General features: G+C 37.1%; 1 protein-coding gene and 1 pseudogene across 3 annotated transcripts; one reads left to right on the top strand and one right to left on the bottom strand.

Moving 5' to 3' along the window:
* The first annotated feature begins 12,494 nt into the window (after positions 1–12,494).
* ZNF800 (zinc finger protein 800) lies at positions 12,495–65,099 on the top strand. 3 transcript variants are annotated; one of them, XM_023223504.2, is made up of 6 exons: positions 12,495–13,224; positions 13,669–13,787; positions 19,213–19,308; positions 28,027–28,170; positions 30,292–31,984; positions 60,449–65,099. In XM_023223504.2, the coding sequence occupies exons 2-6, from the start codon at positions 13,727–13,729 to the stop codon at positions 60,633–60,635; spliced, it is 2,181 nt and encodes a 726-aa protein (XP_023079272.1). In that variant the 5' UTR covers positions 12,495–13,224; positions 13,669–13,726; the 3' UTR covers positions 60,636–65,099. The 3 variants fall into 3 exon arrangements, with proteins under 3 accessions (XP_023079272.1, XP_023079275.1, XP_023079273.1); XM_023223507.1 differs by lacking the exon at positions 60,449–65,099 and adding an exon at positions 33,520–35,286; XM_023223505.3 differs by having other exon boundaries at positions 12,563–12,743.
* A 6,265-nt stretch (positions 65,100–71,364) lies between these two features.
* Positions 71,365–71,505, bottom strand: LOC111550261 (annotated as a pseudogene).
* Between the last annotated feature and the right edge of the window lie 584 nt (positions 71,506–72,089).

The raw sequence follows: 72,089 nt of genomic DNA, 5'->3' as shown, positions 1-72,089 counted from the left end.
ATACAACACTTTCATATAGAGCTGAGTACTTTGCTGGCAAGGCAAAAATCTCCCCACTTCATGCGAACATTCCATGCAGGACATGGTTTCAATTCTCCCTCTCCAGGTCCTCTCCCAGTGTGAATGTGTATCCATTTGTTTATATCTCTTTTAAAGTTGGTGTTCAGACAGATCTCAGTATTTTAGATGTGGTTTATATGCAGTAACCATGATCCTGCCAAAATACTGGGTTTGTAGATAGCCATGTGTCTCAGACATTTTCTTCTGGGTGCATAGTGACAATTTCTATGAATCTGCAACAACCTCCTGTGTAAGTAAAACTAAAGAAAGATTGGAGAAAGTGATTCTTTCCTAGGTCACATAAAAAACTACTGGAGAGAATATGTAACTTCTTTTATCTCCATGCTTAGGGAACATATGAAGGCTAAAATAAAGCTGGTTAATGCTTTTGCTTTGTTTTGGTTCATATTTCCCTAAGTAAGATAATGGATATAAAGTGCCTGATGTCTCATACAGAATAGTGATTCAACAAATGTTAATTAGCTTTTTCTTTCTCTTAATCTCATATGTCTATATATGTACACATCATATATGTACATATAGGTACACATATATTAATATGTAAATATCACATATATGTACATATGTATTTTTTGAGATCCTCCAAAAAAGAGTCTACAGAAGATATTTTATAGTCCACTTGAACAACTGGGCACAGGTGATTCTCCCACCTCAGCTTACTAAGTAGCTAGGACTACAGGAAAATGCCAGCATGCCTACCTAATTTTTAAATTTTTTGTGTAGAAATGAGGTTTTCCCTATGTTGCCCAGGCTGGTTTCAAACTTCTGGCCTCAAGCAGTCCTCCAGCCTTGGCCCCCAAAAGTGTTGGGATTATAGGTGTGAGCCAATACACTCAGCCTGTCTTCTTCATATTTTTTCTTGGCATTTTTCTGTCCCTTTTAAGCACAAGGATAATGTAGGGATGAACAAGTGGACTATAACATATCTTCTGTAGACTCTTTTAATTATTTGAAGACAAGAGTTCTTGGTTTTTTTTAAAGTGAAATCCTAAGGAACAGTTAAATGAAATACAAGTCTAGATATGTTTCAAACATTTCCAAATAAAATATAGCACTTTCACAATATTTATTTTTATTTGTATAAATTTAAGGGGTACAAGTGTACTTTTGTTATATGGATATATTGTGTAGTCTTGAAGTCTGGCTTTTAGTGAGTAATGTTTAAGACATTAATTCTACTTACCTAGCTGACTTAAGCATTATTTTGTATCTTTATTCATCTGGCTGGGTTGTGTGTTTAAAATGAATTTCTTAAGACTAGAAAGATAAGAGTTTAAAAAACTGAGGGGTTTCAATGATATCTTTTTGCACCTTCTTGAATTATAGTTGTCAGTTTAATAAATGATTAAGATAACTAACATTGATGGGGAAATTTTTAAATATCCTATAATAGTTGTTCCTTAAAAAAAAATCTTCTGAGAAACGTAAAGCTATTTCGTTCCCATAAATGAAACTGCCACTAATGACAGCTAGGGCACATGGTCTCTTCTAGCAATGAGATCATTATAAACACATTGAACTTTGACCCACTTTTTTCCAAAGGCATTTATTTTATAAATGAGAGTGACACTAGATTTAGGTATTCAGCCACAAAGAACCAAGAAAAAAATGTCATTCTATGCCATTGAAAACAGTGCTATTAACTCCAGCATCTAGGTGTTACAGGATAATTTAGTACTGCCTGGCATCACAGGTCTTGCCAAGAATGTGGACACTATGGATTCTGTGGGGCTTTTCCCTAACTAGATAAAAACAAGTCTGCCTGAGTGGAGGGAGTAATTTCTTGTTGTTCTTTTTCAAAATGCTCAGCAATATACCTTTTCTTTACTCTGTATATGAAGATCACAACACTGAAAATTGCTTTCTAGTCTGTTGACTGTCTATAGCTGACGACTTGAATGTAGAAGTAACACTCACTAAGCTCCCTGACTTTTTGTAAAGTACCTTCGTATGCTCTGACTCTAGAGATTTCTCAGATTCAAGATATACAACTTTCATCTGAATAGAATATAGAGTTTGAGAAAAATGAATGTCAGCTGAAAAAGATAAAAAAAGATCAGTTTTGTAAATCGGGGTACTATTTTAGAAATTTCTTAAAATATTAGAGAGAGCATCTATGCAAATACCAGACATCTAACTAACATTTTAATTTTGTTGTAGGTTATGGTCTGGTACACAGTAGTCTGTGTGTTCAACTAGAATTAAGACTTGAGATATGGGTATGAATTTTTAACTTTTCACTCAATTCCTATATGCCAAAAGTGAATTTTTTTTTCTGACATTTTGTCATTAGAGATGAGACATAATCTCACTTTTCCAGATTCGGATTTGCTGGTTGAGAACAGGATGTGACTGAAGTTAGAGTAGCAGATTCATGCATATAAAAGAGCTAACTTCATTCTATTCCACAGCCTTGAACTACAGGCTTTTTCTCAGTCTTGCAAGTAAGTCTCCTTGGCCATAAGGAGGAGCAGTTGAGAGAATCAATGAAAAACCCAAAACGCCTTTTGATGATATAATATCAAATACAAAGCTCTCCAATAATTACCTATTCAAATAGAATCACATATCATTTACATCTTATGATTTAGGATAAATTACCCTGCTTACATGTAACAATAGATAATCTATCAGTCAGGTCTCTTTAAGAAATAAGTCTTGGTAACATGATACGATTTACTTGGAAACAAACCCATATTATTATCATCAATTATTATTATCTCCTCCCTAATTCAAGTGAGTTTACAAACTGATGCTGCAAACACTCCTTCCTTGTGTCCAAAAGCTGCTGTTGTCTATTTAGGTGCCTTACAAATTCCATGGTTTCGATAATCTCTTGTGCCTGGCTTATGTGATTATCATGAAAAAATACACCCCTTGCATGCCTCCACTGTTAGATTGGGAGCACTTCAGTAATTAGAGCATAGGAACTTCCTGTCTTATTTATGGATTTATTCCTAGGACCTAGCACATAGGCACTAAGTAAATTTTTGTTGAATAAAGGGAAAAGACCTTGTCTTACTCATCAGTTTTGAATGATGTTTGGAATATAGCAGATACTCAGAAATATTGTTTGAATGGATTTACTGATAATTATCACAAGGTAATGGTATGCTTTTTCTAACTTCATCTTACATGAGTATACCAAAAGGTAGTTTCCAATTACATAATTGATCATTAGTTTCTAATTATATTACAGATTCAATTCAATTCAGTTTACTCTTTTACTTTTGCTTTGACCCTGATAATTTCTAAAACCTAAGTAAGATTATCAAGATTATTATTTAAAAGGAGTTTCTGTGATAAAGCCATTGTTTCCTCCTCACAAATTACTTGTTAATAACAAAAGGAAAAATAGTAACTATGCAGTGGAGACACTAAATAACCCCTTAAGCCAGTGATGAAGATTAATATCAAATAGACATCGCATGCCTCTGGATGTGATACCCTGTGAAAGATACCAGTTCTTTTAAATATGCTGTCAATATTTTTTTATTATCCCAATAGAAGTGGAAAGTCATTCACTCAGGCCCATGCGGTAACTTTTAATGATTGCCTGTTATGTGCCAGCTACTGTGCTAGATGGTGGCAAAACAAAGGGGAATATGTTTATTGAGGAAATTGAGACTGATGGGGCAGTCAGATACTTAATCAGAATGATGTAGTACATGAGCAGGAGGATGGAGAAATTAGTTATCTGTGGGAGCTAGTTTCACAGGAGTCACATCTGAGGTGGATCCTGAAGGCTGGAATAAGACTTCTCCAGGTGGAAGGGAAGGATATCTCCAGGCAGGAGGAGCAGCATGTGTAAAGGAACAAAGCCTTGAAAAATTCAATAATCATGTCTAATTTTATGCCAGATGTAGTTCAGAGGCATTAAAACTGAGTTCAGCTACTTAAAAATACTTTCACTATGAAATATTACACACATAATAAAAGTGCATAAAACAACTATCAGCTTATTGAATTATTATGAATATGCATGTAACAATCATTGAGGTCAAAATCTACAAAATGTCTGGTAACCCCAAAGTCAGTACCCCTCCATTCAATACCACTTCTCTTCCTCCAAAGGTAACCATTCTTCTATTATTTTAACAGTTGCTTTAGAGTTAATAGAAGGTAGACTTTTCATAGTCTACCTTCTAGTGATATACCACTTTGCATGTGGTATAAGACACTATTCTGATTTATCCATGTCTTTACATTTATTTAGTTTGAGATGGAGCTTGCTCTGCCACCCAGTCTGGAGTACAGTGGCGCAATTTCAGCTCACTGCAACCTCCGCCTCCTGGGTTCGAGCCATTCTCCTGCCTCAACCTCTGGAGTAGCTGAGATTACAGGCACCCACCACCATCTCCCTGGCTAATTTTTGTATTTTTAGTAGAGATGGAGTTTCACCATGTTGGCCAGGTTGGTTGCGAACTCCTGAACTCAAGTGATCCACCTGCCTCAGCCTCCCAAAGCGTTGGGATTACAGGTGTGAGCCAGCGTGCTCGGCCCAATTCATGTCTTTACTATTTAGAAATGCATTTCTATGCAAATCAAAACCACAATGAGATACCATCTCACGCCATTTAGAATTGTGATCATTAAAAAGTCAGGAAACAACAGATGCTGGAGGATGTAGAGAAATAGGAATGCTTTTACACTGTTGGTGGGAGTGTAAATTAGTACAACCATTGTGTAAGACAGTGTGGTGATTCCTCAAGGATCTAAAACTAGAAATATCATTTGACCCAGCAATCCCATATACCCAAAGGATTATAAATCATTCTACTATAAAGACAAATGCACACCTATGTTTATTGTGGCACTATTCACAATAGCAAAGACTTGGAACCAACCCAAATGCCTATCAGTGTTAGATCAGATAAAGAAAATGTGGCACATATACACCATGGAATACCATGCAGCCATAAAAAGAATGAGTTCATGTCCTTTGCAGGGACATGGATGAAGCTGGAAACCATCATTCTCAGCAAACTAACACAGAAACAGAAAACCAAACACTGCATGTTCTCACTCATAAGTGGGAGTTGAACAATCAGAACCGATGGGCACAGGGAGGTGAACATCACATACTGGGGCCTGTCGGGAGGTGGAGGGCAAGGGGAGGGATAGCATTAGGAGAAATACCCAATGTTGATGATGGGTTGATGGGTGCAGCAAACCACCATGGCACACGTATACCTACATAACAAACCTGCATGTTCTGCACATGTATCCCAGAAGTTAAAGTATAATTTTTAAAAATGCATTTCTAAACACTATTTACTTAAAAATTTTAACAAGTGTAAAATATACAGAGAATTATGCACAATCACATATGACAGCTCAATGATTTACCATAAAAGGAACATAGCACCATCACACAGTTATTGGAGTAGAACATCAACAATTGCCCAGAAGCATTTCTTGTGATCTTTTCCAATCAATTACTGCCACTGTCTTCTTCCTCACAGGAATAAAACCATTCATTAGTTTTGTGGAATCATATAGTCTATGTGTAGAATTATACATTATCTGTATATTTTGTGTTTAAGTTCTTTTATTCCACATTGTTTTTTTTTTTGATTTCATCTATTGTTTTGTGTAGCCATACTCTTGCATTTTCATTGATCATATTCCAGTGTATAAACTTAATGTAATTTATCCATTCAGTTGATGAACGTTTGAATTGCTACAAAGTTTTTGGATGTCACGAATAAAGCTTCTGTCAAGGTTATTGTACCCGATTTTGGTGTTTATGTGCATACATTGCTGGTGTGACATATACCTTAGGAGTAAAATTACTGGGTCAAAAGATAGTGGCATCTTCAAATTTAGTAGATAATGTCAAAACAGTTTTGTACACTCTCATCAGCAATTTATGAGTGTTCCCATTGCTCCACACCCTCTCAATGGGAATTCCAAATCAGCATTTGGAATTGTCTTTACTTTTAGCCATTCTGCTGGGTGTACAGTGGTATCTCATTGTGATTTTAATTTCCATTTTTTTGTTAGTAAGTTTTGACATATTTTCATATTTTTTAACTTACAGAAAATTTTAAACATATGCAAAATAAACAGAATAGTATAATAAATCTTCCTGTACTTATCACACAGCTTCAACTGTTATCAACATTCTGCTGTTCATTTTTTTTTTTTGAGATGGAGTCTCGCTCTGTCGACCAGGCTGGAGTGCAGTGGCGCCACCTCGGCTCACTGCAAGCTCTGCCTCCCGGGTTCAATGCCATTCTCCTGCCTCAGTCTCCCAGTAGCTGGAACCACAGGCGCCCACCACCACGCCCAGCTATTTTTTTTGTTGTTGTTTTTTGTATTTTTAGTAGAGACAGGGTTTCACTGTGTTAGCCAGATGGTCTCGATCTCCTGACCCTGTGATCCTCCCGCCTCGGCTTCCCAAAGTGCTGGGATTACAGGCGTGAACCACCGTGCCTGGTCAACATTCTGCCATTCTTGTATCATCTATATAGCCACTCATATCCACTTCCACTCTATTACTTTTTACATTTTTAAAGCTAAATTTGCATACATTGAAAAATGTTAGTGGTCCAGTTTTAACAAACGGATACACTTATGTAATCAACAGCTGTATTATCTTCCCCTAAAATTCCCGTGTCCCATACTCCCTCCCCACCCAGTTTAATTAATTTTTGCTTTGTTGAATTTCTGCACAGGGTAAGAAATCTAGTGTGTTTGAAACACAAAGTGTGTGAGGTTATGGCAGGACCAGGTATAATAGTATTTTTTTGTGTACTGTATTTTAGGTCCTGCTGAGTGCTTTCTTCATTAACTGATTTCTCAAGAGAGGGTCTCACTAGAGTCATAAAACTTGTGAGTGATGGAGATAGGATGCTCAGATTTTTTCTGACTCCAAAATACAATCTTTGTACTAATGCTTTTTGTTGATTTGACTTATTAGTCTATGCAGTTGGCAGTCAAAAGGGATTTTGAAATGCAGAGTAACGTCGGGTTTGTTTGGACTATAATTCTGTTGATAGTGTGGAATATTGGAGTGAGGCTGAGATCAGTAGTAGTAAGAGCACAGAGGTGTTTATGGCAATGGTTCAGAGGTGAGGTTTGGGACTAGAAGACTGATGGTGCATATGGAGAGAGGAAACTGTATTTCTTAGGTCTTTTTGAAGTATAACCAATAGCTTATGGTTCCAGGTTAGGTGTTGGGGATAAGTGAGAAGAGAAACCTTGTAAACAGGTAATTCATTACTTTGCATCTTTCCAGATGCTCCTCTCTATACCTCCAAGGCTTCTACCTTTGGTGCCCAAATCGATAGCAACACTGTTGTTAAAATCTGGAAGGAGAAGAACAGGTTTGGTGAGAAGATAAATTCAGTTTTGGTCTGGCTAATTTTGACGTGCCTGGGGAAATTTAGATGGTCTTATGGGCAGTTACAAATAGAATTGAGAGGCTCTAGAAACAGGTCTGACCTGGAGATAAAACTTTAGGAATCATCAGAATATATATGTAACTGGAAGCACAGACCCTGGACTCAGATAGATTTAGGTTTAAAGATCTAGGTCTAGCTCAGACACCCATTGTCTGTTTCCTTATTGGTAAAATGGGATAATATCTAACCCAGGATCTTTGTAAGGATTTGATGGAAAAATAAACAGCACTTAGCATGTTGTCTGAGTTCAGAAAGTGACAAAATTATCATTGGCTATTATTAGATTGCAATACAGCTAATATTTTTATTATTATTGTAATAGCTAACTTACTATAACAAAAACCCTTTTTTCCCCATGTAATTCGCTTAAATGCTACATGAAATGCATTTAAATGAAAGATCTGTAAGATATGGTTTGATAGCCACAAGGCAGCATGGTACATGCATCATTGTGTCATTTGGTTGGCAAGACCTATGAGTGCCTTTAGCACAGGGAATGGAAGATACAAAGCCATGTCAGCAGTTTTCCAGTAGGCAGCTTACCTCCAGGGTAGCAACCCAGTTATATCCACTCCCCACCCTCCTTAAAACAAGCATTTTAGGGAAAGGATTATCTTCGTTTTTCATGTTATGTTGTTTGCAAAATACTTAGGTGTTATGTTCTACATAATTGATAACAGATCAACAATCTAATATTTGTCCTTCTAAATCAATTTTTTCCATGACCTTTCTACAATCTCAGACCCTATCTTGGCTCATAATTTGATTTCTGCATCATTTTGGATTTAGTTATGTGTGGTAAAATGCCACATCATAATCAAAGCTATCAAAATCTGGACCAGAGTACACAGGTCCTTTAGGAACTATAATTGCTTCCACTTGATGTTAGGTTCTTATGCTGTGTTTTAGTGGGATCTGCTTAAAATAGATGGAAAACTAAGAATGAATCTTAAAACAACATTTGATGAGAAAAACAAGTTCAGCAAGAAACTTAAGGAATCACCAAAATGTATTTATAGAAGGCCACCAGACTGACTCAGTCAGTTGTAAGAATAAGTCTGACTAGTGTTTCCTTGTTTTACTGTTCTTAAAAAAGCATTAAAAAAAATCAGCAGCTTTAATTAGCTAGTATTATTTTCAAAATAATTATATATTGTGAGAGATTAAATGTGAAAATCATCACAATAATTCCTCCTATTCCTGAATGCATATTCTTTTGCAATGTGATTTTGCTGCTTCTCCCAGCAAGAGGCAAGTCTGAGTGTCTACTTCCTGAATTTAAGCTGGCTCTTTGACTTGACTAACAAAATGTAGTGAAAGTGTTGTCATATAAATTCTGAACTGAGGGCCTCAAGAAATCTTGTAATTTCTACTCTCTACTGGCTTGGCATGCTGCCACTGTATGAGGAAACCCAGGCTAGTCTCCTTGAGGTTGAAAGGCTACAAGAAGAGAGGTCCAGCCAACAGCCAACACCAAATACCATGTGACTGTACCCAGTCAAGCCGCTAGATGACGGTAGCATCTGCGTGGGTCACCCTAGACAAGGCCAGCCCAAATTATTAATCTTCAGAATTGAGAGCACATAAAATGACTTTAAGCTACCAATTCTGGGTGGCTGTACAGCAATAATATGCCGTATATGTGTATGTTTGTATGAGAGAGAGAGAGTGTTCTCTCACCTTGAGGACGAGAGAATTTTAAACTATAAAATGGATTTACATTAACGATTACAATGTACTTCCAGATTTTTAGGATAAAAAAGTAATGTGTCACCTAGGTTGCTGCAGTGAACAATGAAAGGGAAGGCAGATCATTGTTTTGGGATGGTTTGTGTGCATTGTTTTTAGAGGTAGGGTGATAATTCCAGATGATGTCTAAGGTTCCCTTAAGCTCTAGAGCCCTGTGAAATTTCAATTAAATTCTTGTAATTTAGCAACTCATTTCCACTTCATGAACTTGCACATAGCATTTTAATATGCAATACCTTTCACAACTGGCAGGATCTACTGGCTTGTCTTTCACATACAATGTGAACCAAAACAGCTATGGCATAGTGAAGGTAGCATAGTATAGACAGTACAGTGTGATGGCTAAGTTCACGAGTTCCAGAGCCAAACTGCTTGTGGTCAAATGATGGCTCAGCTACCTATCAGCTGTAACCTTGGTGTATTAGTCCATTCTCACATTGCTATAAGGAAATACCTGAGACTGGGTAGTTTATAAAGAAAAGAGGTTTAATTGACTCACAGTTCTGCATGGCTGGGGAGGCCTCACTTACAATCATGGCAGAAAGCACCTCTTCACAGGGCAGCAGGAGAGAGAATGAGTGCCAGCAGGGGAAATGCCACATGCTTATAAAACCATCAGATCTCATGAGAACTCACTAGCAGGAGAACAACGTGAGGGAAACCACCTCCATGATTCAGTTGCCTCTCACTGAGTCCCTCCCACAACACGTGGGGATTACAGGGACTGCAATTCAAGATGAGATTTGGGTGGGAACACAGCCAAATCATACCACTTGTTAAGTCATCTAAACTCTCTTTACCCCAGTTTTCCCACCTGTAGAATGGAAGGATAGCAAAACCTCATTAAATTGTTGATAGGATTAAATGAGCTAATAATGAGTTTAAAACATATTAACTATTCAATACATGTCAAATAGTAGTACTGTTAATTAGAGTAGGGAGTAATCTAGTCTAGGTCCTGACCCCAAGTTCCTACTGACTGGCACATTACTTAATCTCTCTGGGTCTCAATTATTGATTCTTTCTTTCTTTTTTTTTTTTTTTGAGACGGAGTCTCACTCTGTTGCCAGGCTGGAATGCGGTGGCGCGATCTCGGCTCACTGCAACCTCCGCCTCCCGGGTTCAAGCGGATAATTTCATTTTTATAGATATGTTTAATATTTGTTTTACCCACACGCACATTTAATCTTGACTCTAATTCTAATCTTTCAAAGATTGTCTAAACTTACTCGGTTAGCAAGCAATTTTGAGGACTCTCTCCTACTGATCACTTTGCATTAGAATATAAATAACAACACTACATTTGCTCATGAAACATACTGTTGTGTTTTTTTTTTTTTTCCTCACACCTGGTCAGCAAACAACTGATATATCTGAAGCAAAGCTTTTTCAGGGTTAGGGCAATTTAGACTTGCATATTCATTTTTAAGCCTATGATAAATATGTTTATTACATAAAAGGAAAAGATCCTCTGAAAATGCAGAAAATATTTTACCTCACATTTTACCACTCAAAAGATCTCCAATATGATATTTTTATGTTTCTTTCAGTCTTTTTTCACTGCATTTTTTGGAGTGACATTGCGCTTTATTATTGTATACCATTTTTCATATGATTACAGCCTTCTTACTGCGTTTCAAAATCAATTTTTCTGCTTAAAGTTTTATATGCTTAATTTACAAGTTTTGCAAAGTATACAGAAGAATAAAGAAAATAAAAATCGTTCATAATTGCACTGTTACAGCCCACTGTTAAAGTATCACACTTCAAAATACTTCCTTTTTGTTGCTTAAGCATATCCTTTACAACTAAATTTTATACAAAATGTGATTTTTATTGGTTGCATAACACTATCACAGAAGTATCATAACTTATTTTACATTAATTTATAAACTGTGGCATTTCATATTTTAGTTTCACGTTAAGTGATGCCTCTCGACTATTGGACCGATATATATGATCCAATATATGGGACTGGTTAGTGTGTGTTTAAGAATCATCTTTCTATCCCTTTCTTGTCATCCCCTATAATCAAGCTGCTGCAATCCCCGGAGACCTAATGCAAACGCTTCACCTCCTGGACCCAAGCCATCCACCACCGTCCCCCACCCTCTGCCTCAGCCTCTCATGTAGCTGGGACCACAGGCACGCGCCATCCTGCCCGGCTTTTTTTTTTTTTTTTTTTTTGGTTGAGAGGGGGTTTTGCCATGTTGCCAGGCTGGTCTTTAACTCCTGGGCTTAAGCGATCCTCCCGCTTTGACCTCCCGAAGTGCTGGGATTACAAGCACCAGCCACTGCGCCTGGTTTTTAAAGTAACAAATGTATTAATTTACAAACTTTCCTTTGGATTTTGAAAACTAAACTTTTTCTCTTCTAAACAAAGTCTATCTACTAAACTTCAGTTTTTCTAGGCACAATGGCAGCTTAAGTTGGACCAACTGGAAAGGTTTTCAGTGGATCTTGGGGAATATCGGAGATAAGGCGAATGGGCTTTATTCTCTTAAAATTTCCTGACCGACAGAGGACACATATTTGCTTGATGTCACCAAGAGCAAGAATTACATTCCAGGAGCTGGGAGGAAAACGACGGGGGCGGTTCCCTCGCCCCCAAGAAGCGGTCCTCGGTTGGCAGAATTTGACAGATGACTGGGATCTTCGGGGATTTTCCAAGCAGGATACGGGCGCAGAAGAGGAGGGAAAGGGCGTGAGCTCACGTGACCCAACTCCACTTTCAGGTTCGAGGCGGAGCTGCCGGGATAAATACCCATCTGCTACCAGTAGATGCTTTCCCTCCCTTGTGCCTGATAAAACAACCCCCAAGTTCCGGGAGGCACGCTTCGAAAATTGTTGGCAAGAAAAAAATAAGTTCAATTTTTGCCATTTAGCAATGCACTGACAGCCTTTTACGGATCATCACTCCTTACGGCTCATACTTCTGCTCACCGCTTCCTAACCCCTCTCCTAACCCTCCCCGAGTTTCAGTTCCACTGAACAGAGAACGCCGAGAGCAACAGTTCAGTGGCGGAGCAACCCGTCTCCGTGGGCGCGCACGCCGCACCGCAAACCTCACACCTCACCCTGGGCTTCGGCTCTCGGTCGGCCCGAGACTCCGGCCGCGGCCCTGGTGTTCCCTGCCCCGGTTTCCTCCCCTTGGACAGAGCCCTCGCGCCCGCGGACCCGGTCCCCTCCCCACTGGCCGCAGCGGGTACAGCGCGTCCCCTCCCCACAAGCGGGGGCGCCAACCGGGCGCATGCGCGCGGCGCTCCCGGGCGTGCCGGCCACACTCCCCCCACCCACTCGGTGAGCTTGTCACTTCCTGCCCTCGCCCCATCTCCGTCCGGGGTCAGTCAGTCGCTCCCTGTCGCTGCCGGAGAGTCTCTGCTTCCCCCTTCCTACGCGCTCCGCGGCGGTAGCTCGGGCTCTCCGGAGGAGGGGACGACAGAGAAAAAGAGACTGACTTAATAAAGTTTCCTGAAACAACAACTACCACCGAAAAGGCCCAAGGTGGGGGGAGATCCCCATTCTTCCCCGCCCCTCTCCTAAAGCCTGAGGGACCGTTGCAGGTGGAACGGCGCTGGAAGGACCAGGGCTGCGGCGGCAGCCGTTGCCCCAGCGAGGGGAGCCTCAGGTCCTACCCGCTCCAGTTCCGGCTCCTTCGGTGGCGGCGGCAGCTGCTGCCGGGCAGTTCCTCCTGTCAACTGCCTCCGCCCGCGCGCCACCCGCCTAGCCACACAGCGCGGAGGACGCCGTAAGCCGCCGCCGCAGTCGCCTCGGCCCGCGGAGGGACGTGGTGAGCTGTGGCGCTTCCGCGTCAGCGCCGGCGGGGACTCTTTGGGAACGCGTCGGGCCCGAGTCCCGGTTCCCTCGCGTGGTCAGCGGAGGCTGCGCCAGGTGGGGCCCGCAGCCGCCCCCCACGCCAGGCTGTCCCCGCGGCTGCCCGGCCTGCCTGCCTTCCTTCCGCCCGCCGGCCCGCCCTAGGAGTTGAGTAAGTTGGGCGCACTTGGTTGTGGGAACGGGGTCTCCGCCAGGGAGACCCCAACGCACGTGCGTAGCGGGAGGGCGCGGCGTGAGCCCGCAGTCGGCGGGAGCGGCACCTCCGTAGTCCCAGAGCCTGGCGGTGCCCGCCGCGCTCCGCGCTCCCTCTCCGCGCGCCCGCCCGGGACGGTGAGGCCGCAGCCGCCCGCGCAGCTGGCCAGGCCTTCGCCCTGCGCTGCGCACCCGAGGCTGCGTTTCCGGGTAGGGCGATGAACCTGTGTGGGGAGTTTGGGCTGCAGAAGGGTTTGTGCGTCTTTCTGTTTTCTTTTCGAGAGGGAGGTACGGGTCCGTGGAGGGAAAACGGATGGCTGATGATGGGAACGTATCTGGAAAATGCAACCAGTACTCCCCAGGAAGTTCAGGGCGAGTGACGGGTTTGTGCTTCTTTCAACAGCCACGCCGCAATGAAGAGCTTCTTACAGTGAAAGGAAAGTAGGTCGAGTCCACTGAAAATGCCTTTAAGGGACAAATACTGTCAGACTGACCACCATCATCACGGATGCTGTGAACCAGGTAGACCCCTCTTCGTCCCCAGTTGTTTTGCCCTCCATCAGAGCCACTCTGCCTTCTCTTTCTTTCTAGTTTTTTTTTTTCCCTCCTGCCCCAGTAGTTATTCTTAAGCAGGCTATAATATTCCCCAGCATAAGCCAGTTATGAAGCTAAAAGCTTGTACAAACAAGAGGTCTCCCCTGCTTGATCCCTTAAAAAAAGTACTGCAAGTGTCACCTTAAATCATTTCCACAAGATCAGTCGCTCAGTCTTTTTTCTTTCTCTTTCAAGGCATCCTCCAGTTAATATACTCCTATGGACTGTAAGTGTTTAAAACTGAGGAGAAAGGAAAACGTAGAATACTAGATTTGTTGTCTTGAAATTGTTTCACTGTCCTTAGGCATTTTTATCAACAAGTAGTTCTGAAAGTCTAAAAGTGAGTTTAGTTTGGGTTTTAAAAGTTTGTTGAACTCATTGGGAGAATCAGGTTTTGCTAAGTGCAACCTTTAAAAAAATTTCTTGGGCAGAACATATTATATTGCAAAATAAAAGAGAAATCTCTTTTTTTTATTTAGGTAGAATACATAATTATTTCCAGGGTATTTTATGGAATGAAACTTGCTTTAGTTGAATTAATCATGTGAAAAAGTTGTTTTTCGGAGTCTCATAAGGAGTACTAGCAAACTTTAATTTGATAAACTTGATATACTGTTGACAAGTTTTTTCTACCTAGAACTTTGATATGCTTTATGGCAATCATTAAAAGGTATAACTTAAAAGGGAATCATTGAATGCATACCATCACTAAATCAAATAAAGACTGTGCTCTTCTAGTTTAAAGGCAGATGTTTATCATTATTTTTGACCTAAAAGTTATCAGATTTTTAATACATTTGAAGCATTTAATAATTGCTTTTTGTTGGAATATTTTAACTTCACTTATATGCTTGGATTTTATCACAGTAGAGTTCCTTTTAGGTAATTTTCTGATTAATGAAAAAAAAATATCAGAAGAAGGGAAGAGCTTCCTTTTTAAGAAAACTTTGCTACAGATGAGGATAAAATTCGTACTGCAACCCTATCTCTACTGTATTTTGCTGAGATCAGTAGTAACTTACCTCTACTAATAAAACAGGCAATCCTTGGATGGGATCCAGTTTCTATTGAACTGCTTTAACCTGTTTAACTTTCAGGACCCTTTCACACTGCATGTTTTGTGTATTTGAACTGCAGATATATCACTTACGTTTTACTGATGTTGAATGGAGTTTGCTAGTTTTGAACTATACAGATGTGAATGCCATTTAACCTCATGTTCCACTGACCTTTTCGTCTAGATTTTTTTTTCTTTTTTCTTAGAACACTTCTAATCATTGAAATTGAATTAGTTAATGAAACCATCTTATTTAGGAAGAAATTTATTCGATCATTCATTTCTTTAACAAATTGTTATTGAACACCTATTGAGAGCTAGGCACTGTCGAAGGCAATGGGGATATCAGTGGTGAACCAGACAGATAAGGTCCTTTTTTTATAAAATGTTTGAGTGGGAAGAGATAGACATAAAGAAGTAAACAAAGAAGCTAATTTGTGATTATACCTTTTTTAGTATGTTCTGGTAGTGGAAGTTTTCTGAAGACTTTAATGTCTTTTAAAGATATTTTCTAGACTTGAACTTTTTAATATGTATTGAAATGTTTTTGCTTATTTTTTTTTTTTCCTCCCCAACTAGCAGGAACTCGGATAAAATTGTATTAGTTTAAAATTTTCATCATCTTTTACTAGAAACTTTTTCCATGCAGGTTAATTTTCAGACTTATCACGTCAACAGTAGTTACTGTTTCCTTGCCTTCTTAACTTGAATCAAACTTTCTGAGAATTTTGTTGAATGAAAAGCTAGAAGTTTGTTAACTTATAGGATAGTTCACTGTCATTATTTCAGGGGAAGGTATATGCTGAGTGGGTAGGACATTTCCAGGACTGAAAGAAATACGTTGTAGTGTGATAGCTTTTAAAAGAGCATGTCCACAGATGGAGGGAAGATGACATAAAGTTTAATAAAAATCTGTCCACATTTGGATTATGAATACTGGGTGAGTCTCCAGAGGCGATCGGTATATTCCTGATGAGGCCATTCTGCCTTGAAGAGAGAGGTCAATTTATAGTGAAGGGTGGCACTATAACTCTGACGGTGTATGTGTTTTCTTAGTTATATTTTAAGATTTTATTAATAGAAATTTCCAAACCTTCAAAACTAGATGATATGAGGAACTTGATGTAACCATCACACAACTCCATCAGTTGTTGTTACATGGACAATCTCTTTTCTTATATGTTCTTTCCTCCCCTCCTCCCCCAATCACTCTCTTTACCTTCCACCTACTCTCTCTCCCCCTAGTATTTGTAAGCAAGTCCCACACATCGTAAGTAGAAGAATCTTTTAAGGGCCTTGTTTTAAGGGAGGAGAGACTCTTACAAAAGTCAGTGTTACATTCTGGGAAGTGTGTTTTTGAAAGAGTATAAGGAAAGATGTTCTGAGGATTTGGGTTTTTTGGTTGGAGAAAGTTTTTTTTTTTTCCCTAAATGGTCATGTAACCTGGGTGGGTCTGATCTTGGGAGGATGATAGGATATGTAAGAAGCAATTTTATAAAGTATTAATATAATAAAGTTTTCTAGAGTTGAGTATGTTTTCAAGTGAAGGAAGAATTGTTTCTTTAGAGTGGGAGCTACACAGATGTGTATACCAAGTGGTTGTGTCCAGGCACAGCTAAGCTAATCCCGGGCTTATTTTGAATGTTATCTCAGGATGTGTATGTGTTCTGGTGGTAGTAGTGTTCTGAGGGTGATGGGTAAGAATATTTTGCTTTAGCTTTAAAATGAGGTGCTGTCATGTGGAAGTGGAAGTTGCTGTATTTTATATAGAAGGTTTTCTGGAACACATTTGTAAATGAAGGAGCTCTAAGGAGAACCTCGAATATGTTTTTCCCAGTATCCATCCCTTATTTATTTTGGTTTTTTCGTTCTCCAATTCTAGAATTCTTGTAACTGACAGAGGGAGACTTTGAAGCATTTAGTTTTTTACAGTTGTGTGGGTTTTCACCCTCTTTTTTGTAGTTATCATTTCTTTTTTGTAAGTAGTTACCAGTTGCTATAATGTACAAATAGGATTGTAGTTATCATTTCTTTTTTGTAAGTAGTTACCAGTTGCTATAATGTACAAATAGGAGAAATCAATTTATTCAAGTAGATGATACTGGTCTGTTTACAAACTTCTGTTTTCCTAAGAAGTTTAATTCTCTTTGATTTTGAAAAAAGATTTTTTAGTTTTTGGTGTCAGGAAAGCAACTGATGGATACATGTTGATGATAGTGATGGTAGAATGTTTATTGAGCACTTACTATGTCCCAGGTTCTGTTTTAAGCAGTTGACCTGCAGTAGCTTATTTAACCCCTATACAACCCTGTAATTTAAGTACTTTGAAAATCTCTATTTTAGATCTGAGAAAAGAGAAATCAGAGAGTTTAATTTGCCCTAATTGTATCTAGTAAATGGCAGAAAAAGAATTTAAACACAGACAGTCCAGGTCTGGATTCTTATGTTCTTAATCACTGCAGTTAGTGCCAATGTCAGACATTCTCAAAATGAGTGTGTGTGTGTTCTTAATTAATCTAAAATACACCTAAATTAATTAATTAATTAATTAATTAATTAATTAATTAATTTAGAGACAGTTTTGCTGTGTTGCCCAGGCTGGAGTGCAGTGGCGTGATCACAGCTCACTGCAACCTCTCTGCCTCCCGGGCTCAAGCGATCTTCCCAGCTCAGCCTCCCAAGTAGCTGGGAGTACAGGCGTGAGCCACCACGCCTGGCTAAGTTTTGTATTTTTTGTAGAGATGGGGTCTTGCCATTTTGCCGGGCTGGTCTTGAACTGCTGGGCTCAAGTAATCCTCCTGCCTCAGCCTCCCAAAGTGCTGGGATTACAGGCCTCAGCCACTGCACCAGGCCACGTGTCTCTTAAAATTGGGGAAAATTTGCTTGATGAAATGAGTTGGTCCAAAACATCATTCTTCTTGTTTGTGTACACTGAGCACTAAATTTGAAGCATAAAGGAGAATCCAAGCCTGTGTCTATATACATAATACAGTAGGCTAGTTTAGCCCCCTTATCAGAAAGCTAAGTACTGTCCAAGCCTAAACCCTGAAGCAAGAGTAGCACATATTGTTGGAATCACCCTTCATTTCTCCTCACCCTAAGCGGATGGTCCTGCGTTACAATGGTCATAGTTGAGTAGAACATTATAGCATATTTAAAAAAGAGATAATTAAAATGGTCAGTTTTTCTCCATCACAACCGTCTCTATTTGATAACTGATTAAGAAACCCAGTTTTCCTTTTCTTTTGCCTTTATTCATATTACTGTAATTTATTATGTATCTATACTACTAATCTGAGAATCTTGGGAATTAGGGATATATAAACCTCTTTATGTAAAAATGAAATTTTTAATTTTTAAAATGGAAAGATTATTTTTACTATTGTAAAAATGTGTCCTTTCTAAAATGCATACTTCTAAAAACCAGACTCTGAAGCAGCATTGAAGTGTGAGGCAGAAAGCAAATATTATCCCTGAAAATCCACCCTAACAGCATTTGTACATATATACAAATATATATTAAATTTATATATTTCTGCATGTACCTATGTACTAATGTAAATAGGATCATATTCTATAACCTGTGTTTGTTGCTTAACAATTATTGCTATGCTTTGTTGTGAATATACATAGAACTAGCTTATCCTTTCTAACAGTCATGAAAAAGTCTGTTTTATGGACATTTCATAGTTTGTTTAATCTGGTCACTATTAAGAGACTTTTAAGTTGTTTGAAATTTCTCTCAATTATATACAGTGCTGCAGAGCACTACAGTGAACATTATTCTGCATCCATCATTGTGCACTTGTTCAGTTATTTCTTTAGGCAGTGATTTTTGACATTTTGCTCATAAATATCCAGAGTTATACCAGATTATCCAAAGGATTTTGGAATGGTTTATAAAGTGTGGCTAGGCCACCATTGCCTTAGAATTTTGATTAAATGTAGTGGTTCCTCTTTAAGGGGAATAAAAAGGCAAACATGAAGAATGTGTACTAATTAATACCAAAATAGTAAGGTCTTTGTATTGAAACCTAATATCTAGCCTTAAGTGGCCTTAATTTAGCCTTTAATGGAGAATAGTTTTAGTTTTTTTCTCCATTGTTTCATTTTGCCTTCCAAAGATGATGGTTAATTATATGTATATCTACATATTTTATATATGTGTGTGTGTGCGGGCAAAAGTGTGATTATCCTTAATGTAATTGTAGAAAGCCATTGTTTTACTTTAATAGTAAATGATTTAAATAACCCTTTTTTTGTGGGGATTGGGGTGGGTGTTTGTCTTCCATGTAGTTTATATCCTGGAACCTGGAGATCCTCCTTTGTTACAGCAACCACTACAGACATCCAAATCTGGTATTCAACAAATAATTGAGTGCTTTCGATCAGGTATGAATGTTTTAGGATATATTTTTCAATCTTCACATAGTAGTTAAAAACTACCTAGAAGTCCTTAGAAGTAATTTTTAAAAAAACATTAAAATGTATATGTTGGCTTTCTTTATAGAATATTTAAAATTTTCATATTTTAAAAAAGTGGATGTATAAATATGGACTTGATCTAGAGATTATTCTTCAGTACTATATATGGTATATTAATTTTAAAATATATTTGTTTAGTATGATTTAAAGAGATACATTATGTGGTGTATTTTCTGGTAAAGCACTTCTTAAAGATCCATTGATATCTTGTGGCATGTTTTGTGTAAACTCTCAAAAGGCAGTAAATTATTCTGGGTGTTCATGAGCTTTGGTATAGTAGATTAGTCAGAATGTCTGAGATGTCACTTGTTCTAGATTAATCACCTTATTTATGTTTATGTGATTCGCCTTCTTCTCCCTAACCCTTGAGTTTGTGGAGTTTTGGTATCTTTAATAGAGCACAAGATAGAAGAAAGACAGTATTCCCGCCCTGATATCTTCAGATATATTTGCTTAGATTTTATTTTCGTTAGCTGATAATAAGAATTAGCTTTATAATAAATATAATTGTGTAATTGCAATCCAGTGTTTTAAAATAGGTGTTACTTACAACATGTAAAATGATTGGGAACTGTTAGCACCCCTATGTTATCAGTAAGATGTTAGGTTGCTGTGATTCCTATAATCCACTTGGCCACCCCTTCTATATTTATTTGGCTTCTCTGACATTGCAGACTATTCACTCAAATGTGAACAAGGAAATAAATATGACTGATGAACACTTAGAGGATTAGAATACCTCATCATTATTTTAAATCTTAACTACCTTAATGAAAAATTTCTGAGGTTCAAAGGAAAAAATGATTCATATGTAACTACTTGTTTTGTATTCATGAGAAATTTTTTGAGATGCTTGTTTCTAAATTGTTATAAAGGGGGAATCATATATTTGCTTTACTTTAGGATTCTAAGAAATAGAATCTAAATTAAAACATTTATTTTTTCTCTGACTCTCCAAAAGATCCATTTCTTAGACTTTTCATCTGTAGTACTCATGGCTTTGCTTTTATCTATATTTAATTTATGAAGTATTGAGTGTATACCAAGTGCCTATCCTTATATTGGATGGTGGTATAAACTAGTTTAGGGATTTTTTTGTTGTTTGATTTTTACTTTTGATAATTGCGCTTGACTAACAGATAATTTATAGGTCAAATTTTCTTGTGATAAGTTCAATTAAAATAGAATTTTACTTATTAGGGACAGTATATTTCTGGCTTAACAGAAAAAATTGTTTGTTTTAGCTACTTTTAGAATAGAGTTTTAAAGGGTTTTTTTGGTTCTTTCTCATACCATGGAAATGAGAGCAATAGCTTTTCATATTTAGTAATATTACTTGTTATAGGTTTATTTTTTAAAATTCTTAATTTGGAATTAATGAAGTTATACTGTGTTAGTTTATTATAGTGTTTTTTTAATTAAGAAGTTAGAATTAGTTAAGTCATAAGTGCTTTGACTTGTTAAAAAACTGTCTTTTCGACAAGAACGTGTACCCAAAAATCTGTGTGGGTACAGAATTAAAAAAGATTTTTGGAATCTTTTTTAGAAGGCAGATATTTAAAAATTAAATTAATTATTTTCTTATTGTGTTGTGATCATATCTGTTCTCTGTTTTCTGTCATATTTTTACTCCCTTAGCTAAAGAAGTGAGGCAGTGAAACAGGTAATTTGAAATGGTACAATTACAAAGCCATTTTATGTTGATATTTTGAATTGCATTCCTTTTAAAATGATATCAGCAGATTTGCCTTTTGCGTTATGTTTTATTCAGACAAATTCTGAAAATACTATTATTTTAATTTTCTGAGTACACAACAGTTTAAGTTAGAGGTGATTTAGAAATATGCTGAGAGTGGTACAAAGAAACTAATTTTGGATTAAAAAAATTATTTTACTTCATTACTGTATCCTGTAACTAAGAAATTTTAATATCTTCAAGATAGTAATCTCTTGCATTTCTGATTAATCTAATATCTACTATGGTAACCCTTCTTTAGCAGTAAGGCATTTAAGTTGATACTAAAACCTTGGGAGAATGGTACGGAAGTCTGGACTGTATAATTTGGGGACAAAGATCCCTTCTAGCTCTGAGGCTCTGTTCTTCCTATTCCACTCTACTCCCAAGTACACCCTCAATGACTCATCTATTTCTAGACTCTTCCCATTACAATTAGGTCACATACATTGCATTTAAAGAACTATCCTGGTGGTGCTATATATCTTTGACAGATATTTGAAGATAGAACCCTGAAGTCCATGCTTTTGCTCTTGTTAACCTATAGAGTATAAATCAGTTAAGTCATAACGGTATAAATCAGGTTGAACAGTAGTAACATGTTAGGTTATCTACCTTTATCTTCAAGCTCAGATAGTTATCTTCAGCTGCTGTATCATCTCCTTTTATGTCTCACCTTCTGCCTACACTGGGCTGTCTGTGACCAGGTATTAATTCCTATGCAAGCTGGAAGTTCATAAAAGGTTCTGTCTTATGAAGGAGTTGACTCATTTTTAATGTCCACCACTCTGTGTGTGCTATACTGACTGCTTGACCGGTTTTAACCCATCCTGTTTGCCTGACACTTGAGCTTTTGCTTTGAACTATTTTCTTGGATTGAAATGACAAATTCTTATGGACTTCTGGTATCCCTTTATTAGTCTGCTTAACTTGCAAATTTAAATTAAATGAGTTTTTCTTTTTATAATAAGTAATACATGTCTGTGATTTTAAATAGTAAAGTACAGAAGGGTATAGAGGAAAAAATAAGTTTCTATACTATTCAGTTCTTCAGTTCCCCTTTGCTCAGGCAGCACTGCTACATCATTTATGTGTCTTCTTCCAGAGACCTTTTATACATATACAAACCTATATCCCTCATTTTCTTCTTAACACGAACGGTAACTAACTCTGCATACTCTTGTGTACCTTTGCTTTATTAACTGTAGAGTCAACTATTGTTGATATTAGTCCATAGATAGATGCCTCATTTTTTAAGAAGCCTGTGTGTTTTGCAGCTATAGGTTTTCCTGTTGGAAATTCCTGATGATTGGCTGACTTGAGACCTGCTGTTTGCTCTGAACCACTGGTTTCTTGTGCTACCTTGACTGTGCCTTACCCTTTGTGTAGTCTTGCTTTGGCTGTGTTGTCCTGCTAGGATCATGTTTGTAATTTGATGTCTTCAAATTTCCCTCCTCTCTATAACACTTTCAGTTTATCTTCCTTCCTCTTTGACCTCTCTCCCCAAACCAAAACAAAATTTTAAATAGCAGATAAAAAGTGTACTACCTTTACATGTCTATTAAATGTCTTTTATGTGTTTATTAAATTGGTTTAGTTGAGTTCAGTATTCTTTCAGAATCTCTTAGTTGTCTGCTAGAGGCAAAGGAACTATGGAATGCCCCTATGGTTAGACAGAGAAAAATGAGGGGAGAAAAGAAGGATAATAATTTTGTCTGGTATTCAAGACTGGTCTTTAATATGAAGCTGACATCTTCTTTTTAAATTCTTGAAATATATAGTATTGTAAGAAAAGAAATATATAATTTGTAGAAAAAAGATTCTACATGTAGAATATGTTAGAGTAGTATGTGCGGGGAACTCTTTTTTTGACTCAGGGAGGAATAAATTGTAACTTTAATAGTATGGTAATGAAAAATGAGAATTAGCTTCATGTGATGTTTGCTGTCATTATCTTTCTGAATTTGGGTTTGGTCATTTAACTTAGGCTTTTTCTTTTTTTCTCCTTGAAACAACTTTAATTGCAATTAGTTTAATCTCTGACTGAATGGTGATACTTCAGTCCTGATTCTGAAGGCAAAGCGTAGGGTGGACATGATTTTTCTGAGGTACATGGGAGAGTGCAATACTTATGATGGCTTTTTCTTTTTTTGTTGTTACATAGCAGTTATAGGAAATTTAAAATGGGACTTTTTTTTTTTTTTTAATAAGAAAAAAGTAGATTTGGTTTTCCTTACATTCATTTTCAAAGCATGTCATCTGGTGTTACGTTCCCAAGACAACAGCTGTTTGTATTGATCTGTGAGTTTCTCAGTGGGGGAAAGACTGTATCTTTCATATTTCCAGTGAGTAACAGTGTACCTGGTATTTAATATGTGCTCAATAAGTGTTTGTTAGATTAAACTAAAAGATTCCCAAAGTAGGTGCTGCCCTAAGATAATTTTATTCTACTTACAAGTTTATTGTGGTATGTGGCAGTGCTCTATAATGAACACACATATATATATTTTTAACCAACCCTTACAGGTGATAGTTTTAGGACAAAACTTTCAATTTCTTAAGTTTTCTTTGTATCTTTGATTCCTTATGTTAAGGATGATCAGTAAGAAATTTCCTTCAAGAGTTGTGATGAGGAACGTACATTTATTTGCTTGCAGTGTTTGGATGATATTGTAATTAAGTGGTCATCCTAAAGAAGATTGAGTTTATGTTTGAGCCAATAGTAAGCAAGCAGTATACCATTTAAGAAGTATTCTTGTCATCACTTAAAATGGGCATTGACCAAAATGTCAGTGCATTAAGAAAATGAAACCTTATCTTTGTCTAGCATAGAAGAGTTAGAATTAATGTTGTCATATTGTAATGTGACTGCCATCCAACCTAATGTAAAATTGAATACTGATTCCTTTTGAAAACATATTTTAAACATTTTCATCCGTACATGCAGTGCACTTGCTATTAAAGAATAACACAAGATAAACCCTTGATGAAGTTTAAGTAGTTTTTGTTGAGCATCTATTATGTGTGAAAATCTGGAATATACAGTCATTAATCTTTAGCTATCAAAAGCCTTTCCTTTGGAGGGCTGGATGTTTGAAAGGTACTGATCTATGTAAGCAGTAAGTGGTGATTTCTAAGATAATTTAAAACCCTAAGGCAAGAAAGAGAGCAATATAGGAAAAGAAGAAGGAAGTCAGCGTGGCTATCTGTTTCTCAACATCAAGAGCTGTGGAGGTACTTTATGTTGCTGTCTAGATGACCATGTCTGTTGTCTCAGGTGACAGGAAGTTTTAGCTATTGACAGAGGCACTTACAGTTGGCTGTGTCCAGTTGTAAGTGAGCAGAGCAATCAGAAAATTGTAGCTGACTTTGAATAAAGTCATTCTGTCTCCATGGGGGAAAAATAACAAAATCTTAAATGGTGACTAAAACTAAAGGAAAAACTTTTATTATCTCTGTTTGTGGACTGAGACACACCTTATTTTTCTCATTTGTTAAATATATAAGTGGAATTAGAAAAGTTTTAAAGTCTCATTTTTGACTCCTCAGTTAACATAGATTATAAAAATCTTATTTTTAGAGAAGGTTTTTTTTATACATAGAGCTCTGTAGTATTTCATTTAGCAAATGTCAGTCATACGTTATCCTGAGGGCTGGAGTAACGGTGAGCATCAGAGATATCTTCTCTGTTCTAATCTTCCAGTTTAATGGGGATATGGAAAAGTAATTAATTACAAAATTGTGGATAAGCTAGTATAGATGTCTAGGGTGCTATGAGAGTGTAGGTGAAGGATTTTTAACAAACAAACAACAACAACAACAAACAGAAGAAGTTGATTATTGAAGGCTTCCTGGAGGAAGTGACATCTATGCTGGGATCTGAAGGATTATTAGAAGTGAATCAGATCAGGAAAGTGGGAGAACGTTATAGTCAGAGAGGATAAAACATAGGTGAAGGCCTGAAAAGTGAGGGAAAGGAAACATTTGGTGTATCTGTGGACCTGAAAGAAATCTGGACTGCTTGGATCAACAATAACACACACTTCCTCTCTCTCTCTCTCTCTCTCTCTCTGTGTGTGTGGAGAGAGGGTGGCGGGGGTAAGGGGAAGCATTTGTGATTGATAATTAAGATTGATTAGTTAAGGTTAGAGGCAAATACTTTTTTTTGGATGTTTATTGAGAATAAATATACAGTCCCTACTGAATATAACTAACTGAATAATTAGGACTAGTTAAGAAATTTATAGCCTCTTTATTTTTCTGTGATTGAGAAGCTGGTAGGCAAAGTGATATGTCTGATTTAGGGATGCAGTCTTATATTTTACACTTGACTATTTTTTATGTATAACCTCATGTTGTTTACAGACTGATTATGCTTTAAATTTGCAGCCATGTACATGTATCCTGTTTAAATCTTAAGTTGAATTCTTAAGTTAAACCTAATTGACATATTTTGGTGTTCCTCTTCAATCTTTTTTGACTATCCTTAAAGGCAAAAATGAATCTGTATTATGGGTCTGGCAGGTTTTGTAGTTTAGAATCAGTGTACAAAAGTTTCCTGTTTTCTTCCCACTGCTGCTATACTCACCTACACTTCCTGAGAACTATATATAGGTCAATTAGAGAGGCTGAACCAAAGCATTTTCTAAAATCAGTCTACCTCTCATAGTTTGTCACTCACTTATGAAGTTCTATGAACTAAAGATATTAGCAGTCCATTGCCAGGATATTTTGTAATGTGAAATGGACTTCAGAAATATATATATGAGAATTTACTTTTATGTAAAGAAAAACACTCAGGCTATTCTCTGAATCTTTTTAAATTTATATTTTCAGATTTTGTGGTAATAATGACTAGTGGAGTAAACATAGATTTGGATTTGGGAAATGGTAGAAATTATTTTATTCTATACATTTTTTCCAGTAGATACTCAAGTATATAATTTCCCTGGGATTTAGGTTCATATTTTCTTTAATAATTCTTCAACTTAGGTTTGGTTAGGTTTGTTCTATTTTACAACATGAGTAAACCAAAGTACAAAGATTATAAAGCTTTTTAAGGTCACAGAAGTAGATAATATCAGATTTGGAATCTCTCAAGACTTAGTAAAGTTGTGATAACCTGGTAACTTTTTTGCAGTAGAATTTTGAATGCTTGAATCAACAATAATTCTCTCCCCTCCCCCGCCGTGTGTATGTTGGGGTGGGGAAATGATTTATCATCGTTTTCAAAATGATAAAATACACTTCAAAGATTAAATGTAAACAGATTGCAAAAGATTGAATCCGATCTATTTAACTTTTTTTTTTTTTTTGAGGCAGAGTCTCGCTCTGTCGCCCGGGCTGGAGTGCAGTGGCCGGATCTGAGCTCACTGCAAGCTCCGCCTCCCGGGTTTACGCCATTCTCCTGCCTCAGCCTCCGGAGTAGCTGGGACTACAGGTGCCCGCCACCTCGCCCGGCTAGTTTTTTTTTTTTTGTATTTTTAGTAGAGACGAGGTTTCACCGTGTTAGCCAGGATAGTCTCGATCTCCTGACCTCGTGATCCACCCGTCTCAGCCTCCCGAAGTGCTGGGATTACAGGCTTGAGCCACCGCGCCCGGCCCGATCTATTTAACTTTTATAGACCCTACTATATTAATTATTCTTCTAAGATAGTTGATACTCTTTAGTAGTCCCAGTGCTTATTAAATGGTTAAATGCTTCTTAAATGACACAACACTTTGCACCTCGACAGTCTTAAGGATATTTTTCAGGGTACTTGGGTCTTTTTCTGTTAAAGTCAATATATTGTCATTTAAAAAAATTTTTAATTTGAGGAAAGTAAAGGTACATTAATTAGTAAAGTACTGCAGATCAGTTTTGCCACCTTACCTGTGGCAAAGAGCTGTAGGAAAATAGTGACTAAAGACCTTCCATTTGTGTTTTATTTCTGATGGATGTTTTTATTTAAAAGATCGGGTGCTTTTTGCCATTTATTTTTTCTCTGCCTAAAGATATTCTTTCGTAGTACTTAGATTCCCTAGATTAATAGCGTTTCTTCAACAAATAGTTTTTGAGCATTGTAAGAACTGAATACGTTACGCTTGTAAAGAAGGCTTATTCTTGGCTGCTTTGGAGTGTATAATCTAGTAGAGAAGATAGGCATTAAACTAGTAATTACATCAATAATTAATTGTAATTGGGGTGTTTTAAGGGAGAAAGGCTTTGAATGAATTTATAGTGCCGTCAAGAGGCGTAAGCAAAGTTCAAAATTATGTCTCACTATGGACAAAGATTCTCTACTTTGTAGAGAATCACGCTAAATAGCCATAATCCCATGCTGGCCCAGAACCTGAAGTAATTTGAACTGAATTTAAAAAGAAAAGTCACAGGCAATCCTGTCATACAGTTTTGACTTTCTTTAAGGAATCAGGGGAAAATGTATTGAAAAACTCCTTGCTTACTTCCTTATACAGAAAAGAGCTTGAAAGAACCAGCCAAAAAGTTTGCCAGGGAATAATGGGGGAACATTTAATTTTTCTGCCCTACTCCAAATCTGTTAAATCAGAACCTCTAGGGGAGGGCTATGTACATCTTTATTCCCAGCTCATTGTAATGATTAACCTCATGTCGGAACCACTGCCTTGGGATATATCAAGAATTAATTGGCTACTGAAGTGGGAACGAAGCATCAATTTTAGTTGTCCTGATTTCCAAGTGATAGTAGAGTTTTGCTTAGAATTTAGTCTATAACGTAGTTCTAAATATACTGTGGTAGAAATTGGCAATGCCTATATTTTGTTTTCAAAGAGTAACTACACTTTTGGTCTGTCAACAGTGGTTGTCCAGTTTAAAAGGGCATGTTAAAGTTACCTTTTGTGTTAAGTTTTTCTTTTCTTTTTTCTCTCAGGAACTAAACAACTTAAGCATATTTTATTAAAAGATGTGGACACTATTTTTGAATGTAAGTTATGCCGCAGTCTCTTCAGAGGATTACCAAATTTAATTACCCATAAAAAATTCTACTGCCCACCAAGTCTCCAGATGGATGACAGTAAGTTTTTTTCATATATTCAGTTATACATTTTACAGCTAAGTATTCTTATACTGCAACTATACATTTGCATTAAAAGGGTGTCTAGTTACTGATAATTTGATAATGATGTCTAGTTACAGATAATTTTTAGGTGGAGATGGAGAATAAAATTAAATACTTAATGTTACATTCAGTTTCTTAGGTACTTTCATATCAATGGTTTCCACTTGGGTTTTCCTAAAGATGACATTTAAGAGGTGAGATTTAAGAGGATATTTGTTTGTATTAATATTGGATATTGTTTTAGAATGTTTATATGGGCCATAAATAGATATTTCTTTTTACTCCTTTTTTCTTTAACAATTTGCAACTAGGTGTGATTGATCGCTTATTTAGATTTCTCTTAAGTAAATGATAAGGTTGGGAATAAAGAACAAAGAATGAGGTAAATTTGTTCGTTTCTTGGGAATGGTGGAGAGCATCAAAAAGTCTTTATTAATCTTCCTAGTGTTTTCTAGGTCTTGATTTGAAGATCAGTTCTGTTCTCAGAAAAATTTATATAAGTCATTTTCTCAGAAATTACATTATGTTACAGGCTAACTTGAGATCCAGTATAACTTTATGTGATAAAGGCAGATAGCAGACTAATATAAAGTCTTTCTGGAATAGAATGTTTGTTTTGAATGCAGTATATTGTCTTTGTGTGATTAAGCTGGCAATATATCTAATGGTATTTTTTTCTTTAAAGAATTAATGTAAATTAAAAAATTCAATATTGGGTTACCTTATTATTTCCTGTTTAGGGATTTAACTCTTTGTTGATTTGCAAAATATAGAACTTACTTTGTCAGTCTGATACCATAGATGCATTGTGGATTCTGTGCATTTTTCAACTTAACCTTTTTGGGATCGGTATGAAATGCAATCTCCAAATAAGTATGGCTTTAATTATAATGAAGCTGGCTTAAAGTATATTATAGAGCATTGATTAAATAAAAATTTTATATTTACCTGGAAATTTTTCCTACTACTATTTGATCTTACTATTCTCTCATTGAGATATAAATTAAAAAGTAGTCTGTAGAGATTCATTCCAAATCTAAACTTTAAATTAAAATACTAGTAGAAAATTAGTTTGACTTTAGGTAGTTATTTATTTTTTAGTTGTAGAGTTAACTTATAGAGTGAAATGGATAAATTGGATTTGCTAGATTATTGTGCACTTGTCTTGGCAATACTCATTCTAGAAATACTTTTGTGAAAGTATTTTTCTTATAGACACTACTTTATTCATCTCAAAAAACAGATGAATAGACTAGAAGAGCTATAATGAATCACTTCCTGATTGGTATAGATACCAGATTTGGTACTAAATTTGTAGCTAGATTTTAGAGTAGTAATACGTGGAACCCTAACCAGTGTTAGACAACTCTGTTACGATAGGACAGTCGACTGCTTGTAGAGGGTGTAATTATTGTACAAGGAAATAAAATTACCTATGGTTTTTAAATAAATCTGTATAGTTTTAATCATTTGTTTTAGTAAAATTGAGTCATGTTAAGAAGACGTGTAATAGGACTGAGTTTAGCAAATACTTCTATACATCATCCCATTTATGTTTACGTATTTGCTTACAAATCTTTCATTTTCATAAGATGCTCAAATAGATTAGATTAGACTATTATGGATTAAGCTAATAGGAATGCTGTTATGTTTTCTAAAAAATACCATTTTTGTTTATGTAGTAACATTTTTCATGCTGTTTTATCAATCTTGAGTTATGAGAATTTGAGTTGCCTTTGCTAGTCTAAAACGTTCAGACTAAATATGAAATATCATTATTTAGGACACTTAAGTGCTTATATATTTTATATTAAGTGCATTTGAAGCAAAAGTAGTCCTTCAGATTATATATGTTCCTTAACGTTTTTGTGTATCATGATGAGAATTTAAATTAAAGGAAATTTTAGTTTAATACTAGTTTTTGTCTTTGTAGAATATTGAAAAGTAGATAATGCTCTTATAAAAATAAACTGGTAATATAATAGATTCTGAGATAAAGGTTCGTATATCTTAAAATATTAGAGGGCTAGAGCAGGCTAATTACTTCAGATTAAAATGTTGTTTTTTCCTTAACAGACCTTCCTGATGTAAATGATAAACAAAGCCAAGCCATAAATGATCTCCTAGAAGCCATATATCCAAGTGTGGACAAACGAGAATATATTATTAAGCTAGAACCCATAGAAACTAATCAAAACGCAGTGTTTCAATATATTTCGAGGACTGATAATCCTATTGAAGTCACAGAGTCAAGCAGTACTCCTGAACAAACTGAAGTTCAAATACAGGAAACTAGCACTGAACAGTCAAAAACAGTACCGGTTACAGATACAGAGGTGGAAACTGTAGAACCCCCTCCTGTTGAGATTGTTACAGATGAAGTTGCACCTACATGTGATGAACAACCTCAGGAGTCGCAGGCTGACTTGGAAACTTCTGACAATTCTGATTTTGGTCACCAGTTGATATGTTGTCTTTGTAGAAAAGAATTCAATTCTAGACGAGGTGTTCGCCGTCACATTCGAAAAGTACACAAGAAAAAGATGGAAGAACTAAAAAAGTACATTGAAACACGAAAGAATCCAAACCAGTCCTCTAAAGGACGCAGTAAGAATGTTCTAGTTCCATTAAGTAGGAGTTGTCCAGTATGTTGTAAATCATTTGCTACAAAAGCGAATGTAAGGAGGCATTTTGATGAAGTTCATAGAGGACTAAGGAGGGATTCAATTACTCCTGATATAGCAACAAAGCCTGGGCAACCTTTGTTCCTGGATTCTGTTTCTCCTAAAAAATCTTTTAAGACTCGAAAACAAAAGTCGTCTTCAAAGGCTGAATACAATTTAACTGCATGCAAATGCCTCCTTTGCAAGAGGAAATATAGTTCACAAATAATGCTTAAAAGACATATGCAAATTGTCCACAAGATAACTCTTTCTGGAACAAACTCTAAAAGAGAGAAAGGCCCTAATAATACTGCCAACAGTTCAGAAATAAAAGTTAAAGTTGAACCAGCAGATTCTGTAGAATCTTCACCCCCTTCCATTACCCATTCTCCACAGACTGAATTAAAGGGAACAAATCATTCAAATGAAAAAAAGAACACACCGGCAGCACAGAAAAATAAAGTTAAACAAGACTCTGAAAGCCCTAAATCAACTAGTCCGTCAGCTGCAGGTGGCCAGCAAAAAACCAGGAAACCAAAACTTTCAGCTGGCTTTGACTTTAAGCAACTTTACTGTAAACTTTGTAAACGTCAGTTTACTTCCAAACAGAACTTGACTAAACACATCGAGTTGCACACAGATGGAAATAACATTTATGTTAAATTCTACAAGTGTCCTCTTTGCACTTATGAAACTCGTCGGAAACGCGATGTGATACGACATATAACTGTGGTTCATAAAAAGTCATCTCGTTATCTTGGGAAAATAACAGCCAGTTTAGAGATCAGAGCTATAAAAAAGCCTATTGATTTTGTTCTAAATAAAGTGGCAAAAAGAGGCCCTTCGAGGGATGAAGCAAAACATAGTGATTCAAAACATGATGGCACTTCTAACTCTCCTAGTAAAAAGTATGAAGTAGCTGACGTCGGTATTGAAGTAAAAGTCACAAAAAACTTTTCTCTTCACAGATGCAATAAATGTGGAAAGGCATTTGCCAAAAAGACTTATCTTGAACATCATAAGAAAACTCATAAGGCAAATGCTTCCAATTCACCTGAAGGAAACAAAACCAAAGGCCGAAGTACAAGATCTAAGGCTCTTGTCTGGTGAGGAACAGTTACAGAGTTTTGCTTTTTTCCCCCCATCGAACTAAAAAAAAAAATCATTTGACCATAATTTATAGCTGGTTCCATTTTAACACGTTTGCTTCCATATATCTCATGACAATGGGAACTGCAAGAGTAATGTGCATATTGCATTTACCTCTTCAGTGACCTTTATTCCAGTGGCTTGGGAACAAAAGTTAACTTCAGAACTTATCTTCCACAGGACAATGCAATTAGTTGTAGGTAGATGGCACAGGGTCAGTGCTTTCCTTTTAATGTTGTAAAATATATACGTTTATATTGGCTTATGTTTACAATAGAAGTCTTCTGTTTAACTAACTTTGCACAGGTTTAATTTGATTCAGTGACTTAGTCTACTAATTAATGAATTGTAGGAAAGTTAAATATATTAGAATGAACTTGTGAAGGCGATAATTATAGGAAAAAATATTTTGAGGCACTGTAATTATTGTAAAAATTATCTGTGACGGCTAAATAAAGTGCTGCACTCAGAAAAAAAAATCCCCAAATTGAATTAAAAATGGTTAGCATTTATCATTTACTTTTAACATAGTGCTTCCAGGCAAAGGGGGAAAGTTGGTAAATAGAAGTTTGAATTTTTTTTCCTTCTCCTTGGGAGTGTGTGTTAGTTACTGGTTTTTAGTTTTGATCTATGGAAACAATGCTTATTTAGGTTTCAGATGCTCTTATTTTTCCCTCTCTTTTTAATAAACTTTTTGGTGATAATTTTAACATAGTTAATATTGTTAACTAGGGTTTTTTTTTTGTGGTTGTGCATTGTAAGAAAAGTAAAATTAAAATTCATATTTGGAAGAAAGAAAAATACTGCTTTTTTGTTTTTTTTTTTTTGAGATGGAGTATTGCTCTTGTTGCCCAGGCTGGAGTGTAGTGGTGCGATCTCGGCTCACTGCCTCCTCCGCCTCCTGGGTTCAAGCAATTCTCCTGCCTCAGCCTCCCAAGTAGTTGGGATTACAGGCATGAGCCACCAGGCCTGGCTAATTTTGTATTTTTAGTGGAGATGGGGTTTCATCATGTTGGTCAGGCTGGTCTCAAACTCCTGACCTCAGGTGATCTGCCCACCTCAGCCTCCCGAAGTGCTGGGGTTACAGGCATGAGCCACTGCGCCCTGCCAAAAACTACTTTTTAAAGAAGGTTTGGAACAAATGTAGATTTTTTAAAAATGCAATATAAAATGAGTAGACTCGCTATACTTGTTTTCTCAAGTCCATATATATATTTTAAAAGTTCACCTTCTGTACCTGTGTCCCTTGTATTAAGGCATTTAATGTATTTAATGAGTATTAAATTAGTTTCAGATTCAGGTTCTAAAGCAAAATACTAGTTTGAATGCTGTGTAGGTTAAATGTTGTGGTTTGATTATCACACATTTTTTTATTTGTGTGGAAAACTTGAGATGAAACCATCTTTTAGAAGTAATTTACTGTTGCATAATTTTAAAAACAAGGTGTTATTAGTAAACTCAAAAGTGTTCATTTATTCCCATTTCTCCTCAGATAACTTCAAGTGATGTACGAAAAGGTTTGGAGTTCATTTTTGTGGAAAGACTTTAAATTGGTGTTAGAACCACTAAACATCTTCAAATGGTACTAAGAGGAAAAAAAAGAGAAACATTTTTCTAAATATTCAACTATAACTGCTGTTTTCTGACTAAAATAATAACCATCTAACCACTTGTTTCTAAGGCACTGCCTATTCCAGCACTTTCAAGTAGCTGTGACATTACATGTTGTCATCACAGTCCATCAGCTAACCACCCTTGACCTTGTGCATTTGGTCTACAGTTTCTACAAAAATGTTACAAATTTTGTTTTCTAAACAATTTGTTGATTAAGTGATCAACAACCTGAAGAAAATACCAATTTTTAATTGACAAAGACTTTATATCTTAGTGATTTTAGTTTCATTTCACTTTATTTGGCAACATTTTCATCTGAATTGTATAGATATATGATTTTCTAGTGAGTGTATGTTAGGAACAAAAGACAAAATAGTATCAGCACATTATAAATATTTAGCTTACTAAATATTTGTAATTATTTTTAAATCCATTTATTTCTAGCTTGTTCTCCAGCACTTAAGTGTTTGAAAGTTTCATCCTAAAATATATACTGTAGGAAAGTTCCAGTTCATTTTCATGCATGGATTATTACATTTTTCACTTGTAAACGTAGGTTTTTATGAAAATTAAACATTCCCCTATTTTTCTTTAAATTTTATACAAAGCACTTTAATGATAGATGCAACCTTATTTTTCAGTTCCTATTTTTTTAAAGACCACACATTTACTAATGTTAATATAAAGGTAATAAATAGCTTACTGATATTTTATGGATGCAGACAATCCATGCACAACCACTTCTTATGATACTAGCTTATTTCCTTAAATATTGCTACAAAAGGAAGATGCGGGTGTAAGCCCTGATTTTTTTTCTCCCAAGAAAAATCTTAAAGGACCACTTTAGATAATATTTGATTCCTACTGTAAAATTTAGAAAATGATTAATTCTTGTCCATTTTTGTAATCAAGATTTTAGGAAAAACAAATCTATCTTTATGAAATTTTGGGCAGGTTTTTGTGTATCAATATTTTGTACTTTTTAGGGAATATTTTATTTTTTAGTTATTTGTGTCAAATTATAATTATAAAAGGTACAGCAGAAAATATACCATGTTTTTATATAGGTTCACACCTGTACTTAGGAGGGACCCTGTCCATCTATATACTTTTTGTATAAAATTTTAAAATGTTAAAGATCCACAAGGTCTTAATAAAATGATTCTATAGCTAGAAAAACATTTACCTTCCCAGTGCTTTGCACTAAAATATACTGTGAAAGGAAACTAGAAAGACTGTAACTATTGCTGGAAATGTTCTATATTGAATGTACATGCTCTTGTTGGAAAAATGTACTATATGTGATGGAAATAAACCAGACTCGAAGTTATTTCAGCTAAATGTGCTTCAGCAAAGGTGCATTGGTTGAAACTTAAATGTTTTATTATCAAATTTAAACTTATTCAGTGACTATGAGCAGCTACACTTGAATTATATTCTGATAGTTTTATTTCTAAGAAATAGAGTAATAATTTCTAATTTAAAAACAGATTTACTTTCCAAGATATTGAAAATTTGTACTTATAGATCTAACTTTAATAACTAATAGTATAATATATTTAGGGAACTAAATGTGTAGGTGGGTATTTCATTTATAAGCCATCTTCATTAGTTGCACATTATTAAACCTATATGTTTGACTTTTGCAAGGTGTTATCTTTTATGCATTCCTACACACAAGACATATTCCAAAGAGATTTTCCAGATAAATGCCGATAACCCCTGAAAAGATATGAGGATTCCTAAAAAGCTTGGGGTTGCTCTTTGTAACATCCTCTCATTTGTATGCCAGCCTTTCCCTCTCTGCTTGCTTGTTAAATACTATAGAGAAGAAAGAAAAATTGATGTTGGAGGTGGGGAGCCCACTTGCTAGAATTCCCTTACTCTACCCACCTGTTTTTACAGGACCATTCACAGTATGTCTCCTCTGTAGTAATTCTGGGGCCACAGAATAGGAATCTACAGGAGGAAATAAATGAGAGTTCTAGGGCTGTCAAAAGATTTCATCTGGGTCGTGTAGGCAAAATAGCACTGTGTCAGTACTTGCCTAAATTAGAGAGATTGGAAACATCGTAATAGCTGGATTAATTGATAATGACATATGTGAGAGAAGCTGAACTAGGACCAGTTTAGAAAGGTAGAACAAACAAGTGACCGGAAAGTATTGTTCTTCGTATTCCTTTCTGGTCTTCATCCTTCCTGATTTGACTTGAGCTCTGTCGTTTCAGGGGCTCAGGCTTAAGGCTCTTGAGAAGAGGCCTAAGAAGTTTGTGCCAGAAGCTTTTCTGCATGTAGACTACATAAACACATATTTAGGTGACTTTTTATTGTTGTAGTCAGGATTAAAGCACACAAAGAGCCATCATAAACTGCTTATTTTATATAAGACCTATCTGGCTATAAATTATATCTACCTTTGCTGCTATTTGATCAGTTAAGAGTTTTCCTATAGAATTCAACTTACCATCCTTCCTAGAGATGCCTTCCATTCCTAAGTGTGGTGGAAGAGGAGAAACAACAGGTATAGGTTGCACTTCAACTTCATAAGTTTGAATAGTACAAATGAGAGCTGAAATATAGCTGACATTGGGCAGGTGTTCACTAGACATGCCTTGAATACACAACAACCTTTTTTGTTTGTTTGTTTATGTCTCCATTCCCTCCCCCTCCCCTTTACTCTTTAAGAAGAAAACGTTTGAAGAATGTATGCATTACCCATACTTAGGTTTTAGTTTTTTGCCTAATTTTGTATATATGGATTAAGTTTTTGATTGACACAGGTCGCTTTAGTTGTTGAAATGTACCTTCAGATTTTTTAGGAACGTATTATATTACTTTATGGTCAATAGTCTGTTGTACTCAGTTTGCATTAAAGAGCCTATGGATGCAGTAGTGGGGAGTTAATGATTTTGCTATGGCATGAGGCTGTGGGTATAGAAAGAGGAGTTTCCCTGTAGGTGTTATGGTAAATACATGTGGAGATAGGTACAAGTGGCTATCATTTCCTGTTGTGAAGTTGCAAAAGATCTCTTCAAACAGCATGACTTCTGCAAATGAGATAGAGATGCTTCAAAAATTTTGGAAATTATGTTTCCAGGTTTCCTGCAGTGACCCATTGAAGTATTCTAGGTCCCTAGTTTGGAGTTGGAGAAGTTATTTTTCTAATGGAATCCATAGATTATCAGGATTATGATTTAGCCATGGCTTTCAGTTGATCTGAAGCCAAGCTCTAAGATATATGCGGCAGGATATTGGCTGTGCTGTTAGGCAAAATCCTTCTGTACTCTGTGCTATCCTTTCGTCTCTCTTTGACTTTAAGAGCTAAAGGGATCCTTAGTAAAATTGAAAAGGAATAAGGATCAGCAATTTCAGGAATAGCTGTTCTGTGGTTTTCAAGGTATTAAACACATGGTAGAATGCAGATTCAAAACATGTCTCACTTAAAAAATTGTTTTGGCTTTTCTAACTAACTTTCCAGATTCATTTCTCTCCTAATTTGTTTCTATACCCTATTCCTCTGAGCTTCCAGCTCCTACCTTGCCTTTATTTCTTCTAGTTTAATAGAAATCATTAGTACCAAGATGGCTAACGTGTTTTTGGAAGGGTAAGAGTGTGGAAAATGCAGCTCATTTCCTCCTGAATCTTTATTGCTCCACACCAAATTTGGGAGGCTTATTATTTTCAAGCCTCTTCCTCTACATATTTTCACCACTACAACACCACAAACAAAAAGGGACCTAGCATACCATAGGTGCATCTGCTTGAGAAAATGCCCAGAGTTGGAGGTTTTGATGTTTGTGTCCACTCAGCAGAATTAATTTGCTTGATTGTCCATTTTTGATGTCAGGGACTGTCTTGATAATTTTGTATGGTGCCTAGCACATTTTCATGTATACCAAGACACTTTAAATAAATATTTGATAATGGCGTTAAGGCAAGGAAGCCTTTTCCATCTCTAAATTGTACTATCATGTATTTTGAGACTTCGAGTCTTAAAATTTTATCTTCTCAATATTGATGAATTTCACTTATTTTTAGGAAATTTTACCAGTGTTAAGTGTTTATAAAAAAGAAAGATAATTCTTAGTAATAGCTAATAATAATGAACATTTATGGTGTACTTGTTATATGCCAAGCACTCTGCTAAATCTTTACACACGTAACGTCCCTAATCCTACCAGCAACTCTATGAAGTAAAACCTATTCTTTCATTATCCCTATTTTATGGAACAGAAAATAGAAACTTAGAGAAGTTCAGTGATTTACTTAGGTTCACATAGCTGGTAAGAAACTTACACTAGATCTGACAAAACCTGCGCCCTTAGTGCAACCTTACATTTGCACATTTTAGTATTTGCAAAGCACGTTTAGTACATTATCATTTTGTCAGCTTAATGTAATGATCTGGAACTTTAGGTGGTGAAATTTTTGGATCCATAAATTATTTCCTATGTGAGACCTTGTGCAAGTTTACTTAAACCTTCCGTGCCTTAATTACCTATAAGGGGGATTATAGTTACCTATAATGGGGCTATTATTTCTTATCTCATAGGTTTTTCTGAGGATAAAATGAAAAATACCTATAATGCACTTAGAATAGTTTCTGGCATATCACAATAAATGTTATATAATATTGCTGTAAGTGACTTGCAAAACTCAAGTATGGAATTTTTTACCTATGTGTGGATAGAAATTTATGCATTAGATGAGAGAATTTTATTGCTACACATTCCATTTTATCTGCTGATTTTGTATTTAATTGGGACAGTGAAGGCAACCAACTATATTATTTGCTACTAATTCTCTTCTAGTCAGATACTAGTAGTTTATCATTCTCATACATTTTTCATTTACTTTGAAAAAGACATTAGGGAGTTTCAAGCACATTGATTTTAAGTTAGGCTTTGTTTTTATGGTTTCTCCCCAGAATAATACATATATCTCAACCTTTGCATTAGTTATTTGTCTCATCACACAACTGTTTTACTTTTGGTCATGTGTAAGATACTGACATGAAGCAAATATTAATTGGATAACATGTTAAAATATTTTGATGAAACAAAACTTGTAGCAATGTAGTACTACTTGAAAGGAAGCATTCAATTATGGAAATAAAAGATTCTTCAGGAGAGCACGATTTGGGCTGAATCAGAAATTTCTTTGGTGAATGTGTCATGAAGAGATAAAAAGAGAATAGCAATTATTAAAAGTCCTGTCAATGGTTGTCATTTGTGGCAGTACTCCACATTTTAGCTAAGGCCCTAGTACTGTTACATTATCTGCTGAGAGAGTTTACTCTCATACCTGACTGTTTTTGATCTGACTTTTTAAATGATAAGGTGATAATTTTAGAAATGTCAGTGTTCAGGGACTAGTATAATTTGCATCTCCAGAGAACCTTTGAGTCCCTAGATTTGGATGACTCTTTACATCCTGAACTTCAGATCAAATGCTGGTATTCTTATGCCTGTGCAGCTGCTTTATGTTTCTGATACTCAAGTGCTTGTGTCAGATAGCGAGAACATATTCCTGGGATGCAAAACATTGTAATGTTTAAACAGTAGAATGTTGTGATTGAAAAAATAACCAAAATAAACAAAACAACCTGTCTTTGGATGCTTGAGCATCCTATCTGGCTGTCCTGCTCTGTATAATCTGGCAACATTTTCAGTACAAGAGTATGTAATGATGTTATGTTCAGATGAGAAATTATACCAAAATGAACCTTAGGTGCATTTAGCTTTCATTACAAGTTAGGGTTTGAAAATTGGATTTTAATCCCGTCTGTTTGTGGGACTGTCCTGAAAATCAATTAGCTCTGAGAAATAGAATTGTGGCTTTTAGTCAGACTTTCCCTGCTGTGCAAAAGTGTTTTTAAAAACAGTTGAAACTCTTCTTACTTTGGTATACCTGAACCCTGAAGTACCTGCTAGTTGTGACTAGTAGCTTTTATTTTAGATGGACAGAAAAAGCAAAGAATACTTTTCTTCTAAGAAAAAAATAGTGAAGCATTAGGAACATAGTGTGCACAAAGGATTGAATTACATGAACCACCCAGGACTTTTAGGAAGATATTTTTTATGTAGTTTCCTTCAGTTTTGACGTAGAAGTAGTTAGGGAGTAAGATGTTAGGGTAGTTTTATGTAAACTTCTCTAGGAGAGTAGCCATGTTATTTGCATGCCTCTTGCTTATTAGATATATATCAAATTCCTTGTGATGCAGTGCACTGGGCATTTGTAGATGTTTGAGAATTTTTTAGCCTCATTCTCCTTTCTTTGTGTAGGTAGGCTTTGAGAGGATGATAGGGTAATGAGGCCCATAGAGATAAACAAGAACACATTTAGTGAAACTTACAGATAATTTTCCGGACTTAGAAGTTATACTTTCCACAAAACGTCTTCCCAATTTTCTGATTTTTCCTTTCTTTACCTGGCCATCTTGACTAATCAGCTATTGTTTATTGTGATTCTAAGAGAACAACTTCATTTATTTCCCATAAAATTCAGCCACAAACAGATTTACACACACATAAGGGCAAGAAATTTTTAAAGGAGTGTTTGGTTTTGTTTTGGTTTTGTTTATTTAACTGCCCTGGATATCTTTTTAATTACAAAGTGCACAATTGTAATGGTAGGAGGTGTTAATTTTTAAGGTTCAGGATAGAGGCCCTTCTCTCTAGAACAGTTAATTAGGGGTAAGTAACACTGTTCAAACCACAAATGCTGCAAGATGGAAGTCAGAACTACAATGCTTGGATTGCCAGCCATCATCCAGCTTGCCATGTCATCTAATTGGAGGTGTGTGAGTGCATATGTACCCATATATACAAATGTTATGTTATGCTCTTTTTTTGAGTTGCAAGCACAGAATTTTACTTGGTAACTTCTTAGGGGAGTTTTATTAGAAGACTTTATTTGGGGTAATATGGGAGATGTGAGTGACCAGGCCTTATAGGAATCCAAGGGTAATTGTACAACTTGGCTTCACCATTCAGATTTCAACTAGGTAGGTGTTAACAGAAATTAGAAAAAAGAAATCAGTGCAACTCTAGTGTCTGGATGTTGCCCTCGAGCAGCAGAAGTATTGCTTCTCTGCTACTATTAGTCCTTTTCAGACTGCTTTATTTTTTTTTAAACGAATTACCTCACCCTGTGTCTTCTCAATATGGTCATAACTGCCTCGTTCTGCCCTCTGCTCTGTGTCTTTCAGCTACTTTCCCCTTCTGTACAGCTTGAGTTCCATCTCCCATAAGAGGAAATCTAATTAGTCCAGTTAGATACATTGCCTGTTGGGCAAATCTCTCATGTCAGGCCCCTTCATAGGTTGCTGGTCAGTCTGTAGATTGGCTGCTCTTGGGACAGTTGCTCTCTCTTGGTTCTGTCACTTGTGATCATGGTGGCAGAGTCAGTGGCATGAAACATGGCCCTGGGCCCCATAGTAGGAATCTTTTGGTGGGAATCTTTTAAAGGACGATAGTCCTAAAATGTGATGAGCTTTCCAGTATACATGTTTTTCTTTCTTTTGAAAGGTGACAGAATGAAAGGCAAGTTGTAATCTTGACTGTTATGTCAATGCAATATCAGCAGTCCTTTCCATACTGAGAAAACGTCTTTTGATCAGTATCTGCCTTTCCTTTTCTAAACTGCCTGATGATGATTCCTTCTTTGGCTTTGTAGATTCATAGACAGCCTAAAGTTTTCACTCAGAAAGAGCCATCACATTTTTTGTAGCAGCATATTAGGCCACTGTGTCAGTTGCTGCTATTTTCCAGACATCCACAATTATGCTGCACAGTTTGAGCTGGTGATTTAGTGAATCCTCAGAGTATTGTTTCTGCTTTTCTATTTGTGCTTTTCACATTGGGGCTTACTGTGCAATGGCTGCTTTATATCCTGGCATTCATTCCCTCAATGACAGACACTGTCCAGCATCCATCATATGCCTAGCATCATTCCATTCTTTTGGGGAAACAATCATACAAAGGTTAAAGCACAGATTTTTTAAGAGTCAAGAAGACCTGAGTTCAAGTCCTGGCTTCTTTGCTTACTAGTTCTGTATTGTGGGCAAGTTACCAAATCTTTCTAAGCTTCAATTTTCCTGTCTGTAAAATGATTATATTAGAAACTACCTGATAGGTATGTTTATTGTGGGAGTTTATAAAAGCTTAATGATGTATATAATGTACTTAGCACAATACCTGGCTCAGGGAAGAGCTCAGTAAATATTGCTGTTGTAGTGATCACTGAACTTGTATCAGTTTCTTTCTGAAATGCTTTCTAACACTTAGCTTCTGGTTATCTTGCTTTGCCATTTGATGTTCGTTGCCTTCTTGTTGGCAGTAATCCAAACGTTAAATGAAAAGTCAAATGTAACATCTGTGATAAAGCCAAGATACACAGAAGTTTATTAAGTTAGAGCACTTCGTTATTTTATGGGCCTTTATGCTGGAGTTTGATGCCATTTTTTGGTGGCACCTTTTGCTAATTGTTCAAGAATTTGCTGATCTTTTATGATATTATTTTACTTCTTCATGATTAATGTCTCATTGAACAATATGTAGTTTTGAATAGCAAAACTCAGGACACTTTTTTTTTTTTTTTTTGTAAACATTAGGCTGTGGGTACAGGAATGTATTTTGAGTTTACAAGCAAGAATTGTCTTCTTTGTATCACCAATGCCTTATCGTGTAGCTAGCACACAACAGTTGCTAAGAGAATGATGGAGGAAGAAAGAAGGAAGGCAGGAACAACACTTCAGTTATCTTCAGGCGTATCATTAGTCAATAGTCTGTCTTGGCTTTTCCTTCTTTTCCCATCACATGATCTAATTTGTATAGCTTCTCTACATGTGAGATTCCTCTTCATTTCTGGTTACTCATGGTTTCTGTTGCCTGCCTTCATCGTGTGAACCTTCTGGATTCTGTCATTGCTACTAAGTAATAGTGACAGGTTCAAACTCATGGTATGCTACATGGACTGTATTAGTATTAGCCCATATATAATTGCATGCTATATAGGTATGCATTTAGTGATTTTTCTTGATAATTCTTAATATTTACCTTTGTTTAATTCATACTTAATCTAATTCCATGAGATGTAGCTCACCTTTCACTTCGTGTTCCACTTCCAGATCCAAACAAAGCATGCCTACAATTGTTGATTGATGGTGCTTTCCCTCATTTACATAATCTTAAGAAGTAGAGTTGATTGGTTATCATTTCATTTATCCTTGCCTGTTTCAAACTTTTCACGCTGTTCTTAAGCCTTCAGCCCCATCTTTGCTTCCTTTATAAAAGTCAGATCTTGCTTATATCATGACAAAAAGTAGAGGACATTTGTTTACGCTCTCTTTTCACATCAGGACTATTTTTTATCTGCTGTCCCTTCTTTGGAGGAAGAGCTGTTCTTCTGTTCCAAGTCCAGCACTTCCACCCTTGCCTGTCTACTTCACTGGACTTTCTTCCAACAATTCCTCCTCTTTACCCCTCCCCAGCTTCTGTTTCTCTGTCCACTAGCTCGTCTTCCTCAACCTACAAACATGTTCAAATTCCTTTCAGTCAAAAAATAAACTTCTGTACTACCTTGAACCTAGTTACTGCCATCTAGTCTGTCAAACTTCCATGTTCTCTCATACTACTCTGTGTTAGTATTGATTCTGTCATACTGTAATTGTTTATTTCCTTCTTTTCCTTCTACATCAGACTGTAAGCTTCTGAGAAATCTGTCTCTTGATCATGGTTAATTCACGAAAGCCCACACTAGTTCCTAGTGCATCATAGGCATTCAGTAAATATTTTTTTTGAATGAATGGATGAACAATGTTAGAGCCATGCCTATGCCATTCACTTTGTGAACCATCTGTAATTTTTTTCTACCCCTACATTTCAGTTGAAAGTTCATTTGAAGGTCACCACATAAATGTGAAATCTAGTGACTTCTCTCTTTACATCATGCTTGACCTCTGCAACCGTTAGTGCTTACAAATTTACCTTTTCCACATATTCATGGTCACGTATAACTAGGTCATTTTGGGCCAGTTCCAGTATTGCATTCAGAAGAAGCAGACAAGCCCCAAACCTTTGGAAAGTAATGAACTTCTGTAATATTTTAGTGAAATCTTCTAATGAGATAGAAATATACAATTACATAAAGCTCAGCATACTTCAAATAAGTTCTCTTTACCCACCTTTCTTCCCAAATCCTTACACAGCTTGGCACCTTCAATCTCTCTTTTGTAACAGTTCACCCAAAACTTGTACACTTTTGGTCAAAAACCGCTTGTCCCTTGTCCCCCTTTTTCATATTCTATGTTTATTTTCTTCCAAGAACAGATTATTCTTTCCAGTTTAAATCACTTTAGCCTCTTTTGACTCCTTCTTATGAAAGAACCAAGTTCTTTCATAAACCAGTTATCTTACTCAGTATTTTAGAAGTCCAGGAGCATTGTCTTGATTTCATTTGGTTTGCCCTTACCAACTTTCTTTGCATAGTTTTATTTAATCTCAATGCCTCACATCAGTGAGTTTTCCCTGACCTCCTGGGTGTCTCTCTTCTGTGTCTCTGTGGTGCCCCATTTATAACTCTCTTGAAATAATCTATTTCTATCTCTTCTCTAAGCTATACATTTCTTAAGGGTAGGGGTCCTGTCTTTTTTTTTTATACCCCTGTATCTAGCATAGTACCTGGAGCATGGTGGGTGTTGATAAATGTTTACTGGACTGATGTTTCTGTGAAATTTAATACTTTCTCTTTTGCCACTGACTTTTGTTTTGTTACTAGGTCTTCAAACATGGATTAAGATTTCCTTAATGTCTTTTTTCTTTTTTGAGACGGAGTCTTGCTCTGTCGCCGGGGCTGGAGTGCAGGGGCCGGATCTGAGCTCACTGCAAGCTCCGCCTCCCGGGTTCACGCCATTCTGCTGCCTCAGCCTCCCGAGTAGCTGGAACTACAGGCGCCCGCCACATCGCCCGGCTAGTTTTTTGTATTTTTAGTAGAGACGGGGTTTCACCGATTTAGCCAGGATGGTCTCGATTGCCTGACCTCGTGATCCGCCCGTCTCGGCCTCCCAAAGTGCTGGGATTACAGGCTTGAGCCACCGCGCCCGGCCTCTTTTTTTCTTTTTATATACTCTTAGTGATTCCTCTATTCCTAACGTATCACTTATCACTTCTATAAAGATGACTCCAGGTCCGTTTTCTAGTCTGGCCATTCTCCTTAAGACCATTTGTTTTCAAAGCTGCATATCAGACATCTCCACATGAATGTGTCACCGGTATTTTAAATGCAACAAAAAGCTCAGTAATCCAAACTTATCTTCCTTTTAAAATTTGTTCCTACCTATGTGCTCCTTGTCTCAGTTATTCTAACCCCTACCCTTCCGGTTACCTATGCTAGTTGGAATCCTGGCAAATGCCTTAACTTCTTTCTTTTATACTCTCCCTAATCTGTGATCAATGCCTATCCATCCTGCCTCTGCATGTTTGTCACATTTGCTTCCCCTTCCCATCTCTACTCTTAGTAGTTTTGTTATCGCTTACCTTCACTATTGCAGTAGTCTCTTAACTGACCTCTTCTCTAATCTGTCTTCCATGCTGTTGTTAGAAATATCTTCCTAAAACACAGATCTGTTGTTACTCTATGTTCATCACTTGACTAATTTACTTATCTTTCAGGTCTCTGCCAAATGTCACTTCTAAATAAAGATAAAGTATGTCTGCCTTCCTTGTTTGTTTCATGTTCCTTTCCTACTGTCATCTAATACCATTTGTAATTATGTTTATATTTGTGCATTGATTTGTTTAATGTCTTTCTTCCCACTGGAGAGATTTATGTAAGGGACTAGGGAGAGTTATGTAGACCCTGAGGCCTAGCACAATGCTTGGGACATAGTAACACTTAAAACATACCTGTTGAATGAGTGAATGGATAATAGCAAAGTACAGGCAGTATAGGCAAACAGATACCAAGAAGCAAAGGCAGGGAAGTTACAGGGTCCTAGATTCTTACTACATTCTCACAGACCTTAATCTGTAGTTTAAAATAGTAATGGGTTTCTCCCTCTTGCTTTTTGCATTTATTTCCCTAAGGATGAGAGTGAACAACTTAACTCTTCCACACTGACACTTTAGTGAGGGCACTGTGGAACCTTTTTAATCAGAAGATGGAACCAGGCTTGATGATGATTCAATCAAAGCAGTTTTAGTGTCACACTTGTCTGATGGAAGCAATTTGTATTTCTGAGGAAATTCCAATCAAATAACAGATCACTAGATTTTTTTCCTGGTCTAAATATTATTTTTGGGCATTTCCGCAAAAAGCTTTTTGGGAAAGGTAGTTCTTACACTGGGACTTGGAATAATTGTATCTCTGTGCTTGGCCTTGGAATAATTCTGTCTCTGTTGGAATTGTGCACATGTTGAGGCCTGAGGCCTCATCTTATATAGGGCCTTCACCGTGTGGCTTTCATCTATTAAGCATCTTAGGAGAGAATCATATTCAACATAGTTTTGCTTTAAGCTTTTTACTTGGTAACAGCAGTTTTGCCTTAAGTTCTAAAGCTTAATAACGAAACTGTGTTGAATGAGAGAACCTTTCCAAACCATACACTTTTCGACGTAAGCTGAGTTTGTTCATCCAAAGTAATCAAGAATAGGTTATGTTTAGAACACATGGAATGAATAAATATTAGTGAATTCATGAATATAGTTCATGGGCTAACATTTATTGGATTTTAAATTTCTTTATATGTAATTCCATTCACCCATTTATTCAGCCATCTACACTTGAGCAACTACTTTATGCCAAGGACTGTACTAAACATTTAGGATTTGAAGAAAAATACAACTTGATTACTCTCAAGAATTTTATAAGTCTAGGCTTTTTTCATGTCTGAGGCCAGAGTGATTTTTCTTTTCCTTTATTTCACTCAGGATGAAGTACATAGTGCTGTAATCCTAGTTGACTGCAGCCTCCAACTCCTAGGCTCCGGTGATTCTCCTTCCTCAGCTTCCTGAGTAGCTGGGATACAAGCCTGTACCACCACACCTGGCTAATTTTTATTATTTATTTTTTGTAGAGATGGGGTCTTTCTGTGTTGCTCAGGCTAGTCTTGAATCCTGTCTCAAGCAATCCTCCTGACTTGGCCTCACAAAGCGATGGGATTACAGGCATGCACCACCACACCTGGCCTTAGAGTGATTTTTAAAGTGCAAATTCATGCTCTTTTTTCCAAGGCCTCAGCTTGGAATGTCGTCTTGTATTACCCACCTCTCTCCTTTCAGGACTCATTTCTTAGGAACCCTCCCTGTTTCTCCAAGGCAGCTGAGTACCCTTCAATATACTCATCCCACCGTCTCCCTCTCCTGTTGTGGCAGTTAGTGCTGTGTTTTGTAACTACCTGTTTATTTGGGTCTCCCCAGCTAGACTGAAAAAGGCCCTGGAAGGCAGGGCTGTGTCCTTGTGTCCTGAGTGCTGAACACAGTACGGAGTACACAGTTTGTGACCAATAGAATTTGTGAAGGGAATGCATTTTGGATGGAGGCTGTTGGTTAAGTGACCTGCAAAACTGCTCCAGTATCATGCCAGGATCAGTCTTCTTTGCTCATTATTGATGAGAAGCAACACTAACTTATGTCTTTATTCCTAACTTAATTATACTCCCAAGTACACATTTGCATGCTTCATTACATACCTGTAGTTATATCAGTGACACTGATAAAGTATTTTTTCATATTTTAGTTCTGATGTTTTTGACTCTTTATTTTAACTTTGTTGTTGATTGAATTGAGTATTTGAGTTGCTGTTAGTATAAATAAAGTTTTCCTCTTGGATGACTTACCATGTTAATAAAAAAAAAAAATCACAAGTAATATTATGCGCTAGTGATACCTTGTGATTTCAAATTTATTTTGTTCCAGCAAAGAACCAGTTTGGGTCTCTTTGGAGAAGGGCATACATCTGAGTTGACCTCAACTTTTCTGTAGGAGAGATTATTGAATCTCCTATAAAGGATTATATGTAAATATATAAATTAACATTTGTCTGTTTTACAAGGTAGAGTGCCTGAAACATGAATATATAAAATGTTATTTTCAATGTACTAGAGTAGAGGAGTTTGATATTTAAAGGAGTTCTGTACTTTGGTAAAGCCACAATTCTTTTGATTACACTAGTGGTTGGTTATTTAATCAGGATATGAATTCAAATAGCTGACAAAATTTTGAAAAAAATGCAGATGTCTGGCTGACTCTGGCTAACATCTATCAGATTGCAATTTCTAGTGGTAGTGTCCAAGCTCCTATATATTTTGTACCAACTACACAGGTAATTTGATGGGATAGCCAGAACTACTCAACTATATAAACCAGAGAACCTCGAACCTTAACATATGATCATGTGGGACCTTGTTAAAATGCAGATTCTGAGTCAGGAGCTCTGGGTGTGACCTTTTTTCCAGTTCCAGCGAGCTCCATGTGATGTTCATGCTGATGGTGCGTGATTTACACTTTGAACAATAAGGCTATAAATAATAACCATCTACATTTTAAAAGATTTCCTTTTTTTTTTTTCATTTAAGTGTGGTGTATCTGTTCCTACTCTTGCTTATTCTATAAGACAAGTGTAATGGGCTTTAGATCCAGTCTAAAATAGTTTTGTTTTAGATATTGTCTTCCATTAAAGTTTCAGTATGCAGAGGATGAAACTTTGTCCTTTTTTTCCAATGACCATCAGATAAATGATAAACCTGAATCTAAAAGTAATTTCTCATTTCCGATCCTCCTGTCAGCGATGGTCCTTTGAGGTCAAATAAAAGTAGAGGAAGCAAGTCATCTGTTCAGAGACTCTGTTGCCTCTTAAAAATAAAACTCAACTCTGAAGATTACATGTGCTTAATTTTCATTATGATATTGTTAGGACTAGGTGTGTTTATTGTTTTTAAGGCATTAACTGACAAGTTTGTTTTTGAATAAGCCCTATTTTAAAAATAACTTTAATTTATTTACTTAAAAATATTTTGCTTTCAGGTCCTCTTTGTTAGATTTTGATTTGGTATGTTCCATACAGAGGTGGAAATAATGTTATAGCTTCTAAATAACTAAATTAACTTGGTTGCTAAGAATTAAAAATAACCCAAACCTTACTGGGTTGATCATAGGAAGCTGAAGGGATACTGGGGCATACGTGACAGATTTACCGATGTGACTGTAGTTGATTTGGGGGCTGTGGGGTGGTAACAGCTAGATTTGTTTACATGCTACTGATGCGTAGATGGTGTCCTAGATATGCAGGCAAACAGGTATTTGCTGGGTTGAATTAACCCAAATTCCTTTTAGTCTCTTGAGTAATGCGAGCCTTTGTATTACATGTTAATTAAAGAGTTTATTACTTGTAAGACTAGTTGTGTTTGAAATGAGGTATTTGCCTTTTAAAGGTTGAAGATTTCAACTTAGCACGCTTTATTGAATAGAAGATGAAAAATTATTTAAAAATATGATAGGGAGGCCGGGCACGGTGGCTCAAGCCTGTAATCCCAGCACTTTGGGAGGCCGAGACGGGCGGATCACGAGGTCAGGAGATGGAGACCATCCTGGATAACACGGTGAAACCCCGTCTCTACTAAAAATACAAAAACTAGCTGGGCGAGGTGGCGGGCGCCTGTAGTCTCAGCTACTCGGGAGGCTGAGGCAGGAGAATGGCGTGAACCCGGGAGGCGGAGCTTGCAGTGAGCTGAGATCCGGCCACTGCACTCCAGTCCGGGCGACAGAGCAAGACTCCGCCTCAAAAAAAAAAAAAAAAATATATATATATATATATATATATATATGATAGGGGACAGATTAGTAATAATAAGCAAATTATACAATTTTTTTTTGGCAGAGCTTGTTCAGTATCAAACGTTAAAGCATTCCATGAGTATTCTTCAGATTTCACTGTCTTACATTGACTTATTTCATTCAGTCAGTAAACAGATAAGCTCCTGCTTCATGTGAGGCACTGAGTAAGGTACAGAGATAAGCAGTGCAGTTCCTCTTTAAGTATGATGGAAGAGGAATACATTTTAAGGACACAGAAGTGGAATATTGAGGCACACTGAAGAGTTAGGAACGACTTTTAATTCCTAAATTTATTCTTGAGTTTTGAAAGAGAGGCAGAAAAAGTAGGTACAGAGACATTAAATCACATGTAGATTAAGGGAAGGAATATGAGACAGGGAAATGGACAAATCAAGAAGGCTTTTATGTACCAAGTAAATAGTTTGAACTGTATTTCAAGATTAGGAGTACTGTTGAAAGATTATAAGCAGGGACATATAATAGCACCAAGGGAACTGAATTGGAGTGGAGGTGGGGATGTAGGACTGTGTGAGGGAAATCAATTAGGAGACTATTTCAGAAGTCTACGTAAGAGTGATAGGACGTAAATTCAGGTTTTGGCAATAAGACTATAGAAAAGGATACAGGTGAAATAATTATTTCAGAAATGAAATTTTCCAGGCAGTGGAGACGAAGAAAGAATCTAGTATGATTCAGTTTCAGGCATTCTAGTTGTGCAGGTGGGTGACACCATGCTTCAAGGCAAAGAATACAGGAGGAAGAAGAACACTTTTCCAGGGGGAAATGCTGAATTAAATTTTAGATATGTTGAGTTTGAGGTGCTAGTGGGACATCTAATTGGAGATGCTTAATAGAAGTAGGATATACAGGTTAGAGGTCAGGATCGAAATTGCCCAGGGGCTAGAGATTTAGAAGTCATTAGTGTTCATGTAGTTGTTGAAGCCATAGACTTTGAAGGGATTGCCAGGAAGAATAAATAGAATCAACATATTATACTAGTACATGGATTCTTTTCATTTATTATGTAATTTATGATAATACCTACCTATTTTAGTTTTTCATTTGGGAGCAGGTATTTGGGTAGCTCTGGTCCACTCTCTCTCTCTCTCTCTCTGTGTTACCCCCACCCCCATATAAAATATGTAATATAACATGTATTTGATGTTACTCTGAGAAGTACTGAATAATTAAATTGTAATAGTATTAGGCAATATGAATTAATTTATGTGTTGTATTCAGAGAGGTTTTAAGATAAAATCTGTAAGACCTATTTTAAAAGATTATTTCTTGAAAAAGGAAAAATCTTATTTTAAAAATAAAGCAATTTATTAGTGTTCTTGGACCAAATAAGATTTATTTGTTGAGTCCCATAGCTTTGATCTGTCCAGGAATTTTCATGATTTACTTCCCATGCCTCTGATCTAGGCAGGTACTATGTCTGTGTGCCTAATCTAGTCAAGGAAAACTAGGAGAAAGCCATCCAGCTGATCCTGATAGAATTTGACATAATCCATATGAAAAACCTAAGCAATTTAGTATCCATAGCCAGAGTCTAAGGGAATAAAGGTACCATTAAAGGTTGAACAGATGATTTAAATATATTAATTATACTTTGCAAAGCTGCACTTTTTGGACTGGTGAATATTTAAGGAAATGTAGATCCTACATCGTCATCCTGTGGCTCTCACTGGTTTTTCCCTTTTCCATCTCCTTTCTGGAGGAAGAGCATAACAATAAAACTGTTTCTGATCTTGCCATCTAGAAAAACTAGTATTAAAGTGGAAATTTTTGTCTCCTTAAAAGTGAAATGAAGCAGCCTGTTTACCACCACGCATCCCCAGGCCAGTGGGTACTTACGAGGATATGCAAGATGACTTTTCAGAAATCAGCCCTGCTTGGGATGAAACCATTGATTTAATAAATAAAGCATAGGTCTGTATACCACTCAAGATGCCATTGATCTGTATCCAGCTTCTTTGGCATTAACTTTTAAAATATGCCTTTAAAGGAAAGAGTTCCCAGCAGACTGTCAAGTTTCAATACAGTAAATGTTATGGCTGAGTTATAACTCCTAAAAACTGAAGTTAATAATAGAAATGACAGATCTGAATTAGAAGAGGATAGCTATAATAAAACAATTTTTGTTATTCCCTTATGATCGATAGTAAACAGACACACACGCGCGCACACACACATCTTTAAAGTTTTTTGTTTTAATGCTTTGAAAATGGTTTCTCTTTCTTGTTATTTATACTTTAATCAATGATGGGTATTAGCATTAAAGCCTAATATCCACATCAAATAATACAAGGCACACTGCTGTAACACACCATTATATTAACCATAAACTTTTACCTGTTTCAAGTCTCTCTTTTTAAATAAATTTGCTTAAACATCAGTTTTTTTTTTTTTCCTGGCAAGGCTCTATATTCTCATTCACACCCCAGTAAATCACTAAAAGATTATTGATGAAGATATGTGTATTTGGGTGTTTGAAGGATTGTAACAAAAATAAAAAGTAGAATAGAATTTTAGAATATATGCTTTCTGCATTGAGGACTTCATTTGCTTTATAGCCTTCTTTATATTTGTTGATATTCTTTCTTGCCCTATGCCAGCATTTTAGAAATACATTTTTAGAAATTTCTTACAAGGTTTATCAGTATGCTACCAATAACAACACACACACTCTCTCTCTCTCTCTCTCACACACACACACACCCCTACCTTTTTATCAGTGTAATAACAAATATCTTGAGTTTATAGTGTATATTTTGCCAGAAGTTAAGTGGTTATACATCATTGCTTTAGCTTTACAAAATCACTAGATCACTGACATGGTTTTTTTGATTTATTTTGTTTTGACATTTTTTCATATAGTTAAAACCCACAGCACTCAATTTCATCACCCAGGCCCAATTCACAAACTTAATCAATGGCAAAGTAAAACTGGCACCTCTTGATTTCCTGGTTTGTGTTTTTTGGGTGGAGTTGATTCCTGAGTATGAAAGTTGTGTTAGGAAATAATATTAGGTAGCTGCAAGAAAATACTGGAAGATGGTTACCAAACATCCTGTATAAGTGTGATTTTCTCATACCTCAGGGCCCTGCCTATTAAAAAGTTGGATCTAGATATGTGTTGATCTTGCCTAGTCAGCCAGTTTTGATATACTACTAGCATGTCACCATTCCTATGTAGTATTCTATAAAGAAAATTTGGCAACCCAACATTTGAAAAAATTTTTAACATTTTTAGCCAAGTTACTATTTAGAATCAAACTATGTCTAAAACTAAATTCATCACCCTGTTATCTATGATTACTGCTCCCATCCTACTAGAACTGACTCTCCTTGCTTGCCTTCTTCATTTTATCCATGCTGCCACCACCACTTTGCTTATTACACAGGCTTCAAAGTCTTATTTCTTCTATGAATCTGTGCTTGACAGTTCCAACTCATGGAGACGTCTTCAGATAAACTCACATTTACCTTACCATTTATTTTTTACTTCTATCCTTTGTGTTATTATTGCATTATTAATTATATTGCCCCCCATGATTAGACTCAAAGCCCTTTGAGACCCAAGGCTAGCAGTTTTACCCTGCAGCATGTAAAATTATGAAAGAATGGGTCACCAGGCCTGTCCCCATTCTCCCTGTCCTCTAAGGTATCAATAAGTTTTGATTTCTTTTTTGTAGTGTCTTCTTCATGTCCTACTTTTCCTGGTCTAAGCTTTCTATTGCTCTACTCTTGGCCTTCTCTGGTTCTTTTAGTATCTTCTGTTTATAAAGATTATGGATGATTTTTAGAAGATTCTTGGCATAATTTTTTGGAGATATATGGGTGATTTTCAGCTTTTTCCTATCTCAGGTTCAATTTTGAAACTCTACCACAAAAATTCTACCTCTTTATACTTACATTTAATATAATAATTGAAATGTTTTGAGAGTGTGTATCTCAGAAGCAATAGTTTGGATATGTTAAAAAGGTGGGTTAACCACACTTTTACTTTCAATATAGAATAAAAAGAAGAGTAAGTCTTTGCAAATCAAGGCTAATAGTTATTTTATTTCACCACTTGATATTTTGTATATACCTTAGATTGAGCCATAATTCTGTTGAGTTGTACATGGAGAATCTAGAGATTTAGTATTTTAAAATGGAGAAAATTGAGGTAAGTGATTGCACAAGGTCAAATGTGTAGCTGATGAAGAAGTCAGGAATAGAAGCCAGCTATCTCTTAAAGATTATTTTAATATGTAATAACATGTTTTTAAAAAGTACAAAAAGGAATACTGTGAAAGGTAAGTTTTTTCCCTACCCCATCTCTCAGTTCTTCCATTACCTTCCCCAGAGGCAAGAAGTTACCAGTTTCTTGGACTTTCAAGAGCTATTTCATGTATGTAAAATCAAGGAAATGTATACATTGTCCTTCACACAAATGGTAGCATCTTATACATACCTTTCTGCACCTTGCCTTTTTTTGCTTAACAATGTCTGAAAATTGTAGAGCCTGGGATTTTTTTGTTCCTTAGTCCATGAACTTTCCATTTTACTATACCGCTTATTATTATTAAACAACTTTTTTGTTAATATGAGTGGACAGAGTTATTAAATTATTATTTATTTCTAGCATATTGAGTACCTCACATGGAACATGATGTAGTATTTCACATTTCTTTCAGGAAGAGAGGGTCACTGATTTATGATAAATAATGTTGAAAGTTAAAAAATAATAAGGGAAATTTATAAATAGCTGTTACTGCTGGTTACCAAAAATAGCTAATTGTACATTTACTTTTCCATTTGAGAAAGAATTGGCAGATGAAGTTTTCAGGGAAATCATTTACCTTCAGACTTGTGTAAAAATTTGTACGGTTTGTACAAACAGTTTATCTCAAGGCCAGTGAGAAGCAATGATGTTATAAATGTCAAACCACAAATGTTTGTTTCATTTTCTAAATTTTAAAATCTCCAACCTCAAATGCATATCACAGAAATAGTTTTTCATTTGTTTCTCACAACAGTTTGTAACTATATATTTTTATCTTGAGATGATTCATGATCATCTATATAAAAATACACCATTAATTTTGATCATTCTGGGTTTTTTTTTTTGGCCAACTTATCTATCAGCGCAATTATTGCTTTAATTTTCAGAGAAATATAGACCCTGCCAGAACTGTTTGATTTTAGATCTTATGGACCAAACTGTATCACAAAAGACAAATCCATTAAAAAATATGTCTCATGCCAAATGTCCATGATAATATTCATAGAGGTTGAGTACTTATATTTGAACTTCATGTTAGATAATTAGTCAGTAATTCTGCTTTCTTCCTAAAGATGGCAGGCCTTCTCAATGTATTGTTTACTTGGTAATTCTGTTTGAAAATAGTATTAGACTCCAACCATTGTTGATTGGAAAAAAAGTTAATTAGACTAAAAATATATTTTCATAACACCATCATCATAGTTAAAATTCAGTAGTTGAATAAGTAAGATCATATTCTTGATGTTCATAGCTTTAGTGCAGCTTTTACATGTGTTGTCCTCAACCCTGAACACAGGGTCCTAATGGTTCTTATTGCATTTTGACTTTGGAATTCTTGATGTAAGATAATGAACTAAAAGTCTTGTCAAGAATTGTGATAAGTCATGTTAGGATCCTGCTATATTTATAAGTTTCTCTCCTATGGAGATGATATCAGGAAACAAAAACTGATCAACAAAACATCCCAAAAGGAAACAATACCCTTAAGTAATGATGTATTGCATATATTTGTGAACATCTGAAATATTTTTATATTTATTCTTTGGTAAAAGTTTATATGTCCAAGTTCTACTTGAACGTTTTGCTTAGGTGACTGATTCTTTTAATAAGCAAAATAAGTACTTATCGGTGCCATTGGGGAAAAAAAAAACACTTTGGCCTTATCTACTGTAAAAACTAAACTCACAAGGTAGTGCTCTAGAGCATGGATAAACACTGTATTTTGTTCCTCCTTTTCCCATCATTTCCGTTTCTAATTAAAATGGTGTGTGTGTGTGTGTGTGTGTGTGTGTGTGTGTAATCATGTGGGAGTTTGCTGTTCAAAGAAGGCAGACAGCAGGACAGTGGGCAGGCTGGCCTCCCTGCCAGGTCTCACAGGTAACTTTGATGTGGCCACCACTTACTAAGGCTGACCCTGATTATTGGTTCATCCAGAGAGGTAACTAGGTACTAGAAGACTAGTAGTGTATAAATACCACAATTCAGTTCTTTAATTTGTGATGGGAAGTGTCAGGCACAGTGGTTTCTCATGTTTATGGTTCAGTGCATTTTCTCCCAATAGGCAAATTTACATGGAAAAATAAATTATAATCAGAAGGTTGCTTGGTGAGCATTGAATCAGCTCTCAGCAACCAGTGTCAGCAAGCTCTGGTAGTGCAACATGCTCATCTTCCCCGTAGGAATGCAACTGCCACTCAGACCAGATATTGTTCAATATGCAGAGCATCTTTTCTACTAGTCCAGGCCGCAGATGCATGGCCAGCTTTTGCTTTCTTCATTTCTTTTCCTACAGAGGTATTGTAGACTTTCTCTTTTGATACTTTTTTTCAATTAGAATTTAATACAGTTGAGCTGATTAATGTATGTAAAACACTTAGCCCAATCCCTGGTATACAGTAAGTACATGATAACTATTATTATGAATAAGCATAACTGGTTTTGAGTCCAAGTCATCTTGTTACTTATAATATCAAAGAGTCTTTTGGGCCATTATTTATAGATGAGTGTGATCCATCTTTTGCATTTTGAGTTATTTTCATCCTTTAATTCTTTTCATTTAATTCTTCAATTTTATTTATCCTTAATGTTGAATCCATGAGCTAATTAGGACAGTGCCTTTGACTGTATGTGATTTTGCTGTTGTTTTAACTTTAAGATTTTTATTCTTTTAAATTTCAGTTTCTTGCTCTGAAATACCCCATTCTCCACATTTCCCCCATCTGTAATGTGAATCTGTTGGAAGAGATGACCTTGAAGTTGCTGCTCGGTTCCAGAATGCATTTGATTTTATATCTTATTTGAGTATATGATGTCAGTTGTAGCCATGTCCATCTAACTGTGCTTGCCTTCATTTTAAGCTCTGCTTAAATTGTTTCTCATAGAGTGTGAAGTTATTTTGAAAATGGTAGCAGCACTGAATCCTTAGAAGGATGGCCATGACACTGGGAGGTTGTGATGGAAAAATCCATGGGTAAATGTAGGATTTCAGCAGTCAACAATGACACTACAGACCTGACAGATACACAACTGACAAATTAAAACATTTTGTGTGAAAATGAGTACAGAAACGAATGATTCAGATGAGTCAGTTGGTCACCTCAGCAAAAACAATCATTGTTAGTCTTCTCTCCATCCATCTGGGAAGTGAGTTTTTCTTTTAAGAGTCGCAAAGAAGATTTGGGAAAATGGTAGAAATTACCACAGCTCTTTCTGGTGCTTGTAAAAATACATATCATGGTGCATTTTTGAAGGTGGTGGTCTCAGAACCACATTTTGAGAACTGTCAAAGATAGGAACCATTGTCAGAGTTCAGAAGAGAGAGAGATAATTTCAGGCTGCAGTAATCATGGAAAGCTTAATGAAAGAGACTGGCTGTGGTCTGGGTCTTGAGAGATGGACAGGATTTGAATAGATGAGAGCAGGGAGAAAACATTTTCGGTGGGTGAAATGCCAAGAACAAAAGTACAGAGGTGGGAAACAATAGTGTAAGGGGAGTGCGGAATCAAATAGTTTGACTCAAAGGTTCTTAAATGTGGTCCATGAAAGAAAATTGAGGCCCTACTACTGTCAAATGACATCACTCACTTCAGACTTGGAAGAAATGGGCATCTCTGCGTATTTCTCTTCAGCATGCAACTGGATGAAACTGTTGATGCCTCTCAGTGCATCCAGCTTCACATTTTCATGTGCTTGCTGATGTCATCAAAAGAGAACTCCATTTTAGAACACCTTTTGGAAACTGGAAAGACTGTCAATATCTTCAAAATAATCTTTCTCAATAAATATTCAAATAGAAGAAGAAAAATTGCACTCTGGGGGAAGCTGGTGCACCTGTGATGTCAGGAACACAGCATGGTTTTCCTGCTTGATGAGGAAAGGATTGCCGCATGTCATTGTGTCTCGGTACTTTCCATATCAGCAGCTGTCACCACCTTTCCAAAAGGTGTTGCCAAGAAATAGGAGCAGGTTAAGACGTTTTTCTCTAACCAGACAAATCTGCTGACTTTCCAGAAGTCTAATTGAACTTGAAGGCAGAGGAAATAATGTGACTTGAGTCTAACTTGAAAGTCTTGGAGGAATTTGGTGTTATAGTATGCAGACCACCTTAACCTGGCAAATTCCATTCTATGTGATTCTGCTTTCATTCTATTAAATATGTACCTTTGTGAGTCAAGGATTTCAGCACTTGTTGCCATAGGGAAGCAGTTGTAATGGATTATCAAAGATGAAGCATATGTTGCTATGTCAAAAGCCAAAGCACAATTTCAACTCATTTAAACTAAATCTCGTTGAGATGTACTGCTGAATAGTCAGAATTTTCTAAAAAAATTTTTTTTTCCAGGAAACAGTCATTTTTCTTTCAAAAGAGAAAGGAGGCATAACCCTTTAAAATATTGCTTATGTTCAGGAAATCAGCTTCCAGTGCAATGAAACAAAGTATATGGTGTATGCATTTCTGCGCATGTTTCTGGAGGAGGAAGTCCATATCTTTAGTTAGAATCTCATACTAGTCATATTAGACTTTCCTGAATGGCTAATAACTATTGATTTAGCTATTGTGGAGGCAGTGGGTTGCTCTGGATAAATTGGAGCATAGGGATGAGAGAAAATCAGCTCATTTGGAGAATATGGGATGCGAAGCTTTGGCATGACAGTGGCGGGTAATGTAGGGATTCAGGTTATCCCCCGCATCTGAGTAATCTGAAGGTAATTTTCTAGATGGAGCTTCTCAAAGGTAGGAACCTTGTGTTATCTTTTTTGTTCATACTGTCTGAGCACAGTGCAGGAGACATAATAGGGACTCCAAAATTGTTGAGTTAAATTGAAATCACTGTATGAATAGTGAAAGCTGGACTGTAGCACCAATAATAAATGCTCTTCTGTCTTATCTGTATGTAACGCTGTTTGGTTACATCATTTGGTGAATACTAAGGTTTTTGAGAGAAAATGTTTTATAAAAAGCTCCTATAACCTTCATTTTATTCAGGAGCAGTTGGTTAACACAAACTTTTGGCCTTAAGAGGATTTGTTCTCTTTGGACATTTTATTTATTTCTGATAATTTTTACCAAAAGTATGCTTCCAGACACAATAATTGTATCCAGTACCTTCAGGGTGCAGGAAACTTACAGGATGGTGTGATTACTTATGTCATCATCTGTTTAAACAACAAAGCAACATTCCAATAAATATCTAATATTGGATTTGCTCATCATTAAATAAAATCAGCCTGACAACTCTGAGCTCACTTTAGCTTAAAATATATTGGAAACTTATAATGGATCTTCTATCAATCTAATAACAATGCCCTGGAACCCCTCCCCTCCCCTGTGTTATATTATTATAATTTTATTATCACTTTTATGTGTGTTCCCGGAACAAGGTTTAGCAAAACAGACTCCCTAGGTATTAACTTAAAATTTTAAATTAATTTATGATTGGGAGACTGGGATGTTAAGCTTAGATTCTAGTTCATTGTCATATTTTTTAAACTAAAGAGAGATTCCAAACTATTCAATTATTCCAAACTAAAGAGAGATTCATTGAATCTAAAACATTGGTATGATCTAAAACATTTGTCTCACATTTTTCTGTTTTTAGCAAACTTTGTGTTCCCAAGTCTGGAAATTACAAATCAAATTACATTTCTCATTTCTCAAAAGCCCAGAATTTTTTTTTAAAGTGGAAATTATTACTAGAGTTAAATAAGGTATAACATCACAGAAGACAGTGGCTTTGATTAACTGCAAAATGTTTAAGCAATAAACTCTTCTGTAATACTGTAATTTATGCAGAACTTTTGAGGAAGATAAACTACTTTTGTGGACTCTCTATTCATTTTTAAAAATCTTTTGATGTCTACCACTTTGCTACACAATAGAAGAGAAAGATTTTCACAAATTTGAATTGAGATAAATATAGAATGGGTACACAAGAATGGAGTAAAATTCCTTGTATTATATTTTTTACTATAAAACATACTTGTATGACATTTGGGAAACATAAGTTAAAAAAGGGTTACCTGCAGCTTTATCACCTGGAGATAACTGCTTAACATTTTGGTGTGTTTCTCTCCATTATTACATATGTGATGTGTCATGTGTACACACATGTACACATAAGTATACACTCACACATGGTACAAATGGGGATGAAACTGATTTTTTTCATTGCATATAGTATCAAGTCTTTTCCATATCGTTACGTATTATTTCACAGCATTATTTTAATAGCAGTTTAGTATTCGCTGTAAGAAACAGACTAACCATTACCTTGTTGGGTGTAGGACATTCCCAATTTCCTTTTTGCCATTTTTTTTTTTTCTGGCTTTTTTTTTTTTTTTGCTATTATAGATACTGCACTGAACACCCTGTATGAAAAGTTTGTGGTATTCATAATTATTCATTAAGGGAAAATTCTCAAGCTACACTTTCTGGGTCAAACTATTCAGACATTTAAGGGTTTTGATACATTTTCCTAAATTGCCACTAAGTTGTTGCATGAGACCTGAATTGGATCTGTTTTCCTATGACCAGCGCAGTTTTCTCTCGTGGCACCCTGTTGGGCGAAAGTGGCACCGCACTGCCCGTGGGTCTGCAGCTCTTGCGGGGCTGAGAGGCGTCGGCGCGATTTCCTTGGTTTCTAATCCGCATATCTTTGTCTTTCCTCCCTGGGGACCGCTGCCACCCGTGCGGGCCGAAGCCTTGCGAAGCCGTCGCCCCGCAGCGCTGCCGCCCTGTGCCCGGCCGCCCCCGGGAGCCGCTGCCCGCCCGCGGGCGCCGTCACCACGCGCCAGGCCGCTGCCAGCTGCCGCGCCAAGCTCCGCGGCGGCGCCGCCCGAGAGCGCCAGCACGCGGCCCGGGTCCTGGGGAAGCCCGCGGCCCCGTGAGCGCCGCCGCCTGGCCGCCGGCGGGACCTCGCCCTTGCTCCGCACCGCGGTACCTCAGGCGCCTCGCCGCGGCGGTCTCCACCGGCCGACCGGTCGTCCGCAGACCCCTGAGTCCTCTGCCTCGCCTCAAACCCCTTTCACTCCTTGCCCTCGTCGGCCCTGGGTCGAGCCAGAACTCTCCCGTGAAGCCCTCTAGAGGACCACGTGCCTTAGGGACAGGCTGGGGGCGGCCTCCGTGCGAGTCGTGGCTGCTCGCAGAGCAGCACGTCCTCTGCCTGCCAAAATCCCGGCTTCTTTGAGAATCTTGTTACTGGACAATACCATCCTTTTCCTTTCAACCTGTAATTTATAGATTTCCTATTCCTAGTGAGTTTTGTCATAATTAATTATTCAAAGACTAGCTCCTACTTGAACCTTCACCTCAGATCCTGTCATCAACAAGCTAGTTTCCCCTACCCCCCCCCCCCCCCCCGCCCCCCGCCACAACCCCAAATATTGCCATCTGCCAGAAGATTGTTTTAATAACTGTCCAAATCCTCAGTGACTGTGGGGTGCTTGACACAACTTGGAGTTGTGTTATGCACAACTGTGGTTAAAGTTGAACTCCGACATCCAGTCCCCTCCTTCCTGTAACTTCATCTCCAGTGATTATTTCTCCCCTTCAGAATCAGTCCTTGCTACCACAGTTCTAGACCGTGTCATTATTAGAATCCACATCCTCTCTACAGTCTTGTCTGTGGTGACCATGACCTCTCAGATCTCCTGCTCCAGGGAGCGGAAGTGACTGACAGGTCCGCCTGCCTTCCCAAGGCATCCACTGCTGGGTTTGCACTTGAGGCCATGCTTCTTCAGCACTACTCCCAGTCAGTGAGCGGGCACAGCACGGGATGTTGGTGGTGGCACGTTCATGGAAGATGTGGGACTCCTCTGATAAGCAAGTTTGGCTTTGGAACACCTGAGCGGCCTGGTTGAAACTTTCTGAGAACTATGCTGCATGCAGCCTGAGGCTCTTGGGCCCAGTTCCCCTTTCCTTTCATAGGTGTCATACCTGTATTATGGTATAAAGGCTCCCTTCCCCTCTCCTGCTTCCTTCCCTTTATCCTTCACAGGAGTTCCCTCAATAAAACTCTTGCACACTGAACCCTGTCTTGGTGTCTGCTTCTAAGAGGACCTGAACTAGCACATCATCACCATCTTCCTATCCTAGATTCCTTGCTCACTGACAGCTAATTCGTTTGCTTCATTTTTTTCCCACTGTTTATCAGCCCCTGTCTTGCATTCTCGTCCTTGGTTAGTCTAGATTCTGTGATCCATTATCATGATCATTCTCCTTGAAATGCATTGCTTTCAGCACTCTTGAACCGTAATTTCTTCCAATTTACTTTCCTGACAAAATCCCAACTCTGGATAAATCTTATCATCTGCCTTTCATGGGCCTTACTGGGACACTGAACATTTTCTTTGAGAAAAACACACAATTCAGCCAATTCATTTTTACTTCCAATTCATTAACTCAAACCTCAAGTTGGTGCTGTTTTTCCTACTGTAATCTCAGTTATCCACATCTGAGACTACTCTTCATACCTTTTCATCTCCTCAAAATGTTCCGATCTTTTCCTCCCTGTTTACTTCACATTTCCCTGAGAAAACAGAATTTACTACATACAGACTTCCTCATCTTGTCACCACAAGACCCTCCAACCCAGTTACCTTGGTAACCTTCCTTTTTGTGATAATAGAGGGAGCTTCACAGATCAGCCCCTCCTCTCATGCCCCGAATCCCAGCCCCTTTGCCTTTTCAAGGACTTCCTCCTTAGGTTTTCCCCTTTCTCTCTTTGGCTTCATCAATCCCGCCTCCTCTCAATGGATTATTCCCTGCACACATGCTCCAGTGTCTTTCATCTTAACCACACCTTCCCTTGTGCACGTCTTCTCCATCTGTGAACCATTTCTCAGCTCTCCTTTAGAACCAAACTTTTTAATGGAGTTGTCTGTTCTTTCTATCGGGATATTGTGACACCAGTTCCACCTGGTCTCTCTGCTACCACTCTTAACCACTCCAATACATTTTTGATAGAGTGGTAGCAACAACCTTTCTCACAAATTGAATTAAGCAAATTGCTGCTTTTAGGATAAAATCTAAACCCCTTTACCATGGCTCACATAGCCTTGCACAATCTGACCCTTACCTATCCTTTCTCCCCCATCTATGCTCCTCTCTTTATTGCCCACTCGAATGCAGCCACACTGGTTCTTTCCAATGTGCCAAGATATTTTCTGCACCTCAGGGGGCTAGGTAATGCTGTTTTCTCTGTTTAAGCTGCTTTTCACAGCCACTCTCTCTCCCACCACAACCGTATCCTTTAGATAACTGATTAAATATAACATCTTGAGAAAGACCTGCATGGAGCACTCTATTGAAAGTAGACCCTACCTTTCTGTCCTCCCATTTGCTGTATCAGTCCTTTGTTTCCTTCATCACTCTTAATCTGTATCTCAACTTGTAGTGTTATTTATTTGTTTATTTACCTTTGGGGGATCTATTTCCCATACTAGAATGTATAAGGGAAGAGACCATGTTTGGATGTCTAGATTCTTCAACGTTGTATTCTCTGCCTGTAGCACAATATTTGACACATATTAGGTACACAAAAAATATCTGTTGAAGGAATGAATGAACATATTTGATACTTTTTCTGTTGAGGTTTCACTTTTCATTGATTTGTAAGAACTTTTTATATATTGAAACCACTAACCATTTGTTTGTTCTGCATTGTGCAGACATTTTGCTCTTTGTCAGATATCTATCAATTTAATCTGTGGTGTCTTTGATAAACAGAAATATTGCATTTTTTAATTTAGTTAAATCTGTCTTTCATGATTTCTGCTCTTGGTGTTATGTTTAAAAATGTCTTCTCTTTCCCAGTGTTATATAAATATCTGTCTATGTTTTTTATTTTATTTTTTTAGATTTGAATTTTTACTCCAAATGGAATTTATTTTTGATATAGGTGTGATTAAAGGTCTAAATATTTATTTAGTTGTTGCATCATCATTTATTGAAAACTCCCTTTTTTGCTCTTTTAAAAATTCCACATTTATCAAATATTAAATTCTTACACACACTTGGAGTGGTTTCTGAATTTATTGTTTGTTTAATTTTTTTATATCCTCCATTCCTGAACCATGCTGTTTTAATTATTGCCATTTTATCATTTGTTTTACTGTGTGTTTAGTTTCTCAATTAATGGGGTAAATGTTACTCTTCTTTTAAAAAATATTTTTGGCTATATTTTTGCATGTATTCACGCAGATAAGCTTTAGATATATTTTGGTCATGTTCCAAAAGAAATTCTATTGCCATTTTGTTTGGAATTGCTTTAACAGTACAGACTACTTTGGGGAGAATTACCAACTTTGTAATATTAAATTTCTCATTCAGGAACTTGTCATGTGTTAAGGTTACTGAAGACAATCTCCAAATGTTCTTTAGTAATTTTGTATATCTTGCATATTTTTATTAATTGTATTGTTAGATATTTCACTTCTTTGTTGCATTTGAATGGGATCATTTTTCCATTATTTTTTATTACTGACTGTTCCTTCTGGGGTCAAGCTATTGATTTTTGTATTTGATAACTTTTTTGAACTCTTTCATTAATACTCCCTAGTTGATTCTCTTCTAAGTAGCCAATCATTTTAAGTATAATTAATGGCGATTTTTCTCTCTTTCTTTATAATATATATATCTCATATGTTAAATAAATGATGGTAATAATTTTGCCCTTATTCCTGACTTGTTAGGTATGCCATTAAATTTTACCAGCTTTTAAATGTTAGCTCTTAGACTGAAATTCAGGTCTTTATCAGGTTAAAGATGTGGTTTGATGGTTCAAATATGCTAAGCATTTTATTAGAAGTTGTTCAATTATATTAAGCATACCCTAGGTAACTAGAAATGATCATGTGGTTTTACTTCTCTGGCCTGTTATCACAATAAATTATGTTAATAGTTTCTCAATATTGGATTATTTCTGTATGAGATGTATCCTGTTAAATAATGGTGTTTTCCCTTCCTTTTTTCATATAACAATATTGAACTCAATTTCTTACATTTTATTTGGATTATTGCATTTATAATTATGATTAAGATTGGGTTGTAGTTTTACATTTTTGAATTCTACCTTTATCAGCTTCAAAATCTAGACTGGTACATAGCATATGAATTGCCTATTCTTTGGGGTCTGGGGAAACTCACCCATAACATTGTTTAGGCCTCAATGTCTTTAAGGGAGGATGAGTAGAAGACAATTCTCTGAAAACTTAAAAAACCTTTTCTATGGTTTTAACTATCTCTTATCAATTTTTTAAAAAATCATATTTTTAAAGAAAAACATGCATTTTCATAGAATTTAAAAATTTTTTGTCTATATATAATTATAATTAAAAATATTTTTCTCTGTATTTCTGGTTATGGCTTCTTTCTCATTTCTGGTCTTTTTAATTACTTTTTTCCTTCTTTTATTAGACTTGCCAGTCTTTTTAAGGAACCAACTCTTGAGTATTTCATCAGTTCTATTTTTTCTATTTGATGTAATATTAATATAACTTTTCGTCTTTAATTCCTTCCTTATTTTTATGTTTATTTTGTTTTATGAATATTTTGACTAATTGATGGCTTAGTTCATTTATTTTCATGTTTTTATTTAATAATAGGACACATAAGACTATAACTTTACCTCTGGGCACAGCTTTGACTGCATCTCAAACGTTTTGGTATGTAGTCTCTTAATTGTTGCTATTTAAAAATAATGGATTATAATTGCTGTTTTTATTTTATTTTTGACATATTATTTAGGATAGTGTTGTGAGGTTTTTGTCATTGTTAATCCTACTTTCTTTTTATTAAAGAATAAATTTATTAATATTTATGTTGCTACTTTAATAAAGAGCTGATTTTGTTTGGAAAAAGTGAAATTATCTATGAAGTGGTCTCATCTGAAGTTGTATACAAGCACCGTGGAGAGTTCCTTGTTACAAGAGTCTACCAATAGCACCAGCTAGTGGCAGTTTTACTAATTACTGACAGCAGGGACTTGGTGTACCACTAATGCCAATAATTTACAGGAATTCTGATTTTATAAAGTCCTATTTATCCATATAAAAGTTAAGAAAGAACTTTAAAAATGTTTATTGCACCAGAATTCCTCAAGTATGGTAAAACTTAAAAGGTCATCTGATAACTAGAGCAACTCATCAAAGTTTATGAAATCGGGAAGGATTTGAATATTGTGAAAATGGACTTCGTCGCAAAATTTTGGCATTAGAACAATTTTTCTTTTAGACTTGGCAAAAGTAGTTTGAAAAATATTTGTTTTTTATAATTACAGATATGATTTATGAACATAAATAAAATAAACATATCCTGTAACTTCATTACCCAGGGAAAAGCATGGCTAACATTCTATTGTATTTCCTACTAAGATTGTTCCTGTAAATCTTTCTCTCTTTCTTTTTGTTGAATTGGGCTCATATTCTTTTTGCTTTTTCTTTTTCACTTTTTATTTGTGAGCATCTCCCTGTGATGTTGGAAATGGAGATGATTGGGAACTCATTGATCTCAGTAACTGTAGCTGTAGGGCAGGGCTTTTCTTGCTGTGGTTTCTACTGTCCAAGCTGCTTGCTTTTCAAACTGGAGCCTTGAAGGCTCCCTGATACCCTTCTGCTTAATTCCTTTTTTCTTTTAACTGGTTATAAGTAGTTTCTATCCAGTGTACTCAAGAACTCTGACACAGTGATTCTTTTTTTATTTGATTGATAGCATTTTCAGAATTCTACTGCCAAGAGATATATTATGCATACATGTGCAGGCATGTGTGCATACACACACACACACACACAGACATACATGCATGCACACACATACGCACACATCATACAAGTCTGGGAAATATAACTTAATTTATTTGTCTATTTGGGGATTCACAAAAGGCTCCCAGACATGTGCGGTGGCTCACACCTGTAATCCCAGCACTTTGGGAGGCTGAGGCAGGCGGATCACTTAGGTCAGGAGTTTGAGACCAGCCTGGCCAACATGGTGAAACCTCATCTCTACTAAAAATACAAAAAAACAAAACAAAACAAAACAAAAGCCAGGCATGGTGGCACACACCTGTAGTCCCAGCTACTTGGGTGGCTGAGGCAGGAGAATCGCTTGAATCTGGGAGACGGAGGTTGAAGTGAGCCGAGATTGTGCCATTGCACTCCACACTCCAGCCTGGGTTACAGAGCAAGACGCTGTCAAAAATAAAAAAAAAGGGGCTCCTAGAAGTTCTGCATTAAAGAAAAAATGCTTGCTTCAAAATATGTATTTCTTTCAAACATTTTGTTATTGAATACTTGCTTCTAATAAGACCTGTTAATAATTTTTATACAACTTTGGAAACAGTGAGTTTGTTGAGTTTGTTTATTGGCTTAGCAACATACTCATGGGCCTTTAGCTTTGCTTCCACATATCAGTGTCAATTAAATTAGCATTAATAGTCAACTCTCAATTGATTTATCATATGGAGAAAGTTTACTTTCTTTTTTTTTTTGAGATGGAGTTTCACTCTTGTCACACAGACTGAAGTGCAATGGCGCCGTCTCAGCTCACTGCAACCTCTGCCTCTCAGATTCAAACGATTCTACCACTTCAGCCTCCCAAGTAGCTGGGATTGCAGTCATGCACCACCTAAATTTTGTATTTTTAGTAGAGACAGAGTTTCACCATGTTGGCCAGGCTGGTATCGAACTCCTGACCTCAGGTGATCCACCCACCTTGGCCTCCCAAATTGCTGGGATTACAGGTGTGAGCCACTGCGCCTGGCCGGAGAAAGTTTATTTTCTGATGCCTCTTGTTGCTTACTGATTAGTTGGTTCCAACAGAGCTGTAGGATGTGATTTCAGGATTGCAGTCAGACTCAGGCAAGACAGGCCCTGCTTTGGACTCATACTTTACAGGGCTCTGCTCTGGCCCTTCTTTGGGTACTCCTCCTTTGCCACAGTAAAGCATCTGTGCAGCCAAGTGAATATGTCCACCTGGAACCTAAGCCTTCTTCTTTAGGCTACATTCTGGGCTCCTGGGGCCCAGAACTCTCAATCGAAACAGCCCTACCTTCAGGTCCATCCTATTGTGCCACCAGTTGAGTACCCCAAGACCAAAGGGAGGCGAAAGGATGGCCATTTGCAGGGGTGTGGACACAGCCTGGTTCTGCAGGCTGAAGAACCACACACAGGCATGCGAGGCCCTTTGGTGAGATACAGTGGGGGTGTGGGATCAGGACCTTTACTTACCAGGCCACTGTATTCTAGCACGGGACTCCAAGGAATCTAAAAATTCTTAATTTGAATGTAGCCTTTTAGGAAATTACGTAGGTATATTTGTCAGCATACAGCAATAGAACACATTTTATTTAACAATTCATTGGCTTGGTTTGCAATTTTGAAAATATTTGGGGCTGGGTGCAGTGGCTCATGCCTGTAGTCCCAGCTACTGAAGTGGCTGAGGCAGGAGGATCTCTTGAACCCAGAAGATGGAAGCTGCAGTGAGCCATGATGGAGACCCTGCCAGAAAGAAAAAGGGAAGGAAGGAAGGGAGGGAGGGAAAGAAAAGAAAAAGAAGAACATATTTGGCCATATGGTATATAAGCTTCCATTTTACTCTGCAAATATTAGGGGTGAGGTTGGTGCTTGGAGGCTACAAGCAAAAGTTGCAATCACAACGGCACTGTGAAGTCTTGGGACCTCAAGGAAAAGTGGCTGCAGGGTGCAACTTGAGGGAGAACCCTGGGTGTCAGTCACAACACTCAGCCTGATGGAGCCCTAAAGCTTGGCATGAAGCACCAGAGCCTTGTCTTTGAATAGACCATACACTGAACAATGAGTACTTCAGCAGGGACCTCTGACCACAGTGGACTGAAGACTAGAGACCCTTACCCCAAGTCCTAGGCACTACAGAAGCCTCCAGAATTCTGTGCTCTTGAAGGCCTGCCAAAACATGACTGATTTTTTTTCCTACAATGGCGAGTGAGAAGCTCAGAAATCAGATTGAATTTTATTTAGAAAATTAAAGTATAAAACACCAAAAGCAACGGCAACAAAAGCCAAAATTGACAAATGGGATCTAATTAAACTAAAGAGCTTCTGCACAGCAAAAGAAACTACCATCAGAGTGAACAGGCAACCTACAGAATGGGAGAAAATTTTTGCAATCTACTCATCTGACAAAGGGCTAATATCCAGAACCTACAAAGAACTCAAACAAATCTACAAGAAAAAAACAAACAACCCCATCAAAAAGTGGGCAAAGGATATGAACAGACATTTCTCAAAAGAAGACATACATATAGCCAACAGACACATGAAAAATGCTCATCATCACTGGCCATCAGAGAAATGCAAATCAAAACCACAATGAGATACCATCTCACACCAGTTAGAATGGCAATCATTAAAAAGTCGGGAAACAACAGGTGCTGGAGAGGATGTGGAGAAATAGGAACACTTTCATACTGTTGGTGGGATTGTAAACTAGTTCAACCATTATGGAAAACAGTATGGCGATTCCTCAAGGATCTAGAACTAGATGTACCATATGACCCAGCCATCCCATTACTGGGTATATACCCAAAGGATTATAAATCATGCTGCTATAAAGACACATGCACATGTATGTTTATTGCAGCACTATTCACAATAGCAAAGACTTGGAATCAACCCAAATGTCCATCAGTGACAGACTGGATTAAGAAAATGTGGCACATATACACCATGGAATACTATGCAGCCATAAAAAACGATGAGTTAGTGTCCTTTGTAGGGACATGGATGCAGCTGGAAACCATCATTCTCAGCAAACTATCGCAAGAACAGAAAACCAAACACTGCAGGTTCTCACTCATAGGTGGGAACTGAGCAATGAGATCACTTGGACTCTGGAAGGGGAACATCACACACCGGGGCCTATCACGGGGAGGGGGGAATGGGGAGGGGGGAGGGATTGCATTGGGAGTTATACCTGATGTAAATGACGAGTTGATGGGTGCTGACGAGTTGATGGGTGCAGCACACCAACATGGCACAAGTATACATATGTAACAAACCTGCATGTTATGCACGTGTACCCTAGAACTTAAAGTATAATAAAAAAAAAAAAGAAAAGAAAAATTAAAGTAATAGCACATCTGTTAAACCCAAGTGTAATGGTATGAGAGTCACAGTAGCCAACTTGTAGTAAGTACAGAATAGTACAAAACGAAGCACAGGATGTCTTGGAAGAGTGAAACAGAGGGAGCCCTCTTTGTCTGGAAGTTCAGGGAAAGTTCCTAGAAAGGGCGACATTTAGCTAAAAGGTGGAAAATGAGCAGAGTTTTCAGAGACAGTGTTAACAGTAAGAAAAGAAGAAGAGCATAGCAAATAAGAGAGAAGACCATATGGGGAGATTGGAGGTGGGAGAGAGCAGGATGAATTAGAACTGAATGGAGGCCTGCAGGGTTTGAGAGTTGAAAGCAAGACAGAGAGTGGATGGATGAGACGAATAGGAATGACACAATGATGCTGTGTCACATCACGGTGCTCTATAAACCGCATCATGAACTTCTCCAGGAAAATAACCAGACCACGATTTTTACCTTCAATGAATGAGTTCATGGTTTAGTGGAGACAAAATTCTAATACGAAAATAATTCAAAGAGGTAAGTGCTGCACTAAAGATCTACTCACTGTTATCTGAGAGCATGGAAAAAGGAGCACTTCAATACTGCTGAGTGAATCAGAGAAGGATTTTCAAGAACTTGAGTGCCTAAGTTGAGCCTGGAAGTTGAGTGGGAGTTTTCCAGGACAAAAATGGGTGTGAAGGAAAGAGAAAGGGAAAGGGAAGAGCAACAGCAAAATCTTAGGGGATAGAAAAATGCAGTATGGATGGAGGCTGAGGTCCACGTCTCGCTAAAGAGCTTGGATGTTTTCATCTGGGTGATGGCAAGTCTTTAAAGACTTTATGAGAAAGATCGTTCCTAGAAAAATGCAGAGGATGAGTTTGAGGGATCTGAAACTTGTGCAGGGGGACATGGTGAAAATTGCCATTATATAGGTGAGAGGTGGGGTCCCTGAACGAGAGAACTGGTGCAGGGGTGCCGTTGGGGAGAAGATGGTCTCAAGAGATGTTTCACCAATGGAAGAAACCAGCAGGCTTCCCCAGATCTTTGTGCCTCACTCAGCTTGGCTTCATACAGCCGGTAAGTTATTAATGGGCCAATCTGTAAGAGAGAAATCTGATTATCCCATTCACACTAACCTATCAATGATAACAGCTCAATGTCATTTCTCAGAGGATGTTGAATTAAAAACAGTATTTCTGGAATGGGCAAAGAGTGTGTTGAATGATGGAATTTCAGATGCTTTGGTGCTTGAAAGGGAGGTAGTCACTGGATTCGGGAAGGGCAGGAAGAAGAGACACTGCTTCCCTTAAATCAGTGCTTCTTGACTAGGGGCAATTTAGTCCCCCAGTGGACATTTGGCTGTCTGGAGGCACTTCTGGCTGCCATAAACTTGGAGTGGATGTTCTAGAGGTCATTGTCCTTGCAATGCATGGGACAGCTTCCTCATAGCAAAGAATTATCAAGCCCAATATGGCAATAGTGCTGAGGTTGAGAAACCCTGCCCTAAATTATACTTTGAGTGGCTCTACATGAAAACTTGCCCTATATCTGAGTAATGTAATTATTAGGTTAAACAATCATAACCTGTGGGACAAAACCAGAAAGTAACTTCTGATTACTTTCTGTAAGAACAGATACTACGCTTGATCTTAGCCAAAAGGCCGACAAGCGATCAGAAAGTAGCTTCTATTCTGGTCTTCAGCCGTTCCTTTAAAATGATTCTGTGGGGTTTGTTCTTGACCTGTTATTGGCTGAAAACTTGGACAGGCCTCATGAATTTTCTGGTCACTACTACACAATGAAAAAAAGCCCTACATTCACTTGAAACCACAGAGTACATTCTCAGTTCAGTAATTACATGTCTAGTCTCTTATAATAATAATAAACTTGATCTAAAGCGGAGCCTTTCCCTTCCCCTGGCATGGGGAAGGCTGCACTGGAGGAAGCGGGAGTGGCAGGCTTTTTCTCCCTTTCTATGCCCAATGCTCCAGCTCCTCCCCAGCTTGCCAAGCCTCTGGGGTTGGAGAATGGGGCAGGAGTGGGGGAAAGGGCACCAGGAAAGTTCTTCATAGACTGATAGTGTAGCGAGTTGGCACGGAACTCTGTGCCTGGCAGGTATTTAAAGCTGATTCCATCCTCTTGGATATTTTGGGGGATCTTTATTACCTAGAGTTCCCTTTTGTGAATGATACACTCTCTGCTAGCTTGGGGCTTCTTGAAAAAACCACCTGTGGTAAAGAACCAAGGGATTTTGTTT

This window comes from Piliocolobus tephrosceles, chromosome 8, assembly GCF_002776525.5.
Source record: "Piliocolobus tephrosceles isolate RC106 chromosome 8, ASM277652v3, whole genome shotgun sequence".
NCBI lineage: Eukaryota > Metazoa > Chordata > Mammalia > Primates > Cercopithecidae > Piliocolobus > Piliocolobus tephrosceles.
Note: the sequence above shows the minus strand (reverse complement) of the source record. Positions and strands in the feature narration are given on the sequence as shown.

Coding starts and splice junctions, on each gene's coding strand:
- ZNF800 (XM_023223504.2), top strand. CDS start 13,727: ATGCCTTTAAGGGACAAATACTGTCAGACTGACCACCATCATCACGGA. Junction 28,171..30,291: donor AAGTCTCCAGATGGATGACA/GTAAGTTTTTTT, acceptor TTTCCTTAACAG/ACCTTCCTGATGTAAATGAT. Junction 31,985..60,448: donor AGATCTAAGGCTCTTGTCTG/GTGAGGAACAGT, acceptor TGCGGGCCGAAG/CCTTGCGAAGCCGTCGCCCC.